At 45.3% G+C, this 72,089-nt stretch overlaps 2 protein-coding genes across 2 annotated transcripts; both read right to left on the bottom strand.

The window, feature by feature from the left end:
* Positions 1-50,811: 50,811 nt before the first annotated feature.
* Positions 50,812-63,665, bottom strand: LOC123123121 (nuclear pore complex protein NUP1). Its single transcript, XM_044543569.1, has 17 exons — positions 63,320-63,665; positions 62,642-62,688; positions 62,452-62,561; positions 61,875-62,043; positions 60,995-61,279; positions 60,721-60,807; positions 59,621-60,325; positions 59,034-59,527; positions 56,224-58,209; positions 56,035-56,101; positions 53,240-53,927; positions 52,578-52,721; positions 52,304-52,456; positions 52,076-52,191; positions 51,700-51,867; positions 51,376-51,606; positions 50,812-51,261 (listed from the first exon to the last, which is right to left on the bottom strand). The coding sequence occupies exons 1-17, from the start codon at positions 63,648-63,650 to the stop codon at positions 51,130-51,132; spliced, it is 5,913 nt and encodes a 1,970-aa protein (XP_044399504.1). The 5' UTR covers positions 63,651-63,665; the 3' UTR covers positions 50,812-51,129.
* A 3,120-nt stretch (positions 63,666-66,785) lies between these two features.
* LOC123123120 (putative phosphatidylglycerol/phosphatidylinositol transfer protein DDB_G0282179) lies at positions 66,786-68,727 on the bottom strand. Its single transcript, XM_044543568.1, has 4 exons — positions 68,551-68,727; positions 68,340-68,441; positions 67,233-67,390; positions 66,786-67,075 (listed from the first exon to the last, which is right to left on the bottom strand). The coding sequence occupies exons 1-4, from the start codon at positions 68,645-68,647 to the stop codon at positions 66,968-66,970; spliced, it is 465 nt and encodes a 154-aa protein (XP_044399503.1). The 5' UTR covers positions 68,648-68,727; the 3' UTR covers positions 66,786-66,967.
* Between the last annotated feature and the right edge of the window lie 3,362 nt (positions 68,728-72,089).

Raw genomic sequence — 72,089 nt, 5'->3', positions numbered from 1 at the left:
TTCGGTGGATAAGAAGGATGGCAAAGTGAACAAAGGTATATTGGATATACATGTTATTGATGTGTACTTTACTAGTGTTTATAGCAACCCCTCGGCATTTGATACTGGTTCAGTTGCTAAGAGTAGTAACTCGAAACGGAAGTTGCAGAATAAATAGAGACTAGTAAAAGGTGAGGTGACGATGTGTGTTGGAAGTAGTTCCAAGATTGATATGATCATCATCGCACACTCCCTATACTTTCGGGATTAGTGTTGAAACTAAATAAGTGTTATTTGGTGTTTGCGTTGAGCATGAATATGATTTGATCATGTTTGTTGCAATACGGTTATTCATTTAAATTAGAGAATAATTGTTGTTCTATTTACATGAATAAAACCTTCTATGGTCATACACCCAATAAAATGGTTTGTTGGATCTCGATCGTAGTGATACACATATTCATAATAATGAAGCCAAAAGATGCAAAGTTAATAATGATAGTGCAACTTATTTGTGGCACTGCCGTTTAGGTCATATTGGTGTAAAGCGCATGAAGAAACTCCATGCTGATGGGATTTTGGAATCACTTGATTATGAATCACTTGATGCTTGCGAACCGTGCCTCATGGGCAAGATGACTAAAACGCCATTCTCCAGAACTATGGAGAGAGCAACAGATTTGTTGGAAATCATACATACAGATGTATGTGATCCGATGAATGTTGAGGCTCGTGGCGGATATCGATATTTTCTTACCTTCACAGATGATTTAAGCAGATATGGGTATATCTACTTAATGAAACATAAGTCTGAAACATTTGAAAAGTTCAAAGAATTTCAGAGTGAAGTTGAAAATCATCGTAACAAGAAAATAAAGTTTCTACGATCTGATCGTGGAGAAGAGTATTTGAGTTACGAGTTTGGTCTTCAGTTAAAACAATGTGAAATAGTTTCACTGCTCACGCCACCTGGAACACCACAGTGTAATGGTGTGTCCGAACATCGTAACCGTACTTTATTAGATATGGTGCAATCTATGATGTTTCTTACCGATTTACCACTATCATTTTGGGGTTATGCATTAAAGACAACTGCATCCACGTTAAAAAGGGCACCGTCTAAGTCCGTTGAAGACGACACAATATGAACTGTGGTTTGGCAAGAAACCAAAGTTGTCGTTTCTTAAAGTTTGGGGTTGTGATGCTTATATGAAAAAGTTTCATCCTGATAAGCTCAAACCCAAAACGGAGAAATATGTCTTCATAGGATACCCAAAGGAGACTGTTGGGTACACCTTCTATCACAGATCCGAAGGCAAGACATTCGTTGCTAAGAATGGATCCTTTCTAGAGAAGGAGTTTCTCTCGAAAGAAGTGAGTGGGAGGAAAGTAGAACTTGATGAGTTAACTGTACCTGCTCCCTTATTGGAAAGTAGTTCATCGCAGAAATCTCTTCCTGTGACTACTACACCAATTAGTGAGGAAGCTAATGATGATGATCGTGTAACTTCAGATCAAGTTACTACGGAACCTCGTAGGTAAACCAGAGTGAGATCCGCACCAGAGTGGTACAGTAATCCTGTTCTGGAGGTAATGTTACTTGACCATGACGAACCTACGAACTATGAGGAAGCGATGATGAGCCCAGATTCCGCGAAATGGTTTGAGGCCATGAAATCTGAGATGGGATCCATGTATGAGAACAAAGTGTGGACTTTGGTTGACTTGCCCGATGATCGGCAAGCCATAGAAAATAAATGGATCTTCAAGAGGAAGACGGACGCTGATAGTAGTCAGTAGGGTCCGCACACTTAATGTTTCGATGACAGTTAAATTATGAGTTTATATGTTTTGATGTACCGAAGGTTGTTCGGAGTCCCGGATGTGATCACGGACATGACGAGGAGTCTCGAATGGTCGAGACATAAAGATTGATATATTGGAAGCCTATGTTTGGATATCGGAAGTGTTCCGGGTGAAATCGGAATTTTACCGGAGTACCGGGAGGTTACGGGAACCCCCCGGGGGCTTAATGGGCCATAGTGGGCCTTAGTGGAAGAGAGGAGAGGCGGCCAGGGCAAGGCCGCGCGCCCCTCCCCCCTAGTCCGAATAGGACAAGGAGAGGGGGGCGGCCCCCTTTCATTCCTCTCTCCCTCCTCTTTCCCCCTCCACTCCTAGTCCAACAAGGAAAAGGGAGGGGGTCCTACTCCCGGTGGGAGTAGGACTCCTCTTGGCGCGCCCCTTCTGGCCGGCCGCACCTCTCCCCCTTGCTCCTTTATATACGGGGGCAGGGGGCACCCTAGACACACAACAATTGATTTGATATTTTAGCCGTGTGCGGTGCCCCCCTCCAACATAGTCCACCTCGATAATACTGTAGCGGTGCTTAGGCGAAACCCTGCTTCGGTAGAACATCATCATCGTCACCACGCCATCGTGCTGACGAAACTCTCCCTCAACACTCGGATGGATCGGAGTTCAAGGGACATCATCGGGCTGAACGTGTACTGAACTCGGAGGTGCCGTGCGTTCGGTACTTGATCGGTCGGATCGTGAAGACGTACGACTACATCAACCGGTTCTGCTAACGCTTTCGCTTTCGGGCTACGAGGGTACGTAGACAACACTCTCCCCTCTCGTTGCTATCCATCACCATGATCTTGCGTGTGCGTAGGAATTTTCTTGAAATTACTACGTTCCCCAACACCCCACTACCCCCGTATATAAAGGAGCAAGGGGGGAGGTGCGGCCGGCCAGGAGGGGCGCGCCAGGTGGAGTCCTACTCCCACCGGGAGTAGGACTCCCTCCCTTTTCCTAGTTGGATTAGGAGTGGAGGGGAAAGAGGTGGGGGAGAGGAAGGAAAGGGGGGGCGCCGCCCCCCTCTTCTTGTCCTATTCGGACTAGGGGGGAGGGGTGCACGGCCCTGCCCTGGCCGCCTCTCCTCTTCTCCACAAAGGCCCACTATGGCCCATTAAGCCCCCGGGGGGTTCCGGTAACCCCTCGGTACTCCGGTAAAATCCCGATTTCACCCGGAACACTTCCGATATCCAAACATAGGCTTCTAATATATCAATCTTCATGTCTCGACCATTTTGAGACTCCTCGTCATGTCCGTGATCACATCCGGGACTCCGAACAACCTTCGGTACATCAAAACATATAAACTCATAATATAACTGTCATCGAAACGTTAAGCGTGCGGACCCTACGGGTTCGAGAACTATGTAGACATGACCGAGACACGTCTCCGGTCAATAACCAATAGCGGAACCTGGATGCTCATATTGGCTCCCACATATTCTACGAAGATCTTTATCGGTCAGACCGCATAACAACATACGATGTTCCCTTTGTCATCGGTGTGTTACTTGCCCGAGATTCGATCGTCGGTATCTCAATACCTAGTTCAATCTCATTACCGACAAGTCTCTTTACTCGTTCCGTAATACATCATCCCACAACTAACTCACTAGTTGCAATGCTTGCAAGGCTTAAGTGATGTGCATTACCGAGAGGGCCCAGAGATACCTCTCCGACAATCGGAGTGACAAATCCTAATCTCGAAATACGCCAACCCAACAAGTACCTTCGGAGACACCTGTAGAGCACCTTTATAATCACCCAGTTACGTTGTGACGTTTGGTAGCACACAAAGTGTTCCTCCGGTAAACGGGAGTTGCATAATCTCATAGTCATAGGAACATGTATAAGTCATGAAGAAAGCAATAGCAACATACTAAACGATCGAGTGCTAAGCTAACGGAATGGGTCAAGTTAATCACATCATTCTCCTAATGATGTGATCCCGTTAATCAAATGACAACTCATGTCTATGGCTAGGAAACATAACCATCTTTGATCAACGAGCTAGTCAAGTAGAGGCATACTAGTGACACTCTGTTTGTCTATGTATTCACACAAGTATTATGTTTCCGGTTAATACAATTCTAGCATGAATAATAAACATTTATCATGAAATAAGGAAATAAATAATAACTTTATTATTGCCTCTAGGGCATATTTCCTTCAGTCTCCCACTTGCACTAGAGTCAATAATCTAGATCACATCGCCATGTGATTTAACATCAATAGTTCACATCACCATGTGATTAACACCCATAGTTCACATCGTCATGTGACCAACACCCAAAGGGTTTACTAGAGTCAATAATCTAGTTCACATTGCTATGTGATTAACACCCAAAGAGTACTAAGGTGTGATCATGTTTTGCTTGTGCAAGAAGTTTAGTCAACGGGTCTGCCATATTCAGATCCGTATGTATTTTGCAAATTTCTATGTCTACAATGCTCTGCACGGAGCTACTTTAGCTAATTTCTCCCAGTTTCAATATGTATCCAGATGAAGACTTAGAGTCATCTGGATCAGTGCCAAAACTTGTATCGATGTAACCCTTTTACGACGAACCTTTTGTCACCTCCATAATCGAGAAACATATCCTTATTCCACTAAGGATAATTTTGACCGTTGTCCAGTGATCTACTCCTAGATCACTATTGTACTCCCTTGCCAAAATCAGTGTAGGGTATACAATAGATCTGGTACATAGCATGGCATACTTTATAGAACCTATGGCTGAGGCATAGGGAATAACTTTCATTCTCTTTCTATCATCTGCCGTGGTCGGGCTTTGAGTCTTACTCAATTTCACACCTTGTAACACAGGCAAGAACTCTTTCTTTGACTGTTCCATTTTGAACTACTTCAAAATCTTGTCAAGGTATGTACTCATTGAAAAAAACTTATCAAGCGTTTTGATCTATCTCTATAGATCTTGATGACCAATATATACGCAGCTTCACCGAGGTCTTTCATTGAAAAACTCTTATTCAAGTATCCCTTTATGCTATTCAGAAATTCTATATCATTTCCAATCAGCAATATGTCATCCACATATAATATTAGAAATGCTACAGAGCTCCCACTCACTTTCTTGTAAATACAGGCTTCTCCAAAAGTCTGTACAAAACCAAATGCTTTGATCACACTATCAAAGCGTTTATTCCAACTTCCGAGAGGCTTGCACCAGTCCATAAATGGATCGCTGGAGTTTGCACACTTTGTTAGCTCCCTTTGGATCGACAAAACCTTCTGGTTGCATCATATACAACTCTTCTTCCAGAAATCCATTCAGGAATGCAGTTTTGACATCCATTTGCGAAATTTCATAATCATAAAATGCGGCAAGCTAACATGATTCGGACAGACTTAAGCATCGCTACGGGTGAGAAGGTCTCATCGTAGTGAATCCCTTGGACTTGTCGAAAACCTTTTGCAACAAGTCGAGCTTTATAGACATTAACATTACCGTCAGCGTCAGTCTTCTTCTTGAAGATCCATTTATTCTCAATTGCTTGCCCATCATCGGGCAAGTCAACCAAAGTCCACACTTTGTTCTCATACATGGATCCCATCTCAGATTTCATGGCCTCAAGCCATTTCGCGGAATCTGGGCTCACCATCGCTTCTTCATAGTTCGTAGGTTCGTCATGGTCTAGTAGCATAACCTCCAGAACAGGATTACTGTACCACTCTGGTGCGGATCTTACTCTGGTTGACCTACGAGGTTTGGTAGTAACTTGATCTGAAGTTACATGATCATCATCATTAGCTTCCTCACTAATTGGTGTAGGAGTCACAGGAACAGATTTCTGTGATGAACTACTTTCCAATAAGGGAGCAGGTACAGTTACCTCATCAAGTTCTACTTTCCTCCCACTCACTTCTTTCGAGAGAAACTCCTTCTCTAGAAAGGATCCATTCTTAGCAACAAATATCTTGCCTTCGGATCTGTGATAGAAGGTGTACCCAACAGTAACTTTTGGGTATCCTATGAAGACGCACTTTTCCGATTTGGGTTTGAGCTTATCAGGATGAATCTTTTTCACATAAGCATCGCAACCCCAAACTTTAAGAAACGACAGCTTAGGTTTCTTGCCAAACCATAGTTCATACGGTGTCGTCTCAACGGATTAGACGGTGCCCTATTTAATGTGAATGCAGCTGTCTCTAATGCATAACTCCAGAACGATAGCGGTAAATCGGTAAGAGACATCATAGATTGCACTATATCCAATAAAGTACGGTTATGATGTTCGAACACACCATTATGCTGTGGTGTTCCAGGTGGCACGAATTTGTGAAACTATTCCACATTGTTTTAATTGAAGACCAAACTCGTAACTCAAATATTTGTCTCCGCGATCAGATCGTAGAAACTTTATTTTCTTGTCACGATGATTTTCCACTTCACTCTGAAATTCTTTGAACTTTTCAAATGTTTCAGACTTATGTTTCATCAAGTAGATATACCCATATCTGCTCAAATCATCTGTGAAGGTCAGAAAATAACGATACCCTCCTGCGAGCCTCAACACTCATCGGATCGCATACATCAGTATTTATTATTTCCAATAAGCCAGTTGCTTGCTCCATTGTTCCGGAGAACGGAGTTTTAGTCATCTTGCCCATAAGGCATGGTTTGTAAGCATCAAGTGATTCATAATCAAGTGATTCCAAAATCCCATCGGCATGGAGTTTCTTCATGCGCTTTACACCAATATGACCTAAACGGCAGTGCCACAAATAAGTTGCACTATCATTATTAACTTTGCATCTTTTGGCTTCAATATTATGAATATGTGTATCACTACGATCGAGATCCAACAAACCATTTTCGTTGGTGTGTATGACCATAGAAGGTTTTTATTCATGTAAACAGAACAACAATTGTTCTCTAACTTAAATGAATAACCGTATTGCAATAAACATGATCAAATCATATTCATGCTCAACGCAAACACCAAATAAAACTTATTTAGGTTTAATACTAATCCCGAAAGTATAGGGAGCCTGCGATGATGATCATATCAATCTTGGAACCACTTCCAACACACATCGTCACTTCACCCTTAACTAGTCTCTGTTTATTCTGCAACTCCCGTTTCGAGTTACTAATCTTAGCAACTGAACTAGTATCAAATACTGAGGGGTTGCTATAATCACTAGTAAAGTACACATCAATAACATATATATCAAATATATCTTTGTTCACTTTGCCATCCTTCTTATCCGCCAAATACTTGGGGCAGTTCCGCTTCCAGTGACAAGTTCCTTTGCAGTAGAAGCACTCAGGCTTAGGTCCAGACTTGGGCTTCTTCATTTGAGCAACAACTCGCTTGCCTGTTCTTCTTGAAGTTCCCCTTCTTCCCTTTGCCCTTTTCTTGAAACTAGTGGTCTTGTCAACCATCAACAGTTGATGTTTTTCTTGATTTCTACCTTCATCGATTTCAGCATCATGAAGAGCTTGGGAATCATTTCCGTTATCCCTTGCATATTATAGTTCATCACGAAGTTCTAGTAACTTGGTGATAGTGACTAGAGAACTCTGTCAATCACTATCTTATCTGGAAGATTAACTCCCACTTTATTCAAGTGATTGTAGTACTCAGACATTCTGAGCACATGCTCACTAGCTGAGCAATTCTCCTCCATCTTGTAGGCAAAGTACTGTCAGAGGTCTCATACCTCTCGACACGGGCATGAGTATGAAATACCAATTTCAACTCTTAGAACATCTTATATGCTCGGTGGCGTTCAAAACATTTTGGAAGTCCCGGTTCTAAGCCGTAAAGCATGGTGCACTAAACTATCAAGTATTCATCATACCGAGCTTTTGTCAAACGTTCATAACGTCTGCATCTGCTCCTGCAATAGGTCTGTCACCTAGTGGTGCATCAAGGACATAATACTTCTGTGCAGTAATGAGGTTAATCCTCAGATCACGGACCAAGTCCGCATCATTGCTACTAACATCTTTCAACTTTAGTTTTCTCTAGGAACATATCAAAATAAAACGGGGGAGCAAAACGCGAGCTATTGATCTACAACATAGATATGCTAATACTACCAGGACTAAGTTCATGATAAATTTAAGTTCAATTAATCATATTACTTAAGAACTCCCACTTAGATAGACATCCCTCTAATCTTCTAAGTGATCACGTGATCCATATCAACTAAAACATGTCCGATCATCACGTGAGATGGAGTAGTTTCAATGGTGAACATCACTATGTTGATCATATCTACTATATGATTCACGCTCGACCTTTCGGTCTCAGTGTTCCGAGGCCATATCTGTTATATGCTAGGCTCGTCAAGTTTAACCTGAGTATTCCGCGTGTGCAACTGTTTTGTACCCGTTGTATTTGAACGTAGAGCCTATCACACCCGATCATCACGTGGTGTCTCAGCACGAAGAACTTTCGCAACGGTGCATACTCAGGGAGAACACTTATACCTTGATAATTTAGTGAGAGATCATCTTATAATGCTACCGTCAATCAAAGCAAGATAAGATGCATAAAAGATAAACATCACATGCAATCAATATAAGTGATATGATATGGCCATCATCATCTTGTGCTTGTGATCTCCATCCCCGAAGCACCGTCATGATCACCATCGTCACCGGCGCGACACCTTGATCTCCATCGTAGCATCATTGTCGTCTCGCCAACTTATGCTTCTACGACTATCGCTACTGCTTAGTGATAATGTAAAGCATTACAGGGCGTTTGCATTGCATACAATAAAGCGACAAACATATGGCTCCTGCCAGTTGTCGATAACTCGGTTACAAAACATGATCATCTCATACAATAAAATATAGCATCATGCCTTGACCATATCACATCACAACATGCCCTGCAAAAACAAGTTAGACGTCCTCTACTTTGTTGTTGCAAGTTTTATGTGGCTGCTACGGGCTGAGCAAGAACCGTTCTTACCTACGCATCAAAACCACAATGATAGTTTGTCAAGTTGGTGCTGTTTTAACCTTCGCAAGGACCGAGTGTAGCCACACTCGGTTCAACTAAAGTTGGAGAAACTGACACCCGCCAGCCACCTGTGTGCAAAGCACGTCGGTAGAACCAGTCTCGCGTAAGCGTACGCGTAATGTCGGTCCGGGCCGCTCGATCCAACAATACCGCCGAACCAAAGTATGACATGCTGGTAAGCAGTATGACTTATATCGCCCACAAATCACTTGTGTTCTACTCGTGCATATGACATCTACGCATAAAACCTGGCTCTGATACCACTGTTGGGGAACGTAGTAATTTCAAAAAAATTCCTACGCACACGCAAGATCATGGTGATGCATAGCAACGAGAGGGGAGAGTGTTGTCCACGTACCCTCGTAGATCGAAAGCGGAAGCGTTAGCACAATGCGGTTGATGTAGTCGTACGTCTTCACGATCCGACCGATCAAGTACCGAATGCACGACACCTCCGAGTTCAGCACACGTTCAGCCCGATGACGTCCCTCGAACTCCGATCCAGCTGAGTGTTGAGGGAGTGTTTCGTCAGCATGACGTCGTGGTGACGATGATGATGTTCTACCGACGCAGGGCTTCGCCTAAGCACCGCTACAGTATTATCGAGGTGGACTATGGTGGGGGGGGGCACTGCACACGGCTAAAAGATCAAACAATCAATTGTTGTGTCTCTAGGGTGCCCCCCTGCCCCCGTATATAAAGGAGCAAGGGGGGAGGTGCGTCCGGCCAAGAGGGGCGCGCCAGGTGGAGTCCTACTCCCACCGGGAGTAGGACTCCCTCCCTTTTCCTAGTTGGATTAGGAGTGGAGGTGAAAGAGGTGGAGGAGAGGAATGAAAGAGGGGGGGGCGCCGCCCCCCTCTCCTTGTCCTATTCGGACTAGGGGGGAGGGGTACGCGGCCCTGCCCTGGCCACCTCTCCTCTTCTCCACAAAGGCCCACTATGGCCCATTAAGCCCCCGGGGGGTTCCGGTAACCCCTCGGTACTGCGGTAAAATCCTGATTTCACCCGGAACACTTCCGATATCCAAATATAGGCTTCAAATATATCAATCTTCATGTCTCGACCATTTCGAGACTCCTCGTCATGTCCGTGATCACATCCGGGACTCCAAACAACCTTCGGTACATCAAAACATATAAACTCATAATATAACTGTCATCGAAACATTAAGCGTGCGGACCCTACGGGTTCGAGAACTATGTAGACATGACCGAGACACGTCTCCGGTCAATAATCAATAGCGGAACCTGGATGCTCATATTGGCTCCCACATATTCTACGAAGATCTTTATCGGTCAGACCGCATAACAACATACATTGTTCCCTTTGTCATCGGTATGTTACTTGCCCAAGATTCGATCGTCGGTATCTCAATACCAAGTTCAATCTCGTTACCGGCAAGTCTCTTTACTCGTTCTGTAATACATCATCCCACAACTAACTCATTAGTTGCAATGCTTGCAAGGCTTAAGTGATGTGCATTACCGAGAGGGCCCAGAGATACCTCTCCGACAATCGGAGTGACAAATCCTAATCTCGAAATACGCCAACCCAACAAGTACCTTCGGAGACACCTGTAGAGCACCTTTATAATCACCCAGTTACGCTGTGACGTTTGGTAGCACACAAAGTGTTCCTCCGGTAAACGGGAGTTGCATAATCTCATAGTCATAGGAACATGTATAAGTCATGAAGAAAGCAATATCAACATACTAAACGATCGAGTGCTAAGCTAACGGAATGGGTCAAGTCAATCACATCATTCTCCTAATGATGTGATCCCGTTAATCAAATGACAACTCATGTCTATGGCTAGGAAACATAACCATCTTTGATCAACGAGCTAGTCAAGTAGGGGCATACTAGTGACACTCTGTTTGTCTATGTATTCACACAAGTATTATGTTTCCGGTTAATACAATTCTAGCATGAATAATAAACATTTATCATGAAATAAGGAAATAAATAATAACTTTATTATTGCCTCTAGGACATATTTCCTTCGGTTAGAGCTTGCCATCAGCATCCTCCTCCATTGGAGCTGCAACGTATAGGTCATGTTGTCGATGGGTGAACATTGATATCAGGGATCTGACATCCCCTTTTAGATGTTCAATCAGGGATCATAACACTTCAGAGAGAGAGAGACGCTTTATTTGTCCAGGTTCGGGCCACCGAGGAGATGTAATACCCTACCTCCTATGTGGTGTTCTTGCTATCTGTGAGAGTGAGTGTGCTCCTGCAAGATGAGCTCAAAACACTATCCCTCCCCTGGTCTCGGTTCCTCCCTCATAAAATGATAGTATAATATCATGAAACAATAAAAAAATATAGATACGTTTGAGACGTGTCAAACCCCAGTCCAATGTTTAGCACAGAATCACTTTCCAACAACTTTTACACACTGTTTTATTTTCAATTTTGTTTTATTCCAAAAATATTCATCACATATTATCTTCTAATTGCCTTCTACAACTAGTGAGGTTGACACCCTTGTTAGAACTGTTGTTTACACAAGTGAAGTTTTATTTGTGTTGCAAAGCATTCAATTATTGAAGGATACTGATACCTCCATGGATCGATATTGGGAAATGTAGTAGAAAACAAAATTTTCATCCTACGATCATGGTCTTGGAACACTATATATGAATATGCATAAGAGGTTTAGATTGGATCGTTACCAACTTCGAATTGCAACGAAAGAAGAGTTGGTGTGAATTGTTGATGAAGTTTGAACCGTTCACGAACATTCCCTCGAACCGAAGACCGAAAGCACAACCTCTCTACGGATTGCAAGTGTACCGATTTCATGATCTGGCAGTGCTTCACCGTCCAGAGCTAATCATCGCCGAAGAATTAGAGGAGGGATAATAGAACCTCACGGGGCTTCTCTATTATGAGGATTAGAGAGGTCTGGTACTTGTAAGCAGCGTTGGGATTTTCCTCGAAGAGGAAGGGTGAAGCTATATAGTAGTGGATAGTATTTCCCTCAGTAGAGAACCAAAGTTATGAACCGAAAGGAGAACCACGCAAATGCCCATCAATAGTACTTGCACACACAAGAGCAAATACGTGCACCCAACGCGGGCAAGAGGGTTGTCAATCCCCTTGTACTCGTTAATTGAAAGGATTAAATCTGGTAATGGTAGATAGATAAATATTGCAAAGTAAAATTGCATCAAGGTACTTTTGGTTTTCGTAATATGGTCAAAATAGACCCGGGGCCATAGTTTTCACTAGAGGCATCTCTCTCAAAAAAATAGCATACGCTGGGTAGACAAATTACCGTTGGGCAATTGATAGAAAAGCACATAGTTATGACGATATTCATGGCAATGATCATGTACATAGGCAGTACGTCCGTGACAAGTAGACCGAATACTGCCTGCATCTACTATTATTACTCCACCAATCGGCCGACTCATGCCTGCTTCTATGGTATTAAGTTCATGACAAACAGAGTAACACTTTAAGCAAGATGACATAATGTAGACGGAATAAAAACCAAGCAATATGATTAAACCCCATCGTTTTAACCTTAGTAGCAACAATACAATACATGCCTCGCTACCCCTTCTGTCACGAGGTGAGGACACCACAAGATTGAACCTACTACAAAGCACCTCTCCCACTGAAGATAAATCAATCTAGTTGGCCAAACCAAACAGATAGACCGGAGAGAAATACAAAGCTATAATAATGATGCATAATAAAGTTTAGAAAAGACTCAATTACTTTCACACTACTAGGGAAAAGCCTAGCAGTAGCGCAGATCGATCTAAGGGTTATCAGTAGCGCGAGGCATTGCGCTACTGATACGACGCTACAGCTAACGTTTAGCAGTAGCGCGGTTTGACATGCGCTACTGCTATACCTACTTAGCAGTAGCGCTTTCCAAACTAGCGATGCTGCTAAGTGCTTTAGCAGTAGCGTTTTCCTGTCCAGCCCTAAAGAGCGCTACTACTATATTTTCTCATATCTTTTTTTGCTGTGTATTTGCGATGTTTTTGTATAGCTTTTATATAGTATTCTAATCATATCATAAACATGCAATATGCTCATCATAGCATACACATAATAGTCTCATCATATCATCCAACACAAATCATGTCGTCACATCATAATCACGATATAGCTATACAAGTTACATGACATGTCTCATCATACATAATGTAGTACTTCTTGAGGCATCGGTTCGTATCCCTCTCTCGCACTAGCGTGAACCTAAACTAACTACTGGCTGTCGCTCGGAAACCGGTACACCTGGGCCTAACACTCCATCCACTCGTCGTATACTCCTGGCATAGCACTTCTTCGCCATTGGTGATCTATGCACCTGCATCGTCACACGAGTCGATGATATGCAACATATATAGTTGAGCAACGGAAAGAGACAGACTTGGCAAAAATAGAAGCAACATATCATAAGCATAAATAACATAGTTCATCATACCCAAAATGCCCTAACTAGAGTGATCTTCGCTAGTTGAGGAAGACGGTTTAATTACATCACAAATAAAGTTTCGTCGTGCATAACTCAAAGTTTCGTCATAGAGAAAGTATGGACTATACAAATACATTGTCATATATTGTCGATCACTCCAACATGTCGTGCCATCCATCCAAGTCAGGGAGATAGTCCCTGAGCGCAGTGAAAGGCTTCAGGTCGAGACGCTGAGCTGATACGCGTGTTCGGACGTCTTCCCGCGACATTTGCCCTTCTTCGTAGAACATCCCTGTTTTTTCGATGACCTCCTTCATGATGATTTGGGCAAGTTCACGCTGGATGTGATAGAACTCAGCTCGAAGTCGATGATCAGGGATATCTCCTAGGTTCTTTGCCCATTGCAGAATATGGGCATCACTGGATCTAGGTGACATGCGAAGGTTCTGCTGATCCCGTCTATACTCCAGCATGTGGTGGAGGACATAGAATCCATCACTAAGAGTACCACTCGGTTGCTGGATGCAGCAGAAGTAGCTCTTATGGCCGAAGGCGGGCGCGCGGTTCTTTGTCTTCCTGGTCTTGATCTCTCCACCCCGTATGTCATAGGTAAAGATAGCACTGTCGAGAACAGACTTGATGTGGGTGTAATCCTTTTTCTTCATGTTCCTCGACGAGTCCAAGTAAAGAGCGTAGGAGAATCGGGGGTAAAGGATGATGAGGACGGCGCGCCCGTCGCTGTGCAAAATAAGTACACCTCAAATTAGCCTCCACGCGTGCAAATGAATGATTGAAATCGAAGGAAAGATATCTGTGGATGACTTACATGGGATGATAAGGCACGAGAATCGTCTCCTTGTCCTTATTGGCGACCATGAAATCGGCGATGTAGTTACTAGTGTATTCATGGTGCTTTGGGCAGACTGCCAAGAAGCCCTCGTGCATGAAGTACGGGTCAGCGACATAGATATAAGGTATCTGCTCAATCCTGATGATGTGGTTCACGTGCAAGGCAAAAAGGTGGACAAATGTAAAATCGAGCTTTTTCAAGTGAAACATGTCGAAGATGTAATCGAATCGAAGGAAGAACTTTTCCGCGCGGAATCTGTCGACGTACAACCTTTGCCGCGGCACGTTAACCATGTAGAGCGGGTATCCTAGATTTTTCGAGGCGATCAGGCTTTTCTCTATCCGCATCACATCATCATGAAGTCTCCTTAGATCGTCGTATATGGCCTCTACCGCTGCCTTAGGTAGGATCGGATCACCGGGGATATGACATTTTGCCGCACCGGGGATAGGTATACGGTCTTGAACCCGAGGCTACTGAGGCGGCTGGATCATAGAAGCAGCTTTGTTGCCTTTCCTCGATCTCTTCCTATGCTTCTTTGCTACTGGAAATGAGCCTATAATACGTTCATCCTCCGGCAATTCAGGCGCCAACTCATCACGCTCAAACCCTGAGTACTCATACTGCTGAGCCATCAATCCTCCATCGTCAGAGGCGCCGGTATTGAGATACTGTAGAGGGTCATCGTCATCCTCGTCGATGGCATCATGCATTGCTTCTTCGACGGCGGCGACATCATCAGCCACTAATGGAGCCTCTTCCTCACCCGGCACGACAGGCGACGCTAATTGGGTAGGTGGGGTGTTGGTGTTCATACCTTGCTGAGGCTGCTTGGTAGTGGGTGTGCTCCCGGCCGCCTCCAGACGAAGCAGACTCTTCGGCCACAACAGGACCCAACGCTTGCAATCGCCAAGCCGCCGCAGGGTCTCGTCATCATCTCCCCCTAGTGCTACCGGAGGAGCCAAATTCTTGTGGCCCGGTTCGACAGTGGCCACGAAAACCTTGAAGACGTCACGGGGGATCGGCCGGCTGTGGAACAATTGTTCCTTCGGCTTCATTATCGTCACCTTCCCCACGTCCACCTTCTGGCCGCTGATGGTGTACAGTATGGTGCACGGGGTTACGTCAGCCTGCAAAGACATGTCTGCAACGTGAGACATATGAAAGGCAATGGAAATGGGAGATTATGCATATATTGAAGAGGGCCGGTGTGACAGGTACCGTGAGGGCGTCAAGCTCAACCAAAGACGAAGCACCGCCGAGCACGTCCGAGACGGAGGACGGGCTGCTATGAGCAGGTGCGGGAGCCGATGCAGGAGCAGGTGCGGGAGCCGGTGTGGGAGCAGGTGCTGGTGCAACGCTAGTCGAGCTGCTCCCCAAGAAGTTGGAAAGGGGAAAGTCCGCTGCATCCTTATTTGGATTTTGCTTGGTCCAACTGACGATAGCCAGAACCAAGACACTATACGAAGCTGCAATCTCCTCTTTTGCGGCAGCTCCCGCTGCTTTGACTGTCTCAGCTGATTTTTTATCAACCACAATCGCAACCTTCTTGTCGATGTTTCTTCATTTAACCTTCGTCTTTCCTTTCTCTCCTCCGTGGTCTCACGGTAGTACTTCTTCTACGTGGCGCCGTCTCCGACGCCGTGCACGCGTCCATACGACGGTCGAGTGTCCACCGGGAGTCCTTTCAATATGTTCAAGGCCCGGTTGAATGGGTTGTCCCACTTGGGCCTCACCAACGCCTCATACGGCGAGTCATTTTTGGCCACAATCCTGTGATGCTCTTTCTGCAAAAGGAACAAGGATCGTTTACAAATATGACCAAACGTGCAGTCGAATTGATCAGAAGCTAAAATTAGGGGGTAAATTAAAAATTACCAGCAGTCTCATGAACTCCATCGTGACCGCGTCCGTCTCGGAAACCTTCTTGACTGGGTCCCAATGGTACTGGGTCGTGATGATGTCATGCTCCTGCGGGACGGTGAACTCCGCCAAGGGGTCTGGGATGCCCAGACTTTCAAGTTCCGCGTCCTCCTTGTCCCATATGGACCTCTTCCCCACGTAACCACGGCTTCCGAGTTGGTGGCACCCCATGTTACTCTCTTGGAGCCCCTTCATGTACTCCGACATTTCTTTGGCAGCTTCGGCAACGCAAGCCGCCTTGAATATTTCAAACTGCTCTTCCGTAATTGTCGGATTATCCTTTGCAATCATGGAGTAGGGTTCATTTTTGTTGATGATCTGATGTTTCACCCTTACTTTCCAAGCGGACAACACGCTGCTAAACTTGCTCATGGCGCATTTGTTTATCTTCTTCATTGCCGGGTCTTTATCTGGATCAGTATATTTGATTTCATCCCAGCCTGGGAACATGAATACCTGGTGCAGCTTAGTTAGGAGGGACTGCCTCATATCTGGTATCTTCTTTATTTTCTCATCGTTGCTGGTGGCGGTTGTGAAAGTGCAACTATCCCTGGGTGGTTTTGGTAATTCCTAACAACATATAGCTCATTGAGCTAATGCTATTTCAAGATGAATATTTCAGGAAAGCTCAATGATTGGCATGGCATGGATTAGAAAGTGGACCCTTCAAGTTGCTAAGGACAAAAGATTGGATCAAACTCAAAGCACAAGACTCTACATTTTCTATTTTAGTGATCCAAGATCACATTGAGTCTATAGGAAAAGCCAATACTATTAAGAAGGGATGAGGTGTTGCTTAATGAGGTTCTTGCTCAAAATGCTAGTGATATGCTCCAAAACCCTCCACTACTTTCTCATATCCACGCATGTCCCAAACCAAATATCCAACTCGGCCCACCGATTCTTTCTATCAGGAGCCACCGAGTTCAGTTGACATAGCCATTGCCAGAAACCCTAGTCCTTTCGGTCTCACCGATAGGGATCTCGGTCTCACCGAGATGGGATTGTAATCTCTCTGTTTCTCTTCGTAACGTTTCGGTCCAACCGAGATGAGCGATCGGTCCCATCGAGATTGCAATGCAAACACTCTATTTCCTTTTTGTAACGTTTCGGTCCAACCGAGATGAGCGAATCGGTCCCACCGAGTTTGCCTGACCAACTCTCTGTTTGACTATTACCAAAATCGGTCTCACCGAGTTTGTGTAATCGGTCACACCGAGATTACGTTATGCCCTAACCCTAATGATATCGGTCCCACCGAGTTGACATGTTGGTCCCACCAAAACACCTAATGGTCACATTATGAACCAAATCGGTCTGACCGAGTTCTCTGAATCAGTCCCACCGAGTTTGATGATTTGTGTGTAACGGTTAGATTTTGTGTGGAGGATATATATACCCCTCCACCCACTCTTCATTCGTGGAGAGAGCCATCAGAACATGCCTACACTTCCAACATATATTTTCTGAGAGAGAACCACCTACACTTGGTTGAGGTCAAGATATTCCATTCCAACCACATAAATCTTGATCTCTAGTCTTCCCCAAGTTGCTTTCCACTCAAATCTTCTTTCCACCAAATCCAATCCTATGAAAGAGAGTTGAGTGTTGGGGAGACTATCATTTGAAGCACAAGAGCAAGGAGTTCATCATCAACACATCATTTGTTACTTCTTGGAGAGTGGTGTCTCCTAGATTGGCTAGGTGTTACTTGGGAGCCTCCGTCAAGATTGTGGAGTTGAACTAAGGAGTTTGTAAGGGCAAGGAGATCGCCTACTTCGTGAAGATCTACCCTAGTGAGGCAAGTCCTTCATGGGCGACGGCCATGGTGGGATAGACAAGGTTGCTTCTTCGTGGACCCTTCATGGGTGGAGCCCTCCGTGGACTCGCGCAACCATTACCCTTCGTGGGTTGAAGTCTCCATCAATGTGGATGTACGATAGCACCACCTATCGGAACCACGTATAAAAAATCTCCGTGTCAACATTGCGTTTGGTCCCTCAATCTCCTCCATTTACCTTCATATGCAATTGTTTTACATTCCGCTGCTATACTCTTAGAATTGCATGTGTAGGTTGATTGCTTGACTTGTGCTAAGTTGCTAAAATCTGCCAAGAACTAAAATTGGGAAAAGGCTAGATTTTTATTTGCTCAAGTACTCTAATCACCCCCCCCCTCTAGACATACTTTCGATCCTACAAGTGGTATCAAAGCTTTGGTCTCCATTTGCTTTGATTTCCATAGCTTTTGGTGGTCATAGTCTTGGTTTCACAACCTAGGAGAGTATGGCGTCTAGCGAGGGAAATTACCACCATAGAGGTCCTTACTTTGATGGCACAAATTTTGCTAGTTGGAAACATAAGATGAAAATGCATATTCTTGGACATAACCCCGCCGTTTGGGCTATTGTCTGTATTGGCTTGCAAGGTGAATTCTTTGATGGGAGAGAACCAAACCGTGAAGCTACCACGGAGAGTTGAATATGCTACAATACAATGCTCAAGCTTGTGACATTTTCTTCAATGGATTGTGCCCTGAAGAATTCACCAAAATCAGCCGTCGTGAGAATGCAAAGGAAATTTGGGATACTTTGATTGATATGCACGAAGGTACCAACTCCGTCAAGGAATCCAAATTGGATGTGCTTCAAAGTCAACTTGACAAGTTCAAAATGAAGGATGGTGAAGGTGTCGCCGAAATGTACTCTAGGCTTGCTCTCATCACAAATGAGATTGCCGGCTTAGGAAGTGAAGAGATGACCGACAAATTCATCATCAAGAAGATCCTAATTGCCTTGGATGGAAAATATCATACCGTGTGCACATTGATCCAAATGATGCCCAATTACAAAGATCTCAAGCCAACGGAAGTCATTGGAACAATTGTTGCTCATGAGATGTCACTCAAGGATAAGGAAGAGCTTCACAACAAGTCAAGTGGTGCTTACAAAGCCTCGTGTGATGCTCCCACATCATCAAGTGAGAAACAAACCTTCAATGAAGAATTGAGCCTAATGGTAAAGAACTTCAACAAGTTCTACAAGAGTAGAAGCAAGGAAAGAAGTTCTAAGTCAAGGTCCTACAATGACAAAAGATCTTCTAGTCGTGAGCGTAATTGCTACAATTGTGGAAGACCCGGACACTACTCCAATGAGTGTACGGCCCCCTACAAAAGAAGAGAAGATTCTCCCAAATGAAGAAGTAGAAGAGAAGAATCACCACCAAGAGAAAGGAGGAGTAGAGATGATCGTTATGAACGAAAACCCTCTCGGAGAAGCAAGGATTCGGAAAGGAAGGAAAAGTCATCAAGGAGCTACACAAAAAGAAGACATCAAGCTCATGTTGGTGAATGGGTATCCGGCGCCGACTCCGACAATCACTCCGAAAGTAGTTATCACTCCGACTCTGAATATACTCAAGATGAAGGTGTTGCCGGTCTAGCACTTGTATCAACCAACTCCTACAACATATTTGACTCACCAAATGAAGGAATTGGAAGATGCTTCATGGACAAAGGTCCAAAGGTAACACATCCCGAGTATGTTGATTTCAATAGTGATGAAGATGATTTGCTAGGTGATGATGATTTACTTGTTGACAACTCTAGTGATGAAGACTATGATGAAACGTCAATTAATCATGCTAATCAAGATAAAACGAATGACGATGATAAGAAGGAGATTGAGCGTCTAACTCAAGAACTAAACACTCTTAAGTTAGCTCATGAAACTACCTTGGAAAATCATCGAGAACTTTTAAAGACTCATGATAAGCTACGCTTTGAAAAGCTCAACCTTGAGAAAGAGCATGAGTTTTTAAAGGCAATCAATGATGATCTTCGCAAGAAAAGTTCTTCTTACATTGCCAAGCGTTTACTCTTGTCTACTTACATGCCACAAGTTAAATCTAGCAACAAGAACAAGAAAGATGCTTCATCTAGTAGTAACAACAATAATGCTAAATCCAATGTTGTTGCTTCTAGTAGTTCTATTGATTCCACTAATGATTCTCTTAGCCAAGTTACACTTGAGCAAGAAAATAGCTTATTGAAGGGAATTATAGAGAAAGGTGTTTACAAGAGCCTTGTCAGAAGTAAGCAATTTGAGGAAATTGTACGCAAGCAAGGAAGACACCGGAAGAATCAAGGTGTTGGTTTTGAACGAAAGTTCAATGCCAATGGAGTTGAGTGGGAAGAAGATCAATACCCCAAGACGAAGTTTGTTCCTCAACAAGAGAAGTATGATCCTACTTCTTTCAAAGGGACACAAGCTCAAGACCACAAGCAAAAAGGCAAGGACAAGCTTCAAGAGGAAATTGATGCATTTGAAGAAGCACCTAAGGCCTTGGTCAAGTGGGTTCCCAAGACCACATCAAGTTCTACTTCATCAAGTACAACTACAACTCCAAGGATTCCCATCAAGATGGTGTGGATATAGAAGAAGAAGAACTAAAGAGTTCTTGAGGGTGACTCCACCAACATACTTCACTCTTATCATTTTGGCGAGGACAAGTGAAAACAACTTCAAATCTTGCACTAGTTCAAGGAGTCACAAACCCTCTTGTTGGTAAGACAAGGGACAAGGTAACCCAATGCTTTCATGGACATCATCTTGTGTATGCATCACTCTATGTCCATGGATATCCTTGTTTGTTCCTTGTGGGACTAACCCGTGTAGATATTGAAAGTGCAACTCACTCCAAAGGATTGCTCCAAATGCTCTACATCAACATTGAGCATCTACATCTTCAACACCTACATGAAGTCATCATCGACAAAACCCAAGGTTAGTTCATCCCTCTTAGGGGGGATTTCACATCTAGGGGAGCTTTACTCTAATCAATGGAGCTAAAGCAACTCTAATGGTGTGAACACAACAATGCTTTATGTAAAAGTGGTAAGCCCACTTGTGCTTAAACGATGAGTATGACCTCGGATCAAATGTTCTCATTTGACTCCTAAGTCAATATACTCATATATAGATGACCTAGTCATCGCCAAATTTCTTGATAGATGCTAGAGTGTTTGTGCATGCTTCGTCACATATTTCATTTGCCATTTTATTGTGTGAGCATGTTGGTTGCATATTTTACTCATTCAAGGACATCCATTTGTTGTTTTGATTGTTTGGCTCTTTCTCTTTTGCCAAATGGATGGACAAGAATGCCTAAGAACTCCCTCTAGCTATCTATGCTTTCCTCGTCTCAAACTCTATTCATGCTACATCACAAAGTTTGATAAGGTCAGATTCGAACCACTCCGTGTGAGGAGCACTCAGAGTTCCTGATTCGTCATAGACTTAAACCTCCAAAACCTCTTTGTGCATCTCGGTCTGACCGATTCATCCTTTTCGGTCCTACCGAGTCACCAAGTTGATCTAGGGTTTTCAATCTCGGTGCAACCGATTAGAACTTTTCGGTCACACCGAGTTGCAGTAACTGCTTGCAGTTTGTCATCTCGGTGCCACCAAGTCGTTCCACTCGGTCACACCAACAGGGTCAGGTTATATATACCGACGGGCCAAATTTTGGAAATTTTTCCGAACCTTCTCGCCCGCGCATAACCTGCTCTGGCTCTTCGGGTCTTCGGATCGTCCTCTCGTCGCCAACGACCTCCCGCCGCTGGTCTCCGCCGCCGTCAACGGAAATCTCCACCGTCGTTGCCGCCGTAGCAAGTTCGTCGCCGAACTAGGGTACGAACTTGAACTTTGTGCTAATCCTTAACTCCGATTCTTAGCACAATGCTTTGCCATGATTCTTGCCACGATTGAAATCATCCTGTCCAGCATAAACACCCCATAGATTAGTTTTGATTTGAAAATTTAGGGTTAGGTCTTCGCCGAATTCATCTCGGACTGACCGAGTTGTAGAAATCGGTCTCACCGATTTTGGCTTAGGCCAGAGCATATGCGTTTTCGGTCTGACCGAAAACTGCAAATCGGTGTGACCGAGTTCGATTCTCTGTGAAACCCTAGCAGTCTCGGTACCACCGAACTGTGACTCGGTCTGACCGAGTTCACTAGTTTAGGTTCCAAAAGCTGCTTCGGTATCACCGAGTTTACAAATCGGTAGATCCGAAATGCTTTCTGTGAAGAACTAAAACTAAGTTTTTATGTCATCCATTTTGCAAAACTCATGTACTTTGTGATGCTCATCTACTCTACCTCATCTATAACCTATTCACAGGGTCTGCTGTCAGAATATTTGCAGAGATGTCTGATCAGAGTGATAGTCAGAATAGGTCTGAGCAACAGGTGCAGATGAGTGAGGGTTCAGATCCCTCTAGCAGCTATGATGAAGGCAGCAGGAGCACACCAAGCAATCTGCCAAAGGCTGCTACGAGGGCAAGGAAGAAGAAAACTTCAGACTCTGAAGATGAAGATTATGTGGCAGTTGAAGATGAAGCCACTTCAAAGAAGAAGGTGCTTAAGAAAGAGTATGGCACAGCTGCTACAACAAAGCCTGGTCTGAAAACAAAGATGCCAGCAAGAAGACAGCCAATGTCAAAGCCAAGGAAAGTTGCCACAGGGGAAACTATGAAGTTCACCATTGAGTCTGAAGAAGAAGCAGCTGGTGAGGATAAGAAGAAGAAGAGGGCCATAACCACTACTGCCAGAGTTCTTGGCAAGCCCTCAATGAGGAGAGATTCAGAAGAAGAGGAAGAGGAAGAGGATGCTGCACCAACACCCAAAGCACAAAAGCTTATGGGAGATGCAATCAAATCAGGGGCTGCTCCATCAAACCCCAAAGCTGCTCCCAAGGCTGCTGCTCCAGCTCCAAAACCAAAACCCAAGAGAAGCACTAGGAACATACCTGCTGAAGAGAAGAACAAGGCCCCAGTGCCTCAAGCTGCTGAAGAAGAAGAAGATGATTCTGTTGTTTTGAGGAAGCTGAAGCCCAAGATCCCTTATCACACTGATGCACACCCAGTTGCAGAGAACATGAAGATCAGGAAGGATGCAGGATTGAGACTATGGAGACAGTCTGATCCATATGCTATTAGGAGAAGGACTGATGTGGACTACAAGTTTCACACTAAGGAACAACAGGACTTCTATGAGACTATTCTGCTTGACAAGAAGCCCATTGTGTGTGATATGAGATGGGTTGACTAGGAATTCATCAAGGAGAATGAGGATCACTTCCCTGGCGTGCTTGATAGATTTAAGGCATGTGGAGTGGATTCTTTTGTTGCCCAGAAGCTCACCAAGTGGAATGATGAGCTCATCATGCAGTTTTACTCCACTGCCCACTTCTATCCAGATGGGAGGATAGTATGGATGTCTAAGGGTACTAGGTACCAGTCTACAGTTGAGGAATGGGCTAATCTAATCAATGCTCCTGAGGAACATGAGGATGACTTGGACATTTATGCAGAGAAGAAGAAAGACCACAACACTATGGCCGACATGTACAAAGAGATCCCAGATGCTGCTTTGGATACACATAAGTTTGGATCAGTTCACTATCTGTTGTCTGGTCTGCCAACCATAAACTGGATCTTAAGGCACACACTGCTACCCAAGTCAGGTGATCACAAGATGATTAGCGGACATGCCATCAACTTGCTGCACATATTTGATGTCCCACAGAAGTTCAAAGTTATGAGCCTGATTGTAGAGACAATCAAGAGGACTGCTGCTGACCAAAAGAGAAGTTGTGGGTATGCCCCACACATTCAGGAGCTCATCAACTCAAAGATGGGCAAAGGCAAGTACATTTTGGATAAGGAGCACCTGCCCATCTATCCTTAATTTGAAGATAACACTGTTGTGATGAATGAGAATGAACCATCTTCAGCTCAAGCACATGAAAAGAGAGAGAAGGCTAAGGCGGAGAAGGCTGCAAAGATGCCAACAGTAGAGGAGGCATCTCAGGTATTCTTGAAGAGCAAGCAAGACTAGCTTGGATACCTGATCCAATCCACCCTGAGGATTGAGAAGGGCTTGGCCACCCTGACCAAGAACCAGGAGAGTCTGGAGAGGATCATTGAGCAGAAATTCTATGACCTTGATGTCAAGGTAACAGAGATCCAAACTGCAGTTGAGCAACTTCAGGAGGAAGCAGAGGAGAAGAAGGGCAACTCTACCACAAATCCTTTTGCCAGAGTGCCCAGAGGACAGAGATCTGCTGCAGTGCCAGTGACAGACACCAGAGCTACAACAACAGCACCAGCAGCTACAGCTCCAGTTCCACCTCCAGCAGCTACTCCACCAGCTCCAGCTACTTCATCTGAAGCCTTCGTTCTTGGAGTTCTCTCGACACCTCCTCACCAAGATCAAGCCTGAGAGTCGTTTAGCAATATGCTTTTTTTTGAACTTTTTGGTAACTTGTTGCCAAAGGGGGAGGAAAATGTATAGCTCATAGGCTTCGAGAGAGAGAGAGTGTGTTGGTTTATCTCTCTTTGCACTTATTTGGTTTGGCTTGTGTGAGCTACTTATGAGATACTTGTTTGATCATGTGTTTGATCATATGCTACCCTTAATGCTTGTTGGATGTTATTATCTTTTATATCCTAGATGATCATTCACTTGTTTTGGTGATGAGTGCATGCTTTAACTTCTATCATTTTGAGCGCTCCACCAAGATGTATGTGACATGGAAGAGTAACCCATGTTCCTAATCGATTGTGCATTTGCATTCAAAAGCAATTTTTAAATAATGCACAAATTTAGGGGGAGCTCTTGCTTTTCACATACTTCTCGAAGCGATGATGTTTTTCAATACTATTTATCATTTGTCGAAGCTTTGATCTATATGTTGCCATCACTTACCAAAAAGGGGGAGATTGAAAGTGCAACTATCCCTGGGTGGTTTTGGTATTTCCTAACAACATATAGCTCATTGAGCTAATGCTATTTCAAGATGAATATTTCAGGAAAGCTCAATGATTGGCATGGCATGGATTAGAAAGTGGACCCTTAGAATTGCTAAGGACAAAAGATTGGCTCAAACTCAAAGCACAAGACTCTACATTATCTATTTTAGTGATCCAAGATCACATTGAGTCTATAGGAAAAGCCAATACTATTAAGAAGGGATGAGGTGTTGCTTAATGAGGTTCTTGCTCAAAATGCTTAGTGATATGCTCCAAAACCCTCCACTACTTTCTCATATCCACACATGTCCCAAACCAAATATCCAACTCAGCCCCACCGATTCTTTCTATCCGGAGCCACCGAGTTCAGTTGACATAGCCATTGCCAGAAACCCTAGTCTTTTCGGTCTCACCGATAGGGATCTCGGTCTCACCGAGATGGGATTGTAATCTCTCTGTTTCTCTTCGTAACGTTTCGGTCCAACCGAGATGAGCGATCGGTCCCACCGAGATTGCAATGCAAACACTATGTTTCCTTTTTGTAACGTTTCGGTCCAACCGAGATGAGCGAATTGGTCCCACCGAGTTTGCCTGACCAACTCTCTGTTTGACTATTACCAAAATCGGTCTCACCGAGTTTGTGTAATCGGTCACACCGAGATTACGTTATGCCCTAACCCTAATGATATCGGTCTCACCGAGTTGACATGTCGGTCCCACCGAAACACCTAACGGTCACATTATGAACCAAATCGGTCTGACCGAGTTCTCTGAATCGGTCCCACCGAGTTTGATGATTTGTGTGTAACGGTTAGATTTTGTGTGGAGGCTATATATACCCCTCCACCCACTCTTCATTCATGGAGAGAGCCATCAGAACATGCCTACACTTCCAACATATATTTTCTGAGAGAGAACCACCTACACTTGTGTTGAGATCAAGATATTCCATTCCAACCACATAAATCTTGATCTCTAGCCTTCCCCAAGTTGCTTTCCACTCAAATCTTCTTTCCACCAAATCCAATCCTATGAAAGAGAGTTGAGTGTTGGGGAGACTATCATTTGAAGCACAAGAGCAAGGAGTTCATCATCAGCACACCATTTGTTACTTCTTGGAGAGTGGTGTCTCCTAGATTGGCTAGGTGTTACTTGGGAGCATCCGTCAAGATTGTGGAGTTGAACCAAGGAGTTTGTAAGGGCAAGGAGATCGCCTACTTCGTGAAGATCTACCCTAGTGAGGAAAGTCCTTCGTGGGCGACGACCATGGTGGGATAGACAAGGTTGCTTCTCTGTGGACCCTTCGTGGGTGGAGCCCTTCGTGGACTCGCGCAACCGTTACCCTTCGTGGGTTGAAGTCTCCATCAACGTAGATGTACGATAGCACCACCTATCGGAACCACGGATAAAAAAATCTCCGTGTCAACATTGCGTTTGCTCCCTCAATCTCCTCCATTTACCTTCATATGCAATTGTTTTACATTCCGCTGCTATACTCTTAGAATTGCATGTGTAGGTTGATTGCTTGACTTGTGCTAAGTTGCTAAAATCTGCCAAGAACTAAAATTGGGAAAATGCTAGATTTTTATTTGGTCAAGTAGTCTAATCACCCCCCTCTAGACATACTTTTGATCCTACAGGTTGCCCGTAGGATGCAGCCTATTTGATTGTCGTAGCACGCGCGCGCTTCCGCAGGCTCTTTTGGCTCAAAATTGTCGTCGTCCACCTCTGTGACCACCAGTCTATTAGTGATGAGCTGGTTTGGGCGTCGTTGCATCTTTGGTTTCGGTTCTATACCGGCTTCACCAGTCTCGGTGCCGGTCTCGGCGCCGGTGTCACTCTCAGCACCGGTCTCGGCGCCGGTCTCGATGTTGGTCTCAGTCTGGATGTGACAGGTGGGCCCTGCAACAACCGTTGCTCGTCGAGAAGGTTCAAATAGGTGTCTGCCGCCGCGTAGACGTTGCAATCACCATAACCCTGTCCTTCATCGTTGCTAGCCATGTTTCCTACGATTAAATCTAGTCAATTAATTCTATATCTAATAAAATGAATAATGACATAAAAAGGCCAATGTTTTGCAGGAATGTTGATTCATCCCGTTGCGGCAAATCCCGGGCACTCGATATGTCCTAGTTTGTAGCACAAGTCATGCCGAAATTCACGAAAAATTTCGGCATGACCTTTGCTACAATCTGGACAAATAGAGCGCCTGAAATTTGCCGGAACGGAAATGAATCAACATTCTGGCGAAACATAGGCCACTCTGAATCATTCCCTACAAACAACAAAAGGCCACTTGGGCACAATCGAACCACTTCAATGTTGCATATAACAGGACCACTTAAGAACATGTACATGAGCAACTACAACAGTAGATATACATGAGTAAACACTATTGAGGAACTTGCATATAACATGACCACTTCAATGAAAAGATATAATCAACAATAATGGAATATGCAAATGAACATCAATGACATGTATCATATAAAATCAATCTTGTTTTTCGTTTACATAGCAACAATTACTTTAACCAAGTTTTTGAAAAGAAAAACAATTATGTTTTTTGTTTATAGCTAAATGGCATAGCTACTGTTTTTTATTTATAGCTAAATGCTTTTTTTGTCTAAAGCTAAAAGTCTAGGAAGGGATCATCTTTAAAATAAAACTTGCCTAAATTCTTTTCCTTGAAAAATAGTGGTCTTTTCAAAAACCAAAAACCTTTGCAAAATGACCTCACTAAACACTTCTCTGCCTAGGACAGAACCCAAATTCTGTTCTAGCTATTCCTCTCTCTCTCTCTCTCTCTCTCTCACACACACACACATTATTTTCTTTTCATCCAAATTGTTTTAGAGCAAATATTCCAACAATACTTGACCTTATTATAAATTGCAAAGGAACTCCATTTTCTTTAACCCTTCTGACCTCGCCAAAATTTCCACAGCAAGACCTTAGTACCTACACCCAATTTCTTCAAAAATATTCAGGTCCATAGTCCAAATAATTCAAATTTCATTTGAATGAAATCTGGACCAGATTCAGGTCCATAGTCCAAATAATTTTTTATAGCTAAATGCTACTGTTTTTTGTTTATAGCCTCTATTAATTTAAAGCTAAATGCTACTATTATTTATATACCCTCTGTTAATTTAAAGCTAAATGGAATTACTGTTTAGGCATTTTCATAAAAATTTGCCCTAGCTAATTTCCTAAAAAAATTGCTAATTTTTTTCCTAAATGCTAAAAAAATTCCTACTGCCCTAAACAAATCTAGTGTTCATATGAACACCTAGGGTTCATATGAACATCATCATAGCAGGAACATATGAAATTTGCCCTAGCTAGCATAGAGAGAGAGGGGGGAGGGCAGGGGAGAGGACAGGGAGAGGCTTACGGTCAGCGGCGAGGGCGGGCTCGAGCTCGGGCGGCGGCAGTGAGGTCGAGGGCGACCACGGGCGGCGGCCGACGTCGAGGGCGTGCTAGGGCGCAGGGCGATCGACGGCGGCGACCAATCGAGTGGGGGGAGATGGGGAGAGGGGGGAAAAGGACTTAGCAAAATTTTGAGCCCGCGCGTGGTTAAGTCAAACTAGCAGTAGCGCTGGTAGGAAAAAAAGCGCTATATCTAAGTTAGCTATAGTGCTTTCCACCAGAACGCGCTACTGCTATAGGAAGTAGCTATTTATTTTCCTTTTTCTTTTCCTTTTATCTAAGAAACTTACCTATAGCGCGGGAGCACAAGAAGCGCTACTGCTAAAGTAGCTATAGCGCTTTGTGAGAACAAGCGCTACTGCTATGCCTTTGTCCTTTATTTTTCTTGTTCTTTTGTTTTTCTTTACATTTTCTTTTTTTTCATTTCTCCTTTTTCTATTTCTTTCATTTCATTTAATTTTCCTTTTTTTTCTTTTTTTTCTTGGCAGTAGCGCTCTACACCAGAAACGCGCTACTACAAGGCATTAGCGGTAGCGTGCTTTCTGCTGGATCGCTACTACTATTCCTAGCCTACCGGCAACAGTGTGGGAATTATAGTAGTAGTGCTTTTACCTGGAGACGCGCTACTGCTATAACCATAGCTGTAGTGCGCTTTACTGACACGCCTTACTACTAAGTAGCAGTAGCGCTTTGTTCTGACCAGCGCTACTGCTATACCTCTGTGTATAAGGTTTTCCCTAGTAGTGTTAATGAATATTTCAATCAACAATTCATTGGATCCCAGCAAACACATCGCAAAATAAGATTACATCAGATAGAACTCTGAGGGGAACACTACATTGAAGATCAAAGAGAGAGAAGAAGGCATCTAGCTAATCACTATGGACCCGTAGGTCTGTGGTGAACTACTCACACACCATCGGAGGTGCAACAAGGTTGATGTAGAAGCCCTACGTGATCGATCCCCCTCCAGGGGAGTACTGGAAAAGGTCTTCAGATGGGATCACGAAAGAACAGAAGCTTGCGACAGTGATTTTTTTTCGGGTGGCTCTCTCTTGGTTTTGGGATTTATAAGAATTTATAGAAGTGAAATTAGGTCAAACAGAGTTACATGGGGCCCACAAGCTCAGGTGCCCCCTAGGGGCGCGTTGTGTGAGCTTGTGGATCTCCCGTACATTTTCTGGCCTCCTCCCGAAAATTCTAGGGTCCCTTCTGGTCCAAAAAGATCACCGTAAAGTTTCATTGTGTTTGGACTTCATTTGGTATGGATTTTCTGTAAAATCAAAAACATACAGAAAATAGGAACTAGCACTGGGCACTGAGTTAATAGGTTAGTTCCTAAAAATTATATAGAATTACATATAAAATATAAAGTATCTAAGGTTGATAATATAATAGCATGAAACAATAAAAAATTATAGATACGTTGGAGACATATCAAGGACTAGAACTAGATCTAGTCTAGATCAAACTAGACGAGAATTAGAACAAGAGATAAGTAGAGTATAGGCTCCAAAACTTATGTTCTAGGGGCTGCCCCTGCTGCTCTATTTATATGTTGAGTCCTGTGAAAGTGCAACTAATCCCTGGGTGGTTTTGGTAATTCTTAACAACATATAGCTCATTGAACTAATACTCTTTCAAGATGATCCTTTCAGAAAGTTCAATGATTGGCATGGCATGGAATAGAGATGTGGACCCCTCAAAATGCTAAGGAGACTTTAGGCTCAAGCTCAAGACTCTACATTTTCATTTTAGTGATCCAAGATCACATTGAGTCCATAGGAAAAGCCAATACTATTAAAAGGGGATGAGGTGTTGCTTAATGGCTTGCTTGCTCAAAATGCTTAGTGATATGCTCCAAAAGCCCTCAATCACTTTCTCACATCCACATATGTCCCAAACCAAAAGTTAAACTTGGCCACACCGATTTGATCTATCCGGCGCCGCCGAGTTCATTTGACATAGCCATAGCCAGAAACCCTAATCAGTTCGGTTTCACCGATAGGGATCTCGGTCTCACCGAGATGGGATTGCAAACTCTCGGTTTCCCTTCGTAACGTTTCGGTCTAACCGAGATGAGCGATCGGTCCCACCGAGTTCGCAATGCAAACTCTCTGTTTCCTTTTCCTAACGTTTCGGTCTCACCGAAATGAGCGGATCGGTCCCACCGAGTTTGCCTGACCAACTCTCTGTTTGCCTATTACAGAAATCGGTCTCACCGGGTTCATGTGATCGGTCTCACCGAGATTATGGTATGCCCTAACCCTAATGAAATCGGCCCCACCGAGTTGACATGTCAGTCCCACCGAAAATCCTAACGTTCACATTTTGAACTAAATCGGTCTGACCGAGTTTGAGTATTCGGTCCCACCGAGTTTGGTAAATTGTGTGTAACGGTTAGATTTTGTGTGGAGGCTATATATACCCCTCCACCCTTCCTTCATTCGTGGAGAGAGCCATCAGAACGTGCCTACACTTCCAGCATACATTTTCTGAGAGAGAACCACCTACTCATGTGTTGAGACCAAGATATTCCATTCCAACCACAAGAATCTTGATCTCTAGCCTTCCCCAAGTTGCTTTCCACTCAAATCATCTTTCCACCATATCCAAATCTGTGAGAGAGAGTTGAGTGTTGGGGAGACTATCATTTGAAGCACAAGAGCAAGGAGTTCATCATCAACACACCATCTATTACCTTTTGGAGAGTGGTGTCTCCTAGATTGGTTAGGTGTCACTTGGGAGCCTCCGTCAAGATTGTGGAGTTGAACCAAGGAGTTTGTATGGGCAAGGAGATCGCCTACTTCGTGAAGATCTACCCTAGTGAGGCAAGTCCTTCATGGGCGATGGCCATGGTGGGATAGACAAGGTTGCTTCTTCGTGGACCTTCGTGGGTGGAGCCCTCCGTGGACTCGCGCAACCGTTACCCTTCGTGGGTTGAAGTCTCCATCAACGTGGATGTATGATAGCACCACCTATCGGAACCACGCCAAAAATCTCCGTGTCTACATTGTGTTTGCTCCCTCCAAACTCCTCCCCTTTACATTCATATGCAATTATTTACATTCCGCTGTTATACTCTTAGATTTGCATGTGTAGGTTGATTGCTTGACTTGTGCTAAGTTGCTAAAATCTGCCAAGACTTAAAATTGGGAAAAGGCTAGATTTTATTTGGTCAAGTAGTCTAATCACCCCCCTCTAGACATACTTTCAATCCTACAAGTGGTATCAGAGCTTTGGTCTCCATTTTCCTTGATTTCCATAGCTTTGGTGATCATAGCCTTGGGTTCACAACCTAGGAGAGTATGGCGTCTAGCGAGGGAAATTACCACCGTAGAGGTCCTTACTTTGATGGTACTAATTTTGCTAGTTGGAAGCATAAGATGAAAATGCATATTCTTGGACATAACCCCGCCGTTTGGGCTATTGTGTGTATTGGCTTGCAAGGTGAATTCTTAGATGGGAGAGAACCGAATGTGAAGCTACCGCGGAAGAATTGAAGATGTTGTAATACAATGCTCAAGCTTGCGATATCCTCTTCAACGGATTGTGCCCCGAAGAATTCAACAAAATCAGCCGTCTTGAGAATGTAAAAGAAATTTGGGATACTTTGATTGATATGCATGAAGGTACCAACTCCGTCAAGGAATCCAAATTGGATGTGCTTCAAAGTCAGCTTGACAAGTTCAAAATGAAGGATGGTGAAGGTGTCGCTGAAATGTACTCTAGGCTTGCTCTCATCAAAAATGAGATTGCCGGCTTAGGAAGTGAAGAGATGACCGTCAGATTCATCATCAAGAAGATCCTAAGAGCCTTGGATGGAAAAGATACCGTGTGCACATTGATCCAAATGATGCCCAATTACAAAGATCTCAATCCAACGGAAGTCATTGGAATAATTGTTGCTCATGAGATGTCACTCAAGGATAAAGAAGAGCTTCACAACAAGTCAATGAAGGAAATATGCCCTAGAGGCAATAATAAAGTTGTTATTCGTACTTCCTTATGTCATGATAAATGTTTATTATTCATGCTAGAATTATATTAACCGAAAACCTATTACATGTGTGAATACATAGACAAAACAGAGTGTCCCTAGTATGCCTCTACTTGACTAGCTCGTTAATCAAAGATGGTTAAGTTTCCTAACCATAGACATGTGTTGTCATTTGATGAACGGGATCACATCATTAGAGAATGATGTGATGGACAAGACCCATCCGTTAGCTTAGCATTAATGATCATTTAGTTTTATTGCTATTGCTTTCATCATGACTTATACATGTTCCTCTGACTATGAGATTATGCAACTCCTGAATATCGGAGGAATGCCTTTTGTGTTATCAAACGTCACAATGTAACTAGGTGATTATAAAGATGCTCTACAGGTGTCTCCGAAGGTGTTTGTTGGGTTGGCATAGATCGAGATTAGGATTTGTCACTCCGTGTATCGGAGAGGTATCTCTGGGCCCTCTCGGTAATGCACATCACTATAAGCCTTGCAAGCAATGTGATTGATGAGTTAGTTACGGGATGATGCATTACGGAACGAGTAAAGAGACTTGCCGGTAATGAGATTGAACTAGGTATGATGATAGCGACGATCGAATCCCGGGCAAGTAACATACCGATGACAAAGGGAACAACGTATGTTGTTATGCAATTTGACCGATAAAGATCTTCGTAGAATATGTAGGAGCCAATATGAGCATCCAGATTCCGCTATTGGTTATTGACCGGAGATGTGTCTCGATCATGTATACATAGTTCTCGAATCCGTAGGGTCCGCACGCTTAACGTTCGACGAGGATTTGTATTATGAGTTATGTGATTTGATGACCGAAGTTTGTTCGGAGTCCCGGATGAGATCACGGACATGATGAGGAGTCTTGAAATGGTCGAGAGGGAAAGATTGATATATTGGAAGGTTATATTCGGACACCGGAATGGTTCCGAAGTGTTTCGGGTATTTTCCGGAGTACCGGGAGGTTGCCGGAACCGCCCGGGAGAGTAATGGGCCTTAATGGGCTTTAGGGGAAAGAAGAGAAGGGCCTCAAGGGGTGCCCCCCCCCCATGGCTGGTCCGAATTGGACTAGGAGGGGCGGCGCCCCCCTCTTTCCTTCTCCCCTCTTCCTCCTTCATTCCTTCTCCTAGTTGGAATAGGAAAGGGGGGCGAATCCTACTTGGACCGAGAGTCCAAGTAGGACTCCCCCCTTTGGCGCGCCCCCCTTGGGCCGGCCTCCTCTTCCCCCCTCCTTTATATACGTGGGAGGGGGCACCCCAAAGGACACCAAGTCTTCTCTTAGCCGTGTGCGGTGCCCCCCTCCACAGTTAGACACCTCGGTCATATCGTCATAGTGCTTAGGCGAAGCCCTGCACCGGTAACTTCATCATCACCGTCGCCATGCCGTCGTGCTGCCGGCTCGTCCTCAACTGGGTCAAGAGCTCGAGGGACGTCATCGTGCTAAACGCGTGCTGAACACATATGTGCCGTACGTTCGGTGCTTGGATCGGTTGAATCGCGAAGACGTTCGACTACATCAACCGCGTTACTAAATGCTTCCGCTTTCGGTCTACGAGGGTACGTGGACACACTCTCCCCGCTCATTGCTATGCTACTCCTAGAGGGATCTTGCGTGATCATTGGAATTTTTTTGAATTACTACGTTCCCAAACAGTGGCATCCGAGCTAGGTCTATGCGTAGATGATATATGCACGAGTAGAACACAATGAGTTGTGGGCGATAATAGTCATACTGCTTACCAGCCACATCTTACTTTGATTCGGCGGCATTGTTGGATGAAGCGGCCCAGACCGACATTACATGACCGCGTTCACGAGACTGGTTCTACCGACGTGCTTTGCACACAGGTGGCTGGCGGGTGTCTGTTTCTCCAACTTTAGTTGAATCGAGTTTTACTACGCCCGGTCCTTGTTGAAGGTTAAAACAGCACACTTGATGAAAAATCGTTGTAGTTTTGATGTGTAGGTAAGAACGGTTCTTGCTAGAAGTCCATAGCAGCCATGTAAAACTTGCAACAATAAAGTAGAGGACGTCTAACTTGTTTTTGCAGGGCATGTTGTGATGTGATATGGTCAAGACGTGATGAGATATAAATTTTTGTATGAGATGATCATGTTTTGTAAAAGTTATCGGCAACTGGCAGGAGCCTTATGGTTGTCGCTTTATTGTATGAAATGCAATCGCCATGTAATTGCTTTACTTTATCACTAAGCGGTAGCGATAGTCGTAGAAGCAATAGTTGGCAAGACGACAACGATGCTACGATGGAGATCAAGGTGTCAAGCCGGTGACGATGGTGATCATGACGGTGCTTTGGAGATGGAGATCAAAGGCACAAGATGATGATGGCCATATCATATCACTTATTTTGATTGCATGTGATGTTTATCCTTTATGCATCTTATTCTGCTTAGTACGGCGGTAGCATTATAAGATGATCCCTCACTAAATTTCAAGGTATAAGTGTTCTCCCTGAGTATGCACCGTTGCTACAGTTCGTCGTGCCGAGACACCAAGTGATGATCGGGTGTGATAAGCTCTACGTTCACATACAACGGGTGCAAGCCAGTTTTGCACACGCAGAATACTCGGGTTAAACTTGACGAGCCTAGCATATGCAGATATGGCCTCGGAACACTGAGACCGAAAGGTCAAACGTGAATCATATAGTAGATATGATCAACATAGTGATGTTCACCATTGAAAACTACTCCATCTCACGTGATGATCGGACATGGTTTAGTTGATATGGATCACGTGATCATTTAGATGACTAGAGGGATGTCTATCTAAGTGGGAGTTCTTAAGTAATATGATTAATTGAACTTTAATTTATCATGAACTTAGTACCTGATAGTTTTTGCATGTCTATGTTGTTGTAGATCAATGGCCCGTGCTACCGTTCCCTTGAATTTTAATGCGTTCCTAGAGAAAGCTAAGTTGAAAGATGATGGTAGCAACTACACGAACTGGGTCCGTAACTTGAGGATTATCCTCATTGCTGCACAGAAGAATTACGTCCTGGAAGCACCGCTAGGTGCAAGACCTACTGCAGGAGCAACTCCGGACGTTATGAACGTCTAGCAGAGCAAAGCTAATGACTACTCGATAGTTCAGTGTGCCATGCTTTATGGCTTAGAATCAGGAATTCAAAGACGTTTTGAACGTCATGGAGCATATGAGATGTTCCAGGAGTTGAAGTTAATATTTCAAGCAAATGCCCGAATTGAGAGATATGAAGTCTCCAATAAGTTCTATAGCTGCAAGATGGAGGAGAATAGTTATGTCAGTGAACATATACTCAGAATGTTTGGGTACCACAACCACTTGACTCAACTGGGAGTTAATCTTCCTGATGATAGTTTCATTGACTGAGTCCTTCAATCACTGCCACCAAGCTACAAAAGATTCGTGATGAACTATAACATGCAAGGGATAGATAAGACAATTCTCGAGCTCTTCGCGATGCTAAAGGCTGCGGAGGTAGAAATCAAGAAGGAGCATCAAGTGTTTGATGGTCAACAAGACCACTAGTTTCAAGAAAAAGGGCAAAGGGAAGAAGGGGAACTTCAAGAAGAACGGCAAGCAAGTTGCTGCTCAAGTGAAGAAGCCCAAGTCTGGACCTAAGCCTGAGACTGAGTTCTTCTACTGCAAAGGGACTGGTCACTGGAAGCGGAACTGCCCCAAGTATTTTGCGGATAAGAAGGATGGCAAAGTGAAAGGTATATTTGATATACATGTTATTGATGTGTACCTTACTAATGCTCGTAGTAGCGCCTGGGTATTTGATACTGGTTCTGTTGCTCATATTTGCAACTCGAAACAGGGGCTACAGATTAAACGAAGATTGGCTAAGGACGAGGTGACGATGTGCGTGGGAAATGGTTCCAAAGTCGATGTGATCACCGTCGGCACGCTACCTCTACATCTACCGTCGGGATTAGTTTTAGACCTGAATAATTGTTATTTGGTGCCAGCGTTGAGCATGAACATTATATCTGGATCTTGTTTGATGCGAGACGGTTATTCATTTAAATCAGAGAATAATGGTTGTTCTATTTATATGAGTAATATCTTTTATGGTCATGCACCCTTGATGAGTGGTCTATTTCTGTTGAATCTTGATTGTAGTGATACACATATTCATAATATTGAAGCCAAAAGATGCGAAGTTAATAATGATAGTGCAACTTATTTGTGGCACTGCCGTTTAGGTCATATTGGTGTAAAGCGCATGAAGAAACTCCATGCTGATGGGCTTTTGGAATCACTTGATTATGAATCACTTGATGCTTACGAACCATGCCTCATGGGCAAGATGACTAAGACTCTGTTCTCCAGAACAATGGAGCGAGCAACTGACTTATTGGCAATAATACATACTGATGTATGCGGTCCAGTGAGTGTTGAGGCTCGCGACGGGTATCGTTATTTCTGACCTTCAGAGATGATTTGAGCAGATATGGGTATATCTACTTAATGAAACATAAGTCTGAAACATTTGAAAAGTTCAAAGAGTTTCCGAGTGAAGTGGAAAATCATCGTAACAAGAAAATAAAGTTTCTACGATCTGATCGTGGAGGTGAATATTTGAGTTATAAGTTTGGTCTTCAATTGAAACAATGTGGAATAGTTTCGCAACTCACGCCACCTAGAACACCACAGCGTAATGGTGTGTCCGAACGTCGTAACCGTACTTTATTAGATATGGTGCGATCTATGATGTCTCTTACCAATTTACCGCTATCGTTTTGGGGTTATGCTTTAGAGACGGTTGCATTCACGTTAAATAGGGCACCATCTAAATCCGTTGAGACGACACCATGCGAACTGTGGTTTGGCAAGAAACCCAAGTTGTCGTTTCTTAAAGTTTGGAGCTGTGATACTTATGTGAAAAAGCTTCAACCTGATAAGGTCGAACCCAAATCGGAGAAATGTGTCTCCATAGGATACCCAAAGGAGACTGTTGGGTACACCTTCTATCACAGATCCGAAGGCAAGATATTCGTTGCTAAGAATGGATCCTTTCTAGAGAAGGAGTTTCTCTAGAAAGAAGTGAGTGGGAGGAAAGTAGAACTTGATGAGGTAATTGTACCTTCTCCCGAATTGGAAAGTAGTTCATCACAAAAATCAGTTCCAGTGATTCCTACACCAATCAGTGAGGAAGCTAATGATGATGATCATGAAACTTCAGATCAAGTTACTACCGAATCTCGTAGGTCAACCAGAGTAAGGTCCGCACCTGAGTGGTACGGTAATCCTATTCTGGAGGTCATGTTTCTTGACCATGACGAACCTACGAACTATGAGGAAGCGATGATGAGCCCAGATTCCGCGAAATGGCTTGAGGCTATGAAATCTGAGATGGGACCCATGTATGAGAACAAAGTGTGGACTTTGGTTGACTTGCCCGATGATCGGCAAGCCATTGAGAATAAATGGATCTTCAAGAAGAAGACTGACGCTGACGGTAATGTTACTGCCTACAAAGCTCGACTTGTTGCGAAAGGTTTTCGACAAGTTCAAGGAGTTGACTACGATGAGACCTTCTCACCCGTAGCGATGCTTAAGTCTGTCTGAATCATGTTAGCAATTGCCGCATTTTATGATTATGAAATTTGGCAAATGGATGTCAAAACTGCATTCCTTAATGGATATCTTAAAGAAGAGTTGTATATGATGCAACCAGAAGGTTTTGTCGATCCTAAAGGTGCTAACAAAGTGTGCAAGCTCCAGCAATCCATTTATGGACTGGTGCAAGCCTCTTGGAGTTGGAATATACGCTTTGATATTGTGATCAAAGCATATGGTTTTATACAGACTTTTGGAGAAGCCTGTATTTACAAGAAAGTGAGTGGGAGCTTTGTAGTATTTCTAATACTATATGTGGATGACATATTGTTGATTGAAAATGATACAGTATTTCTAGATAGCATAAAAGGATACTTGAATAAGAATTTTTCAATGAAAGACCTCGGTGAAGCTGCTTATATATTGGGCATCAAGATCTATAGAGATAGATCAAGACGCTTAATTGGACTTTCACAAAGCACATACCTTGATAAATTTTTGAAGAAGTTCAAAATGGATTAGTCAAAGAAAGGGTTCTTGCCTATGTTACAAGGTGTGAAGTTGAGTCAGACTCAATGCCCGACCACTGCAGAAGATAGAGAGAAAATGAAGTCATTCCCTATGCCTCAGCCATAGGTTCTATCATGTATGCAATGTTGTGTACCAGACCTGATGTGTGCCTTGCTATAAGTATAGCAGGGAGGTACCAAAGTAATCCAGGAGTGGATCACTGGACAGCGGTCAAGAACATCCTGAAATACCTGAAAAGGACTAAGGATATGTTTCTCGTTTATGGAGGTGACAAAGAGCTCGTCGTAAATGGTTACGTCGATGCAAGCTTTGACTCTGATCCGCATGACTCTAAGTCGCAAACCGGATACGTGTTTATATTGAATGGTGGAGTTGTTACTTGGTGCAGTTCCAAGCAGAGCGTCGTGGCGGGATCTACGTGTGAAGCGGAGTACATAGCTGCTTCGGAAGCAGAAAATGAAGGAGTTCATATCCGATCTAGGTGTAATACCTAGCGCATCTGGTCCAATGAAACTCCTTTGTGACAATACTAGAGCAGTTGCCTTGGCGAAGGAATCCAGATTTCACAAGAGAACCAAACACATCAAGAGACGCTTCAATTCCATAAGTGATTTAGTCAAGGAGGGAGACATAGAGATTTGCAAAATACATACGGATCTGAATGTTGCAGACCCGTTGACTAAGCCTCTTCCACGAGCAAAACATGATCAGCACCAAGACTCCATGGGTGTTAGAATCATTACTATGTAATCTAGATTATTGACTCTAGTGCAAGTGGGAGACTGAAGGAAATATGCCCTAGAGGCAATAATAAAGTTGTTATTCATATTTTCTTATATCATGATAAATGTTTATTATTCATGCTATAATTGTATTAACCGGAAACTTATTACATGTGTGAATACATAGACAAAACAGAGTGTCCCTAGTATGCCTCTACTTGACTAGCTCGTTAATCAAAGATGGTTAAGTTTCCTAACCATAGACATGTGTTGTCATTTGATGAACGGGATCACATCATTAGAGAATGATGTGATGGACAAGACCCATCCGTTAGCTTAGCATTAATGATTGTTTAGTTTTATTTCTATTGCTTTCATCATGACTTATACATGTTCCTCTGACTATGAGATTATGCAACTCTCGAATATCGGAGGAACACCTTGTGTGTTATCAAACGTCACAATGTAACTGGGTGATTATAAAGATGCTCTACAGGTTTCTCCGAAGGTGTTTGTTGGGTTGGCATAGATCGAGATTAGGATTTGTCACTCCGTGTATCGGAGAGGTATCTCTGGGACCTCTCGGTAATGCACATCACTATAAGCCTTGCAAGCAATGTGACTGATAAGTTAGTTACGGGATGATGCATTACGGAACGAGTAAAGAGACTTGCCGGTAACGAGATTGAACTAGGTATGATGATATCGATGATCGAATCTCGGGCAAGTAACATACCGATGACAAAGGGAACAACATATGTTGTTATGCAGTTTGACCGATAAAGATCTTCGTAGAATATGTAGGAGCCAATATGAGCATCCAGGTTCCGCTTGGTTATTGACCGGAGATGTGTTTCGATCATGTCTACATAGTTCTTGAACCCGTAGGGTCCGCACGCTTAACGTTCGATGACGATTTGTATTATGGGTTATGTGATTTGGTGACCGAAGTTTGTTCGGAGTCCCGGATGAGATCACGGACATGACGAGGAGTCTCCAAATGGTCGAGAGGGAAAGATCGATATATTGGAAGGTTACATTCAGACACTGTAATGGTTCCGAAGTGTTTCGGGTATTTTCCGGAGTACCGGGAGGTTGTCGGAACCGCCCGGGAGAGTAATGGGCCTTAATGGGCTTTAGGGGAAAGGAGAGAAGGGCCTCAAGGGGTGGCCGCGCCCCCCAATGGCTGGTCCGAATTGGACTAGGAGGGGGCGGCGCCCCCCTCTTTCCTTCTCCCCTCTTCCTCCTTCCCTCCTTCTCCTAGTTGGAATAGGAAAGGGGCGGCGAATCCTACTTGGACCGGGAGTCCAAGTAGGACTCCCCCCTTTGGTGCGCCCCCCTTGGGCCGGTCTCCTCTTCCCCCCTCCTTTATATACGTGGGAGGGGGGCACCCCAAAGGACACCAAGTCTTCTCTTAGCCGTGTGCGGTGCCCCCCTCCACAGTTACACACCTCGGTCATATCGTCGTAGTGCTTAGGCGAAGCCCTGCGCCGGTAACTTCATCATCACCATCGCCACGCCGTCGTGCTGACGGAACTCTCCCTCGTCCTCAACTGGATCAAGAGCTCAAGGGACGTCATCGTGCTGAACGTGTGCTGAACACGGAGGTGCCATACATTCGGTGCTTGGATCGGTTGAATCGCGAAGACGTTCGACTACATCAACCACGTTACTAAATGCTTCCGCTTTCGGTCTACGAGGGTACGTGGACACACTCTCCCCGCTCGTTGCTATGCTTCTCCTAGATAGATCTTGCGTGATCGTAGGATTTTTTTTGAATTACTGCGTTCCCCAACAGTCAAGTGGTGCTTACAAAGCCTCATGTGATGCTCCTACATCATCAAGCGAGAAACAAGCCTTCAATGAGGAATTGAGCCTAATGGTGAAGAACTTCAACAAGTTCTACAAGAGTATAAGCAAAGAAAGAAGTTCCAAGTCAAGGTTGTACAATGACAAAAGATCTTCTAGTCGTGAGCGTAATTGCTACAATTGTGGAAGACCCGGACACTACTCCAATGAGTGTACGACTCCCTACAAAAGAAGAGAAGACTCACCTAAAAGGAGAAGTAGAAGAGAAGAATCACCTCCAAGAGAGAGAAAGAGTAGAGATGATCGTTATGAACGAAGAACCTCTCGCAGAAGCAAGGATTCGGAAAGGAAGGACAAGTCATCGAGGAGCTACACAAAACGAAGACATCAAGCTCATGTTGGTGAATGGGTATCCGGTTCTGACTCCGACCATCACTCTGAGAGAAGTTATCACTCCGACTCTGAATATACTCAAGATGAAGGTGTTGCCGGTCTAGCACTTGTGTCAACCAACTCCTATGACATATTTGACTCACCAAATGAAGGAATTGGAAGATGCTTCATGGCTAAAGGCCCAAAGGTATCACACCCCGAGTATGATGATTTCAATAGTGATGAAGATGATTTGCTAGGTGATGATGATTTACTTGTTGACAACTCTAGTGATGAAAACTATGATGAACTTGCTATCAATCATGCTAATCAAGATAAAACGAATGACGATGATAAGAAGGAGATTGAGCGTCTAACTAAAGAACTAAAAACTCTTAAGTTAGCTCATGAAACTACCTTAGAAGATCATCGAGAGCTTTTAAAGACTCATGAGAAGCTACGCTTTGAAAAGCTCAATCTAGAGCAAGAGCATGGGTTCTTAAAAGCAATCAATGATGATCTTCATAAGAAAAGTTCTTCTTACATTGCCAAGCATTTACTCTTGTCTACTTACATGCCACAAGTAAAATCTAGTAACAAGAGCAAGAACGATTCTTCTTCTAGTAGTAACAATAATCATGTTAAATCCAATGTTGTTGCTTCTAGTAGTTCTCTTGATTCCACTAATGATTCTCTTGGCCAATTTACACTTGAGCAAGAAAATAGCTTATTGAAGGGAATTATAGAGAAAGGTGTTTACAAGAACCTTGCCGGAAGTAAGCAATTTGAGGAAATTGTACGCCAGCAAGGAAGGCACCGGAAGAATCAAGGTGTTGGTTTTGAACGAAAGTTCAATGCCAATGGAGTTGAGTGGGAAGAAGATCAATACCCCAAGACGAAGTTTGTTCCTCAACAAGAGAAGTATGATCCTACTTCTTTCAAGGGAACACAAGCTCAAGATGATCTTCCACCACAAGACCACAAGCAAAAAGGCAAGGACAAGCTTCAAGAGGAGATTGATGCATTTGAAGAAGCTCCTAAGGCCTTGGTCAAGTGGGTTCCTAAGACTACATCAAGTTCTACTTCATCAAGTACGACTACAACTCCAAGGATTCCCATCAAGTTGATGTGGATCCCGAAAAAGAAGAACTAGAGAGTTCTTGAGGGTGACTCCGCCAACATATTTCACTCATATCATTTTGGCGAGAACAAGTGCGAACAACTTCCACATCTTGCACTAATTCAAGGAATCACAAACCCTCTTGTTGGTAATACAAGGGACAAGGTAATATAATGCATTCATGGACATCATCTTGTGTGTACTTCACTCTATGTCTATGGATATCCTTGTTTGTTCCTTGTGGGACTAACCCATATATGTATTGAAAGTGCAACTCACTCCAATGGTTTGCTCCAAATGATCTACATCAACATTGAGCATCCACATCTTCAACATCTACATGAAGTCATCATCGACAAAACCCAAGGTTAGTTCATCGCTCTTAGGGGGATATCACATCTAGGGGGAGCTTTACTCTAAGAATTGAGCTAAAGCAACTCTATTGGTGTGAACACAACAATGCTTTATGTAAAAGTGGTAACCCCACTTGCGCTTAAACGATGAGTATGACCTATGATCAAATGTTTTCATTTGACTCCTAAGTCAATATACTCATATATAGATGACCTAGTCATTGTCAATTGCTTGATAGATGCTAGAGTGTTTGTGCATGCTTTGCCACATACTTCATTTGCCATCTTATTGTGTGAGCATGTTGATTGCATATTTTTCTCATTCGAGGACATCCATTTGTTGCTTTGATTGTCTGGCTCTTCTTCGTTCGCCAAATGGATGGACAAGAATGCCTCAGAACTTCCTCTAGCTATCTATGATTTTCTCAAACTTTATTCATGCTACATCACAAAGTTTGATCAAGTCGGATTCGAACCCTCTGGGTGAGGAGCACTCAGAGTCACCGATTCGTCATAGACTTAAACCTCCAAAACCTCTCTGTGCATTTCGGTCTGACCGATTCATCCTTTTTGGTCAAACCAAGTTCACTGAGTTGATCTAGGTTTTCAATCTCGGTGCAACCGATTAGAACCGTTCGGTCACACCGAGTTGCAGTAACCGCTTGCGATTCTGCATCTCGGTGCCACCGAGTTGTTCCACTCGGCCACACCAACAGGGTCAGGATATATATACCGACGGGTCAAATTTTGGAAATTTTTCCGAAACCTATTCGCCCGCACATGTCCTGCTCTGCCGACTCGGGTCTCCGGATCGTCCTCTCGTCGCCAGCGACCCCCTGCCACTGGTCCCCATCACCGTCAACGGAAATCTTCACCGCCGTTGCCGCCGTAGCAAGCTCATCGCCGAGTTAGGGTATGAGTTTGACCCTTTGTGCAATCCTTTTACTCCGATTCTTAGCACAAAGTCATTGCCATGATTCTTACCACGTATGAGATCATCCTATCCAGCAAAAACTTTTTTTAGATTAGTTTTGATTCGAAAATTTAGGGTTAGGTTTCCGTCGAACTCATCTCGGACCGACCGAGTTGTGGAAATCGGTCTCACCGATTTGGCTTAGGCCATTGAACTTGTAACTTTCGGTCTGACCGAAACTTGCAAATCTGTGTGACCGAGTTCAACTCTCAGTGAAACCCTAGCAATCTTGGAGTCACCGAACTTTGTCTCGGTCTGACCGATTCCACTAGTTTAGACTCCAAAGTTGCTTCGGTCTCACCGAGTTTAACAAATCGGTAGCTCCGAAATGCTTTCTGTGGAAAACTAAAACTAAGTTTTTGACTCATTTGTTTTGCAAAATCTCTGCACTTTGTGATGGTCATCCATTCTATCTCATCTATAACTATTCACAGGGTCAGCTTTCAGTTTGCAGTGTCAACAATGACTGATTAGAGTGATAGCCAGAACAGGTCTGAGGAGCAGGTAAATCTGAGTGAGGGCACTAGTCCCTCTGGTAGTTATGATGAAGGCAGCAGAAGTACTCCCAGCAACCTGCCTAAGGCTGCTACTAGGCAGAGAAGAAAGAGGAATTCTGATTCAGAGGATGACGACTATGTTGCTGCTGAGGAAGAGGTTAGCTCCAAGAAGAAATTAGTCAAGAAGGAATTTGGCACAGCTGCTTCAACAAAGCCTGGTCTGAACAAGAAGGCTCCTGCCAAGAGAGTGCCCATGTCCAAAGCCAGAGCCTCAACACAAGAAACCATTGAGTTCACCCTTGAACCAAAAGAGGCTGGTGAGGGCAAGAAGAGAAAGGAAAGGGTCAAGAAGACCATGGCCAAAGTAATTGGAAGATCCTCTATGATGAAAGACCCAACTGAGGATGAGGGAGAAGATGAAGAAGAAGATGCTGCACCAGCATCAAAGACTCAGAAGCTGATGGGGGATGCCATCAAGTCTGGGGCTGCTCCATCAAAGCCCAAGACCGCTCCCAAAGCTTCTGCTCCAGCCACCAAGACTGCACCAAAGAGAAGCACAAGAAACATACCAGCTGCTGAGAAGAACAAGGCCCCAGTGCCTGAAATTGAAGAAGAAGATGATGATGAAACCCAAGTGCTCAGAAATTTAAAGCCAAAGATCCCTGACCATGATGACAATCATCCAGTGGCACAAAATATGAAAGTCGGAAAGGATGCATGTCTCAGATTGTGGAGACAATCAGATCCATATGATGTGAGGAGAAGGACTGATGTGGACTATAGATTCCACACCAAGGAACAGCAGGACTTCTATGAGACAATTCTGTTGGATAAGAAGCCCATAGTGTGTGACATGAAGTGGGTAGATTGGAAGTACATCGACAACAATGAAGACCACTTTCCAGGAGTGCATGAAAGTTTCAGACTCAATGGAGTAGACAAATTTGTGGGTCAAAAACTGACCAAGTGGAATGATGAGCTCATTATGCAATTCTATTCTACAGCTCATTTCTATCCAGATGAAAGGATTGTATGGATGTCTGAGGGTACAAGGTACCAATCAACAGTTGATGAGTGGTCCAAGCTAATTAATGCCCCGCATAAGGATGACATAGATGTCTATGCCAAGAAAAAGAAAGATCACAACTCCATGGCCAACATGTACAAGGAGATTCCTGACAAAGCCTTGGAGAATCACAAGCTAGGCTCTGTATATTATCTGTTGTCTGGACTGGCCACTATTAACACCATTTTGCGGCACACCTTGCTGCCCAAATCAGAAGATCACAGGATGATCAGAGGCCACTCCATCAATTTGCTTTAGATGTTTGATGTGCCCCAGAAGTTTAAAGTGATGAGTTTGATTGTTGAGACAATCAAGAGGACAGTTGCAGACCAAAAGAGATCATGTGGGCATGCTCCACACATCCAGATGCTCATCAACTCCAAGATGGGCACAGGCACATACTTGTTGGATAAAGAACACCTTCCCTTGAGGCCTGACTTTGAGGACAACACAGTTGTCATGAATGCTGAAGATCCCACATCAGTAGAGGCTCAAGAGAAGAGGGAGAAAGCAAAAGCTGAGAAGGCAGCCAAGATGCCAAGTGTTGGAGAGGCTTCACAAATTTTCCTCAAGTCAAAACAAGATCAACTTGGATATCTTATTCAAGCCACTTTGAGGATTGAGAAAGGATTGGTCTTCCTGACTCAGAATCAAGAGAGCCTAGAGAAGGTCATTGAAACAAAGTTCTATGATCTTGACTTGAAGGTGATAGAAATGCAAACAGTTGTTGAGCAGCTCCAGGAAGAAGCTGAAGAGAGGAAAGGGAAAGCCACCACAGATGCTTTTCAGAGAGTGCCTAGGGCACATAGATCTGCAACAGTGCCTGTGACAGACACGAGAGCTACTACGTCAGCACCTGCAGCCACAGCTTCAGTTGCCCCTCCGGTTGCAACTCCACCAGCTCCAACAACTTCAACAGATGCATTCGTCTAGGAGTCCTCTCAACGCCGCCTCCCGAAGATCAAGTCTAGAGAGATGCATAGCACTATGCATTTTCGAGATTTTTGGTAACTTGTTGCCAAAGGGGGAGAAAGTGTATAGATCATAGGCTTTGAGAGAGAGAGAGAGAGATTTGCTTCTTTTTGCTATCTCTTTTTCTACTTGTTTGATACTTATTTGTTTGCTTGCTTGGTTGATACTTTCTGATTGTATGTGAGATACTTGTATGGTCATGTGTTTTATCATATCATACTTTAATGCTTGTGCTTGGATGATGATATTATCTATTTCTCATGTATGATCATTCACTTTGCCTTGGTGATGAGTGCATATTTTCATGTTCTATCATTTTGAGCTCTCCACCAAGATGTACGTGACATGGAAGAGTAACCCATGATCCTAATCGATTGTGCATTTGCATTCAAAAGCAAATTTTAAATAATGCACAAATTTAGGGGGAGCTCTTGCTTATCACATACTTCTCAAAGCAACAATGTATTTCATTCTTATTATCATTTGTCGAAGCTTTGATCTATATGTTGTCATCAATTACCAAAAAGGGGGAGATTCAAAGTGCAACTAATCCCTGGGTGGTTTTGGTAATTCTTAACAACATATAGCTCATTGAACTAATACTCTTTCAAGATGATCATTTCAGAAAGTTCAATGATTGGCATGGCATGGAATAGAGATGTGGACCCCTTAAAATGCTAAGGACACATATTGGCTCAAGCTCAAGACTCTACATTTTCATTTTAGTGATCCAAGATCACATTGAGTCCATAGGAAAAGCCAATACTATTAAAACGGGATGAGGTGTTGCTTAATGGCTTGCTTGCTCAAAATGCTTAGTGATATGCTCCAAAAGCTCTCAATCACTTTCTCACATCCACATATGTCCCAAACCAAAAGTCAAACTCGGCCCCACCGATTTGATCTATCCGGCGCCACCGAGTTCATTTGACATAGCCATAGCCATAAACCCTAATCAGTTCGGTTTCACCGATAGGGATCTCGGTCTCACCGAGATGGGATTGCAAACTCTCTGTTTCCCTTCATAACGTTTCGGTCTAACCGAGATGAGCAATCGGTCCCACCAAGTTCACAATGCAAACTCTCTATTTCCTTTTCGTAACATTTCGGTCTCACCGAAATGAGCGAATCGGTCCCACTGAGTTTGCCTGACCAACTTTTTGTTTGCCTATTACAGAAGTCGGTCTCACCAGGTTCATGTGATCGGTCTCACCGAGATTACGTTATGCCCTAACCCTAATGAAATCGGTCCCACCGAGTTGACATGTCAATCCCACCGAGTTGACATGTCAGTCCCACCGAAAATCCTAACGTTCACATTTTGAACTAACTCGGTCTGACCGAGTTTGAGTATTCGGTCCCACCGAGTTTGGTAAATTGTGTGTAACGGTTAGATTTTGTGTGGAGGCTATATATACCCCTCTACCCTTCCTTCATTCGTGGAAAGAGCCATCAGAACGTGCCTACACTTCCAGCATACATTTTCTGAGAGAGAACCACCTACTCATGTGTTGAGACCAAGATATTCCATTCCAACCACAAGAATCTTGATCTCTAGCCTTCCCCAAGTTGCTTTCCACTCAAATCATCTTTCCACCATATCCAAATCTGCGAGAGAGAGTTGAGTGTTGGGGAGACTATCATTTGAAGCACAAGAGCAAGGAGTTCATCATCAACACACCATCTATTACCTTTTGGAGAGTGGTGTCTCCTAGATTGGTTAGGTGTCACTTGGGAGCCTCCGTCAAGATTGTGGAGTTGAACCAAGGAGTTTGTACGGGCAAGGAGATCGCCTACTTTGTGAAGATCTACCCTAGTGAGGCAATTCCTTCGTGGGCGATGGCCATGGTGGGATAGACAAGGTTGCTTCTTCATGGACCCTTCATGGGTGGAGCCCTCCGTGGACTCGCGCAGCCGTTACCCTTCGTGGGTTGAAGTCTCCATCAACGTGGATGTACGATAGCACCACCTATCGGAACCACGCCAAAAATCTCCGTGTCTACATTGTGTTTGCTCCCTCCAAACTCCTCCCCTTTACCTTCATATGCAATGATTTACATTCCGCTGCTATACTCTTAGATTTGCATGTGTAGGTTGAGTGCTTGACTTGTGCTAAGTTGCTAAAATCTGCCAAGACTTAAGATTGGGAAAAGGCTAGATTTTTATTTGGTCAAGTAGTCTAATCACCCCCCCCCCCCTAGACATACTTTCGATCCTACATCATGGGGTCGCAACTTAGAGAGGGGCCTCCCCAAAGTCGGTTTGGACCACAAGGAAGTGTCCTCCTCAAATTCCAACACGAAACGCCAAGGTTCCTGACGTCTTCTCCTATGGCACGCGGTTCAAGTAACTGAGTGTGTGGGATCCATAACGGAAAGCACACGTCACTCATAGCGCAACCGCATGTGATCTATAGGACAAGGACACGAGATATGAACTGAACCATTGGTGATACATAATAAATCGCAGATGATTTACCACACTTCTACGTGTGTGTAGGGGCTCCTCAATCGTTTGTGATAGCACATTCTCTCACACGTGAGCTTAGAGGAAACCGTCCCCGATGCAAAATGCAATCCCACTCGTAAAATATTCAGGAACGTGTGCGATGGTATCATGCATGGCAGACGCTTGCCATAGAAGACTCGTGTGTGATGGGCCAGATATCTCGCACAGTTTCTATGATGGCCCGTGTGGTTTAGGTAATATTTTGTAAATGGTCAAATGGCAAACACCATTTGGTTTCCCTGAGCAATTAGACACATTTGACTCATGAGAGACGTATGTGATTGATCCCCAATCCCACACATGTGCCTAAATATAGTGTGGGTGATATGTTCCTGCATCGCATACGACTACATTTGGCAGAGGGTCTGCATCATCAATCACTATCGCCAACGATTTTTCGGTTCGTGTGGGATGGACCCCCTCCCCTTATCGCACACACAGGCAAGGCGAAGGTTTAAAACTATGTCGAAAAAGGGGTAAAAAACCATTTGTATAGGACGTCGCTGCACCAGTGCCTCCTCCCCTAGCCCTTTGTGACCGTTTCGATCCAAAGGACAAAGGGGACCCAGGATGAAGGCCCTAGGGACCTGGAATCACCCAAGGCAAAACCCCTACTCCATGGACCGAGGGCCATGGACTCCGGGGACCTAGACTATCCAAAGAGAAAATCCTCTCCCCGTGGACCCGGAGGTCAAAGACCCCAGGGACCTGACCCTTTTGGAGAGATAATCGTGTGGAGGAGGGGGCCTGAGGGCACGGGGTCAGATGGCCTAGGGACATGAAGACTCCAGAGTGAAAACCTTGACTCTGGGACCCAGTCCCTAGACCCTCAGGGGCCCAGAGGTCACAACAATAGTGGCACTTGGTTAGGTTTTTGACGCAAAAAATCCTTATAGGCACATGGGATGGCTTAGTGTATGAGTTTTGCATGATCCCCTGACTTTCTCGAACACCTCAACCCCTATTAATGGTGTGGTTTTCCGACGACTTGAATAAAGTCATACAACCTTAGAGTCTTCATATAACCGACGCCTTTTCTGTTTTGAAATGGGGGTTTAATCATTTTCATAATATATCACTGAGAGACAAATGTCTTGAGATAAGAGAACCAACATTTGTCCCACTAACGATTACCGGATGGTCCAGATACTTTTAGGCCTCCAATGTGGACGCCTATTTAGGCCCGAACGCACCCAAATGTTTGAAATCCCTAGTCCGACCCCAAATTAGGGGAGATCAAGGGGAGTTCAGGCAGTCAACCGTCCACCCGACCCACTTTCAGTTAGGCTAGCCCACATCTCCTCACATATATATAGCTTTTGGGGAATGGGCTAAAGATGCTCTCTAGCGGATCCCTTATCCTATAATTCTATTTCGTAACCCCTATCATCTAAAAAGCTAATTTGTAGGGGATTCAACTTTTATTCATCTAGAAGACCCCTAAAATTATTCCCCAAACCAATTCAACCCCACATGGGAGCCTCTCTTCATCTTCTTCTTACTTCTTCTGCCTTTCTTCTTCCTCCTTTCCTGTGGCCAACAATGACTTCTCGCCACTAAATGATGTCCATGAGCTAGCTAGGGCTAGGATATATGATCCACAAAAGTAGTTTGATAAAGAATATCATCAAGCATGATTGTACGCATGTGAAGGAGTCTAGAAAGTACGTGGAATTCATCTTTCACGGGCCATGGTTTGAGCATTTCTTCTAGTGGCACATTGGCATGGTCCGAAATGCAACGAATCATTGGAATCGATGTTGGCGGCCATGTTTCTCAATACAAAAAAATTCTATGTGATGTTTCTCCTTTGTAGGAGTCCGTCTGCTTGGGTGGCTGCTCTACTCGTGGCCAGTGAAGACGGGGAGGAGAGCCACCGAGCCACAGCCAGCGATGCTAGAGAAAATCCCCTAAACGTATTCGCACTTGAGTTTGGGGCTCTTCAAAAGTTTCACAAATTTGCCACATTCATATGACTCTTCCTATAAAGCTAATCCAACTTGTGCAGGTTTCATTTCTAACCGTACTGTATACAAGGAGGGGAAAAGCTTTCTGTAGTTTATACTCAGTATAATACACAATTGAACCAATCCAGTAGCGAGAAGAAAATCACCGGGCCTGCCTGCCTGCCTCTACTACACACACGTTGTCCCGAGTCCCGACCCTCCGCTACTCGCCAGGAGCTGCTGCCACTTCGACCCTATGAAAACTCAATCGCCTCACCATGTCTCTACAACAAGCGTCTTCGACGAGCAGAACGAAATTAGCGTCGCCATGACTACCACCTAGCTCCTCCTCCTCCTTCAAGCCATCCTCAGCGCCTCCCTGAAGCCGATGCTGAAGCTGCTCTCCAGCCCGGCCCCGGCCTTCTTCGCCAGCCCCAGCGCCGGCTTCTGCATCATCGCCACGAACTCGTTGTAGTCTATGCGCCCGTCCTGCCAAAACAACCAACACACGATCGAGATCATCGGCATTTTGGTTTCAGTTGAGTCAGAGCGCCCCGAAGAGAAGAGAAGAAACTAGTAGAAGGGAGGGAAGCTGTGACTGACGTTGTCCTGGTCGACTTCTCTGATCATGTTGTCGAGGCTGAGGTCGTCGGAGCCGAGGCCGAACTCCTCGCAGGCGAGCTGCAGCTCGTCGGGGGTGATGTAGCCGCTGCCGTCCTTGTCGAAGTACTGGAACGCCGCGAACAGGTGGTCCTCCCGCTCCACTTTGTTCAGGTGCAGCGTCGCCGCGATGAACTCGCCGTAGTCGATCGTCCCGCTCTTGTCCACGTCCGCCTGCGTTCACCCCATTTCATTCTTCGTGTCAATGCCAACACACTTCTTTCACTGGATTCATCACACTCTTGTGAATTTGAGTGACAAACTTACGGCTTGCATGAGCGCGTAGATCTCGGACTCCTGGAGGTTGGCGCCCACCTTCTTGAGCCCCACCTTGAGCTCCTCGTACGTGATCTGCCCGCTGTTATCCGAGTCGATCATCTTGAACATCTCCTTGAGGCCGGCGATCTCGTCCTCGGACAAGTTCTCCGCAATCACCTGGACAGTTACATACACGTCAGGACAAGTCAACTTGGATGGTTTTGCGTTCTTGGTTTCTTCCATGATAACATCCACCAAGCTCCAAATGGCAGGTAGTGCCGGCCACTTGGCTTGGTGGACGAGCACAAAGGCAAGATGACAATTCAGAGCGAAAAGGCATGCGAAACAAACAATCATTTCAAGCCGGGAAGTGAACACTTCTTACCCTGAGAGCCATCTTTTTCAGCTTGTTCATGGCCGAGAACTGCTTCATACGGGATAGAACAGCAGAGTCCAGAGGCTTGTCAGGAGCCAGACCGCCAACCTGGACCCATGGATGCCCTGAGACAATGCAAAAAATAACAATCTTCAGTAACACAATTCACTAAAGAATAAAAACCATTGAGAGAACTAGAATTTATTTAGTCATGTGATGAGAAATTTAATGACTCACGTAGAACTTCATGGGCAGTCAGTCTCTTCTTGGGGTCCCTGAGGAGCATTCTCCTCACGAGATCCTTGGCGCCTTCGGAGATGCTGGGCCATGGATCTGACTCGAAGTCGAGTTTCCCGTGTAGAACCTCTTCGAATATGCCCTGCTCGTTCTCTGATCGATGAAAAGAAACAAACGCTGTAATTAGATCAAAATGGCAACAAAAAAATGTAAAGTAACTGCGCATTGTGTCAATCAAAGAAGTTAAGAACTTGAAAGTGAACACAATTCATACCTGCCCAAAATGGCGGCACACCGCACAACAGAATGTAGATGATCACACCGGCGCTCCACACGTCTGCCTCGGGGCCATATTTCTTCTTCAGCACTTCCGGCGCGACATAGTAGGGGCTTCCGACAACGTCGGTGAATATTTGACCTGGGATAATTAAGATCCACATTAGCAGAGATTACAGTGGAGAATGTCTCAAATCTGATGGATAAGGTTCAGAGTGCAGCATGATAAGGATGTGCAACCAATCTGTTTATGATTGCAGCTGAATGGCATAATTTCTCAGAAAGAAGAAAAAAAACATGCTGGTGAAAGCACAATGCATTGCAAAAATTCAGTATGCTGTCATGCTTTATGAAGCCCACAACATGGTCACATCAATCAGTCTCGATGGGATGTGAGCCCGTGACCGAATTATGGATCAAATCAAGGAACAGAAATACAGAACCATGGTAGCAAAATGCCAAATCATATATATTTTCTTGCCAATCTAGATGCAGTGCAATGCCTTGAATGAATGGTACTTATTGTTCGTGTTTACTTCTCTGAAAAATAAATACGAGCATAGGCAAGTGTTTCCTTTTCTGAAGAACAATGGAGATGAACTCTAGCTATGATTAGTAACAGAATGGTGGTTGCACCACACAGATTGACCAACAACTCACCAGGCCGGAAGAAGACGGAGAGACCAAAGTCGATGGTCTTGAGCGCGGCCTCCTCCGTCTGATCGACGAAGAGGAAGTTCTCGGGCTTGAGGTCCCGGTGCATGACCCCCATGGAGTGGCACACCTCGACGACGCCGACGATGACCCTGGCGAGCTCGGCGGCCTTCCGCTCGGTGTAGTGGCCCTTCTGCACGATCCTGTCGAAGAGCTCGCCGCCGGCGCAGAGCTCCATGACGAGGTGCACGGCGACGGCGTCCTCGTAGGCGCCCCGGATGGAGATGACGTTGGGGTGGCCCGCCAGGTGGTACATTATCTGGATCTCCCGGCGCACGTCCTCCACGTCGTCGTCGGTGACGAGCTTGCGCTTGAGGATGGACTTGCAGGCGTACTCCTTGCCGCTGCTCCGCTCGACGCAGAGGTAGGTGGTGCCGAACTGGCCCTGCCCGAGCCGCCGCCCCAGGCTGTACTTCTCCTTGACGCTCTCCGTCTTGCGCTTGAGCACGGAGCCGACCAGCAGGCCGGCGCTGGACACGCGCTTGACCGGGGGCACCTTGGGCCGGTGGTGCGGCGGCTTGGCCTCGCCGCCGGAGCCGGAGCTGCTGGACGAGTCCGTGGACGCCTTGGACTCCTGCTCCTTGGCGGCGGCGGGGGCGGCCGGCTTGGGATGTGCCGGCGGCTTGGCCTTGGGCTTGGGTTGCGCCGCCTCATCGGGCTTGGCGTTGGCGGTGCCGGAGGCGATCTTGACGGGCTCGGGCGCCTTGCTTACGATGTGGACGGCCAGCGGCGCGTCCGGCGGCGGCGCCCGGTCCGCGACGCCTCCATTGGCGGGCGGCAGGGCTTCGCCGTCGGGGCGCCTGGTCCAGAGCACGGTGGAGACGGAGTGGAAGAAGCCGTTCTTGCCGATGCTGGGGCCGACGCACGTGTTGCCCATCGTCGCCGCTGCCGATGGGTGGATCGACGGGACCAAGGCGGAATCGCCGAATCTATATGGGTCGCCGGGCCGGGACAGGACAGGAGCCGACCAACCACCCCACTACTCCTGCGCCTCGGATCCAAGGAGCGCGCGCACCGCCCGTGGTCGACGAGATCACGGGGTGAACCTCCCTTGCTGTGCAGGGGAGCCACGCACGCAACAGGGGAAGGGGAAGGATTATTACCTTCCAACCGGGAAGAGATGGGCTGGATTGAAGGAAAGTGCTAGCAGGATCGATGAGCCAAGGAAGTCAACGCCTTCCATCCGGCAGGAGTTGGAGCTGCAGCGTGGAATGCCATGATCTGACGCCTCTCGGGCAGGGGCTACGTATGCATCAAGAGGAAGAGGCAGAATTGTTGAATGAGCACATTGAAGATGGTTGGTGGGCCTTGGAAAGAAGCAGTCAAAGGCGAATGCTTATGCAAGAAACCAAATTGCTCAAGCAAAGGTACGGCGTCCACAAACAAACAAAACAAAACAAAACTGTGGACGAAGAGCTCGGACGGACGGGCCCTCGGCGACGATGATGATATACTGTTGTGAAGAGAGCAAGGGGACAAGGAAGACGATGGAGGCCGGCCCCGCGAGGATATCTAAGACGAAGGAGAAGACTAGACGGACAAAAAGTAATGGCAGCAGCAGCAGCAGCAGTACGTGACGGGAGGTACTGTGTGCGTATGAACAAAAAGAAATCCACCCGCGGGCAGGAGGTGGTTGCCGCCTCTTAGTTAAGACTTAAGACGAGGCAATGATTAGCGAGCTGCATCTACTTATCTGCGACCTCGACATGGCACCGCACAGCACGGGGGAGAGAGAGAGGGGGCGAAGTGGGATGCGAGAGGAAGATCGATCGCATATACTAGTAGATATATAATTTCCCGTGCCGTTTTGCTTCCCGGCTTCTTCCTGGGCGGAGTGCCTAAACCGCAACGCGAGCTCGGAGAAAGAAAAGAAAGCGCGTCCCCCCGCTGCTGGCCGACCAGGTCGTGCCGCGCTCGCCGCTTGGCACTGTCGACAAAGTCCAAAAGGGCGTCGCCGTCTCTACCCACACAGGGAGGGAAGAAGAGCCGCTGGCCGGAGGGCCTCCTTTTCCCGGCAGGTGGCCTGGCAACGTCCCTGTAACATCCCCTGTTTCTGACGGGGATCGCGACCGACGTGGCTTGGGCATGCTACGTGACTGCAAATTCAAAGCATGGATGCCGATTTCTTCCTTTTTCCTGGAGAACGGGTCAAGCAGATGGGAGAAACCCGGTCGCTTTCTCCGTGGGGATGGATAACACAGACTGGCGATGAAACGGAACAGCTCATAAGGACGGACGGACGGACGGACGCTGTAAACAAACACGGCACATTGCCGCGTTGACAGATGAAGGGAAACATCCAGGAAGCACGCACGCTCTAGTGCTTCCAAAACAAGCCTGCTGGGGTGTGAGACAAAAATAATAATAGTACAACACCAGTGCATTTCCTCTCTACCAGACAAATATATCGGACGCAAATAAGAATATGAAATAAACCAGACCAGACGGCAGGGAAAAGGAGACAAAATTACAATCTAAACTAGAGTTCTAAGCCAGTTGGGTGTGAAACAATAAATAATACACCAGTACACTTTCTCTGCGAAGACAACTATATCGGATCGGACGCAAATAAGAAACTCAGACAAAATTACACCTTCAGATACACTCTTGTTTGTTCCATTTTACACCCCAAGAGCACAAGCATACTACTACAACATGTGCCACCCCACCAGGGCTTCAACCTTACGACTGACCCACCAAGCAAGCAAGAAAATATAATTGAGTGGCTACTCTACACTGACCTTGAGTTGAGGTTCGCATGACAACCTCCAGATAGATATATGTCCTGTGGGTGGGACAGCTTCGATGCTGGAACATGTGTATGGCCATACGAAATCATCGTCTCCGGAGTTCCCATCCACATGACGTTCCCGGACATTGCACCATCGAAAATAGCCACCATGTAATGCCAAATTGAACAGCGAGGCTACCTTTTCTTCTGTGTCCTCTTGGCCTTGATGATCCGCCTGTTGGACTTGTCGCCGCCCATGCTGCCCAACGAGAAGTTCCCGCCCTGAAACTCTAAGCTACCACCAGTTGGGAATGCCGGGTTCTGCTGCACCGAGCCTTGTTGACCGCCAAACTGGAAAGCTCCCGCAGGCTGGGCAGCTGGAGCACCAAATACTGGAGTGGCCGGTGAACTAGCTGGCTGCCCAAATACTGGAGCGGCGGGTGAACTAGCTGGCTGCCCAAATAACGAAGAACCAAACACTGGTGCAGACACTTGCGGGGGTGCTGCTTGGTTAGTGTCATCAGCCATGCTGTCTTCCATACTCATCTGGTCATTTCCAGGAGATCCCATTCCGAAGCCTGTGTTGGCATTTGTCATCCCAAATGCAGGTTGTGGTGTAGACAAATTCATGCTTGCGCTCGCCGAGGTAAACGAATAAACTGGAGGAGCTTGCGATGAGAAAGCTGGAGCTGACTGTGCTCCAAATGAAAACGCGCCCCCTGAAGATGCTGATTGTCCAAATGTAAACATGCTGGGAGAGGACGAAGCTGAACCAAAAGGGTTGCTGAGAGCAGCGGACGATGAAGCCGTGGAGCTACTGCTGAACATACTTGTACTAGCCACTGCCAAGGACGAGGCAGTGGAAGAGCTAGGTGATGAAAATGCAAACCCACTTCCAGATCCAGAGAAGGCGGCAGCTCCAGATCCAAACGGTGAATTACCAAACACAGGCCCGGAAGAGGAAGTTGTCACGCCAAAAGACACAGTTCCAGGTCCAGATGAGGAAGCTGTCCCTCCAAAAGTCATAGTCCCAGGTCCAGATGAGGAAGGCGTCGCTCCAAAAGATACAGTCCCAGCTCCAGATGACGAAACCCCTGCTCCAAACGAGAAGACACCAGTGCCAGATGAGGAAGCTCCTACTCCAATAGAAACACTCCCTGGACCTCCTGATGAGGAAGCCCCCGCTCCAAAAGACACGGTACCAGGACCAGATGAAGATGCTCCTGCTCCAAACAAGGTCCCAGGGGGAGAAGCTCTCACTCCGAAAGAGACAGTGCCAGGTCCCGATGACGAAGCTGCCGCTCCACTAGCCACAATCGGGAACGAAGAGCTAAACTGCGTGGCTGAACTCTGAGGCGGCTGTGACATTGTGCCCTGTGGCTGTGGCAGCTTGCTACCAAAGATCGTGCTAGCAGGAGATGGTTGAGAGGTACTGCCACCAACAGTTGTGCTCAGACCAGTAGATTGAGATGGAGAACTGAACCCAAATATGCTGTTTCCTGAGCTCGAGAATGCAAACGCTGCCGTTGAAGCGGACTGGACAGCAGATGTAGTAGATGGTGTAGAATTAGCTGGTGCAGTTCCAACACTAAAGGATGCAACAGGAGAAGACGAAAATGTTGCAGTGCTCGAGAAAGAAGAGGATGTGACTGGAGAACTCGAAAAGGTTGTGATATTTGATGAGAAAATGGACGCAGTATTCAAATTGGATGATGCCTTGCTGGCTGATTCTAGGGCTTTAGACTTGGATTCAGCTGTAGCACCCACGGTACCGAAGAGTGAAGTGCTAGCTGGCTTTGTCTCTGTGGATGTGGTCTCTGGTTTTGGTGCTGCTACCGTTGGAGTGCTGGAGCCAAAATTGATAGTTGGAAATGCAGGAACCGAAGATGAAACAGGTGGACTGCTGCTGGATACAGAGAAGTCGGCAATGGTAGTTAATGGAGCGGTGCTGACAGCAGGTTTATCAGTGGGCGTGGTATTTGACAACTTCGGTGGTGATGTGTGCGACAAGCCATTGCTCAGGCCCGGTGAAGTAGATGCAGCAGAAGCAAAATGGAGAGGTGGAGTCAATGTTGGTGCAGCCGTAGGCAACACCTTGTCAGATGACTTATGGATATCTCCAGCTCCTTCCCTTCCATTGCCTTGCTCCAAATTAGGTGTGTCCAATGATGCGGGCTTCGTGACACTGGAAACACAAGTAGCAGAACACGTTAGCAGATACTCCAAATAGTAGAATGCAACTGCCTATGAAAAATAAATGCCTCACAAATCCAAAACAAAATTTGAGTTATAAACAAAAGAAACAAGAATTTCTGATGGGTTGTCCTCCAATTTTTTGATCCATAGTGATTGAACATGACTAAGATGCCCTTATCTTTCAAACTATACCCTTACTATATGTTTCACAGTTGTAACTACAATGCTCACTCCGTCTCACTATATGTTATTGGCCTCGGGAAACTCCATTCCCAGAGAGTAGGGCAGCGATGAGCTACTGATACATGAGATGTATACATGGACGACACTAAAACACAATATTTGCCCATTGAGGGAATCAATATTGTAGTCAATATTTGCGCTTTACCCCTATTTAACTGATTTGGGAATTGCTGATTGGTAGTACTGTGACATTAAGGTGTCTGTTGTCTCGTTCTTCTTAGAATTACTACATCCTTGGTCTGCGCACATGGTAGGCTGAAGACTGATATAGAACAACACAAGCACTTTCACTACAATCCAAAAGTATACAACAAGTCTGAACTTGGTGCACACCCTTCGACCCTTGCCATTAATTATCTTAATATTATTGCGACAAAATACAATATGAAAGAAGCTCCTCAAGTGAATAACTAATATGCATCTCTTCTCCTAACAGATTTCTTTCTAGCCTACCTTTATGATATCCCTTCCAGGTAATACCAAAATCTTTCAAAAGATGGGTATGCAACCAAATAATTAAACATGGGTGCTTAAGGAAAAATGAGGAAAAAAGAGTTCCAAGAGAATCACCTCTCCCCAAGTCTTCCTTTGGTTTTTACACCAGCGGTTGTTGATGTTTCCAAATCTGATGTACTGGATGGCTTGGCACCAAACATAAAAGGTGAAGCGCTGGTCTGTTTATCGTCTTTATTTGAAGCAAGTGGAACTGCTGAAGCAGTACCCTCAGGACGGTCTGCAGGAGGTACATGTTGAAACGTAAAACCAGTGTTGTTATTTGAGGGAACATTGGGGGTGCCCTTCTTTTCAGTATCACTGGACGAAAACAAGCCGGGTGTAGAGACATCTTTTGATGTGGATGTTCTAGGCTGTTCAGTAACTGAAGAATTGATAACATTCTGCTTCGATGAGGTTGATTCAACTTTCTGCTCAAATGTAACATGTTGAACTTTCCGCTCCTTCATCTTTGAATCAAACTTCTGCTCAGTTGCCTTCACATCTGTCTCAAATTTTGAATTCTTTGATGGGACGGGGGCTTCCAGATCATCGTCAAACTCAGTTAAATCCTGAAACGTACAAAACAAAAAATGGTAAATATAACTTTCAGATCATAAGTGCTTATATGACTAATTTACACTGCATTAACATTTCTACCATACCTCAAAAACAGCCATTTTGAAACCTGGTTTCCGTGATGTAGTAGCAGAAACTGAATTCCCCGAAATGGCAGGCTTATTAAGAATAGCAACATGATCAGACTTCATGTCTCTGTTGCCTAAATCCTGATGAAACGTATTGGAATGAACTTTTGATGATCTATCTTTCATCAGCTTGTCTTTATTCAATGTAGAACCATTCAGATCAGAATCATGGGGATGATTAACTCCATCCAAATCTTGAAATTGTCGGGAACTACTGGGGTCACTTACACCCTTTGGCCCATTGGACATGGATTGCCTTGGTTCCCAAGCAACAGATTGTTTGCCAGACTGTTTGCCCTTTGGTGATGGAGCTATTATGTTAAGCTGCTCAAATATCTTCTCAGCCATCTTGTTTGGTTGAGTTGGAACAGGAGGAACATCATCATTAGGAGGTTTGCCACCTTCACTATGTCTCTGTCTTTCTACAGTCCGCAGAGATTGACCGGACTCAAGCAGTAGTCTTTTTGAACTAGGAGGTTCCTGATGGGGTGAACTGCCTTCGGCAAAATCTGAACCAATAGTACGGGTAGGAAGAAAGTTTCCCCGAGGACTAGCACGAGCATCTTTAAAAGGAGACATCATATTCGACTTCTGACGAATCCTGCGTATGGGGCCAACAGATCCAAGTTCATTGTCAAACTCTGTGCCTCTTCGTTTCAACACCTGTTAGGAAGACAGATGATTTAGAAAAGCTCTGGCAGATATAGTCCAGACCATGCAAAATCTGATGTAGAATGTTCCTCAATCCTCACTAATATTAAATTTATTATTTATATTGAGACTAAACTCTAAATGGGTCATTGTCACAACGCCCCTAGTTTCAGTCAAACAGGATGACCTGTTACTTTCTGCCTCATTAATGTTGGGATATGCAACAGTTTGTCCATATATATAAAAAGATATTAGAAGGGTCGATTGGGTATCAACCATAAATCCACACCATGTTTCAACTGCTTTTCAACAAACGGCATGTTTTTCAAGCTGAATATATAACATGAACAAGAATATACAGTGCACTATGTGACTTATTTCAAATTCAGAAATCTTCCACCAATTACCTGCCTGCCTCCAGCAGCCAAACTTGGGGTTCGTGCATGAGATAATGAAAATGGTGAAACATTCATATCATTGGAAGAGCTTGGGCCCTGCTAGGCATAAATAGATATTTAGTAAAAACAACTATCACAGTTTTGCAGTTGAAAATCGCTCAACTGAAAAGAGAAAATTCAAGCACCATACAAGGACAAAAGTATGCCACGTGGAGCAAAATATAAACGTAGAACTATGAGAAGGAAAGAGAATGATGTGCAGCAGATAGAAGTACAAAGCTACCTTAAAAAATGGAGAGCGGGACATTTTACATATTGCTGACCGCCCACGTAATCCTGAAGCCATATAGCCATTCACAGGAAGTACAGGGTTTTCATTGTTGACTTGATTCAGCTCCTGAACAAGTGGTGCTCCAGAAGTCCTATAATAGCCAGTGTTGCTTGCTTCCGCTTTGTTACCAAAAAGTACTTGGCTCCTTAAACTACTCTGTTGGGGTTCTCTTGAATAACGGGAGCTCATATATTGTTTGGCAAGGTCCGCAGGGGACTTAACATCCCGGATAGGAACCTGCAAATTGAATATGAATTATAGTTAAAAAAGGCAACTGAAATTCAAACCAAGTTTAATAGAAGTACAGCTACATTTGCCTGCCTCTTCCTCCCAACTTACACACTGAATAACTTAGTTGCCAGGTGCATTGTATTAGACAGGCAAAGCAAGGAAACTAAAAGGTAAAATCCATGCTACCCTGTTTGAATTGCAGGTAAAATCCATGAACTGTTCAACTGCACATTTGTGCACCTAATAACGTGCAGGTGAATCGAAAGAGGTCCTAACAGACACATGAACTTTGATCAATCTAAACAACTGACACCACATCAGATGTCAAATTGATGTATTCTTCCAATGAAAGTTGCTAGATCACAGGGATAATTTTGCTACCATCTTACTTGACATATTCAAGTTTGATCGAGCAAAGTCAAGTGAGCATCATCACTAACCTGACCACAGAAATCACTGAGATAACATTCTAAACAAATATCTACTAACAGCATACACTTGATGGAATTCGTCAAAAATGTTCACATGATCCTTACCAGCACCTTGATACAAATTTATCCATCAACTAAAAGGAAATTACACAAGCAAAGTAACTCCTTACATCAGCGGGCGGAGATTGGTCTATAGCCATCCCATGAGATGTGGAGCCTCCTATTCCATCAATTCTGGTTCTTGTTTCATTCTTATCCTCGTGGTGGTCCACTTGCGCAGACAAAGCAGGCTCTACAGTTCTTGCACGCAGCAAGTCTGTGAGACGATCAAACTCAACCCTGCACAGAAGAATCCAATCATCAAGAACAGGTACAAAAGCAGTGGGGAAGAGATAATGTTGCAGAGGATATCAGGTGGAGACAATGCTCAGTCCAAAATAATGGAACAAGAAACCAAAAAAAAAAAAGAGAAATGACTTGGATTAATGCATACTGTGGACTGAAGCAAGTTGAACATCAAAAGGCCATACATCATCCATTATACTAGGGGATCAAAATTCACCATGAACAGCTAACAATCAACATATTTTGATACTTACCAACAGAAAAATAACTAGTACTCCCCCTGTAAATAAGTATAAGAGCGTTTATAGATCGCTAAAGTAGTGATCTAAAAGCTCTTATATTTCTTTACGGAGGGAGTAGAAAACTGGAAGTTCAAGAAGAACAAAATATGCAGATACTTTCCTGGTGAACGTTTTCCGCATTAACAGATGCTCTACTTCAGACAATGATTTGTCACCGGATGTACCAGTGAGGTCCTTCCCTTTCGCCATTCCACCCACTGGAGATAAACCCTGCGTAAAAATTTCAAACAGTCCTTGGTCAGAACAACAGGGGATGTGCTTAAACAGGTTGCGCCATGATTGCTACTTACCGTATGTGTTGCCTCAGGCAAATCTTGATTAGGTTCAGCATCTTGGCCTGCATACATAAAACAGGTATCAGATTTGTAAGTGCAGCTCAATGATATAAGCTCGACAACAGTATGATGCAATTACAACTGAAACATGAAGAACATCTCCTGTGTTGTATTCTAGTAATTTCTACCCAACCAAACATATAGTTCCAAAAGACCACACTCCCCTCCGAAACAAAAAATCGATGCCATTTAAGTGTAGCTTACAAACATCAACGTGACGCATCGCACAGGATAATAGAAGTAGTCCAGTATTACTAATTTCAAGCCAAGCCCCTGTGTTGTTCTTGAGGACGCAGAGCCATGCACATCCCACATCCATATATATATATATCGACACAAACTACGACTTTAACCATAAAGCAAGTTGAAACTTTAGTTATAGGTCTCCAGTAAACACCCGTTGTTCATCGTGAAATTGGCGCTTCGTGCCAGCAATAGCATTCGTCAGGTCAGAATTTACCGAAAAGGGAAGCAGGTGGTCCGCAATCTAAGCTAAACCCTAGCAGCATGCCGGGGAAGCCCGAAACCCTAGCCCAAGCCCGCAGGCGCAGCCAATCTCAGGGGGGAGCGCGCGCGAGCAAACACGAATCTTGGTAGGGGGGAAACGGGAAGGAGGGGAAGCTGCAGGCTCACCGGGAGGCGGGGACGCGGGGGGCTGCGCCGCCGCGGCGGGGGCTGGCGCGGGGGGCGCGACGGCGAAGCGCTTGCGGAAGACCGAGGAAAAGAGCCGCGCGGCGCCGCCCGCGATGAGGCGCGAGGCGGGGTCGACGAGCCGCGACACCCAGCCGCCGCCCGAGCCGTCTCCCTCACCGTCGCCGCCGCGGTAGGCGGCTGCGGCCGCGGCCGCGAGGCGGCGGGAGGCGGCGGCGGCCGGGGGGCGGTCGTAGGGGGTGGCGGCGGAGGCGCGCGGGGGCGGGCGGCGCCGGATCTTCCCGCCGGCGCCGGAGTACGAGCCCTGCTCCATGGGCGGTGCGGCGCGGCGCGGAGGCGGGGGCGCGGGGGAGGGAGGGGGGCAGGAGGAGGCGGGCGCGGCGCGGGCGTCGTGTGGGGGGGAAGGGAAAAGGGGGGGCGCCTCCTGCCTAGGGCTCTTGCGCTGCGAGGCCCGCGTAGTTCGCAGGCAGCCTCCTGTTTTTTTCTGGGTATTTTCTTTCCTTTTCGTGCTAGGGCGCGGGCGGCGTGGGCTGGGTGCTGGATTACGTGGTATCTTCCGTGGGTGGCTTACGGGCCCGTTTAACGTTCGGCTCGGGTCGTTAGGAGCCGTTAATCTCTCTCAGGCGTGGCGTCACGGGTGGGCGAGGGGTTTAAATTTCGAACCGTGGGATGGATGGATGGATGGATCGGCGGATTTTGGCACGCACGCGCAGATTCTCTTCTCTCGGGAACGGCGGGGTTGCTCCTTGTCATCGGTGACGCGGCGACGAGCGAAGAGCGGTTCGGCGCACGTGGGGTGGTCTCGCCGGAAGCTGCTTGCAAAGCGTGCAGTGCAAACGTATGAGAAAAGGTGTTTATCTTTACTACCAAACCAAACCAAAGCAAAGCAAAGGAGAGTGATCATCGCCGTTGGTGCGCCCAACATCTGCTCTCTAAACCACACAATACATCATTTGAAAGTATTCTCTCCTCATAATTATCCTCTTACTGAATTATAAATCAGTTTTGCCAAGTCTGGGTACTAGTTTGATCTTGCATGAAGATCTGTGCAAAAGAATTCCTTTTAGTTTCCTTTTTTCTTTTATATACTATGTCACTTGATTGAGACTTGGTTAAGTCTCGGTCGACGTAAACCTAGCCACACCCATTATAAATATACATCTCCTTCCTAAATCACGCATATATCTTCATTATTTGGTATGTTTTGCAAACTAACGTCTCATTCATAAATCACATAGAACATAAATTATGTCCTTCGTATGTCACAAACACGTAAGGTCCATTTTTCCCAAAGTCATTTGTTTGCTCCCACGCTGCGAATTTGTTGGCGGTGTGTTACGGTGTTCCTTTTTCTCAGAAAGAAACAGAAGAAATAATCTATCAACACCTGTCACAACAGAGAAAGCCATTGAAACCCTCTCCTCTAGCAATAAGGCACCCTGCCACCCAATTCTCAATGTTGTGCTACAGTGGAAGTTGATTGATGCTATCGTTTTATCAACTTTAAGATTCCCACAAGTTTGAATGATTTGCTTTTGCTTGGTTGTTGTGACAGAGGAGGAACAAGGCACATCAACAGGGTCCCCTCCGCCCCGCTCTCGTTAGGGTTTCCCCCCGCCGCCGCCGCCGCCCTCCCCCGCTCCTCCGCCGCCCCCGGCCGCCGGCGGGCGCGCCCCGGCTCCCCCTCCCCCTCCCCTCCTCCCCCGTACCCCCCGCGTCGCCTCCCCGAGCGAGGCGACCGGGGGCTCCCCTTCCCTCCCCCTCCCAGCGGTCCCCCTCCTCTAATCCCCTCCCGCCGCCGCCGGCGTAGGCCTCCGGGCCTGGCTCGCGTGATGCCGGCGGCGGCGGCCCCGTTCTTTTCCTCCCCGCGCGGCGCTGTGGCTCGGGCGATGGCGCCGGCGGCGGTGCACCCAGGCCGGCGTCGGATCCGGTGGCGGCTCGTCTTCGCAGGCGGCGCAGCTCCGGGTGGCGAGGTGGCGGTGGCGTGGCTGCTTGGCTGCGGGGCGGCGCGATGGCTGGCGGTGGAGCCCTTCCGGCCCAGATCTGGGCCCTTTTGGGCCCCATCTGGGTCTGGGTGGGCCTGGCGTGTGCTTTTCGGCGTCATCTCCGGCGGACGGAGGTGTGGCTTGGGCTGGGGGTGGCGGAGACGGTGGCGCGTGTACTGCAGCTCAGCGACGGGAGCTTCACGAGCCCGCTTCGGGCTCGGCCGGGCAGGGGTGCCTGGTTTGCTCCTGAGCTACGTCCGGTCGGTCACCGCCGAGGGTGGTGGAGGTTGTCCCCTCCCACGTGGCCGCTGACCCTGCTGCTCCTCGTTTCCGGTTGGTTCCTCTCGATCCTGCCGGTCTCGCTTTGCTTGTCACGGTGAGACGGCGTTGGTGACTGCGAGTCCGTGGTGGCGCATATTGGCGGACGGCAAATATGGTGGAGCACGATGGATCGTCTGGGGTCGTGGTTGGTTGGAGGTTGGGAGAAATCCTTGTCGGCTTGTTCGGCACCGACGCGGTGACGCCTGTGGGCGCCGCCGTGCCTTCCTGAAGGGCGTCGGATATCCTCCTTCCCTCCCACGGCCCTTCGCGTACCGGGGGAAACCCTAGGCCATGTCCGGTAGCAGCGTCGTTGTCGTCGCGTTCCTTCTTGAAGGTGTTGCTTGGTATGCGGCGTTTCGTGGTGCTAGGAGCGTGGTGGACTTCTCCGGCGGGCGCAGCGGTTGCGAGTCATCTTCGTTTTCGTTGATCCGCCGTTGTCGGCATTTTCTTCCTTTTGTATTTTCTGTCTTTTCTTTTGGGCGTGCCTGTGCTGCTTCCGCCCCAGCACCTATCGTTGGTTGTATCAATGTTGTTGCTTTGTAATACAAAGCGGGGGAAACCCTTTTTCGGTACAGAGGAGGAACACATGTGGAAGATGTCGGTGTTTCTCACGACGTATTTGACGTCACACGAGAGTCACGCTCTCAACACGCATGGTTCCAAACTATAATGATTCTTTCATTTGTATTTATGTATGTATTACCCTTTTGCTGTTTGGAATATTGCGTAGATTTCATTTATTGTTCGTTATGACGCACGGGTATTTAGCTAGCATAGGAGGACAACTGCATAGCCAAACGCCGCGCCCTTTCTTGTCGCATACGAGTGTTGATGCTCCGGTAGGGACACACGCTTAACATGTATTTGTGCGTATTATAACTAAGCGCCGAGTCACCAGATATAACAAAATTATCAAAGCAAAAGAAAAAGGAGCTTTCATCAGAGTACATGGACAAAGGCATTTAGGTGCTTGACAGTGCGGCAGCAACCCACGACAGCGTGCTAGCAGCAACCCACGACAGGTCCTCCACGGATGAACGCCCTTGTCGGGCCATCACAGGATGAATGCGGCACCGGCCCCAACTAATCACCCAAAACGCCCATGATTCGTCGAAAGCAACCGCCGAGACAAACTACACATGTAAAACACACACAACCGACATTCGACACTCAGAACAAACGATAAAACGGCTCAGTCCAACACATGCTCTCCCACCCGGGGTGATTCAGATTTCAGAGAGTTCTGCAGGTACATTCATACGTGGTGTGCTAGCTCTTTGCAACTGCAACCAAGGGTGCGTTTGGTTCGCGGCACATATTTGGGTCACATAATGGCGACAGGCGCGACGAACCCGATGCTGAACCCGAACGAGATGCAGGTCAGCTCCTCGTTCTTGTCCCCCAGCAGCTTCATCTGGAGACTGTAAGAACCCTGAAGCACATCACAACAACACAAAACGTCAGGATGTCTGGATGTGATGTTACTTGCAGCGACCTATTGAGCCCCTTGTCTGTCACAAGCACTACAAGGGAAAATATCTAGACAAAGTTCGGCACCGGAACTGAATGTGCACTGCGGGTATGCTTACTGGTGGGGTGTAAGATGGCAAAGTCTGTTCGCTGGCTAGTACGAATTTGCCCGTTGCGGGACAGGGAGTCCCAGCACACAAGTCATGAGTCTCTGAATCGACGTGTAAAAAGAAGTACCACACATCTACCACCAGCTTCCCTTTGGTGATGGTTTTATCTGTCAGGTGTAAACAGCAGTAAAAATGTATCAGGGAGATTCAGAGGAAGGAAGCAACTAGAAAAAAAAAACATTCTAGTTACAGAAAAATACTGTGAAATATGGGTGCATGCGTGTGTGTGTGCGTGTGCAGACACTAGTAGCAGATCTAGGAAGACTAGACCCAACAGATAAAAAGAATCTATATTTCAGCAGAAACCCTGCCAGATCCACATCATAACAATTTCAATATTAAAGCCCTAGCGACCATGGTACTAACTACGAAATGGAATCTATAAAGTGTTTTGCAGGAACCACATGTTAGAACTCACATTTCCTTCACCTCTTGGCTATCAGAACAATTAACTGGGACATACTACTACAAACCATTTCGGTAGACATGTGTGGTGAATTTTAGGAGACTCGGGAACCCTCGGCAAACTCACATACAAGCACCGACAAACAGAGGGAAGTCATGAAAGTAAGGCCAATAAACATGCACGCATTACTGCAATTTGAGTCCAACGAATATTGGATGTTCCACAATCCAAACATCCCAGGTGCAAATAGAATGGCAGTACCAGCTGCCTTTTTGTCCAAACTCCAAAGCAGTCTTACAGAAACACATAAAGAGACATATTCCCCAATTCTCAGTTTCTCTAACACACCATGGTAGGCCCCAATTCATGGTTGAAATGTTACCGCGCACGTGACTAATTCACATGTAACAGTACATGGATAGCGCCAGCGAGACCTTCAGCAGGGCACTAGTTTGATTCCTCTTCCTCGAAAAAATTTATACCTCAAAAAAACAAGCAAAAGTGCATCGATTTGATCTGACTACTACATACACACGGAGCCACCGATCTAACAAGCTAGATTCAAGTTGCTCGACAGCAGTCATGAGCACACCGCGTCACAATTCACAAGCGAGATCGCAAGGAGTTCAGGCTATTCGACGAAATCTTACCGGTGGAGGCGGAGATCTTGAAGGTGGCGGGCTGGCCGCGCACGACGGGGTCGGGGACGATCTCGACGCCGCTCACCTTCACCGGATAGTGGCGCCCCTTATCTGCGGAACCAAGCACCAATAGAAGCTCGCATCGCATACACAATCCGCGGAATCTCGAGAGTCAAAACGGGGATGGTTTAGCGGAGAAAGGAGAGTTCGGAGCACTTACTGCAGTACTCGAAGTTGGCGGCGGCGGCGCAGGAGGCGGAGAGCAGGAGCGCCGCGGCGAGGAGGAGCAGGTCGCGGAGGCGGCGGTGGCTCGCCATCGCTGCGAACCAGAGCTGTGCGGGTGTCGCGACTAGACGGAGCAGGTGGACACGAGTCGGGTCGTTGAGGAAGTGGGACACGGTCAATAGAGAGAGAGACATTTATGTGTGTGGGCCTGATTAGGCGTGCACTGGGTTGGGCTTAGTTTGGACCGGGCGGAGGCCTTCAGTTGACTTTACGAACCACCACTAGACAACTAAGCCCAACTAAGGCCTTCGATCATCCAGTACAAAAAAAAGTTCATTGATTTAGAAAAATAGAGTTTATCGCATTCAAAAAAAAGTTCATCAAATTCGATAAGAGTTCATCGGTTTTGAAAAAAGTTCAGAAATTTATAAAAAAGTTCATTCAATTTAGCAAAGAATAAAAAAACCAAACAAAATCGTTCCAAATAAAAAAGAAAAAAGAAAAAAATGACGTAGAAGTAAAGAGGGGAGAAGGGGGAACTGATCACGTGAGATGACCTATGTGTGGTTTTTTTTAGATGTACCTATGTGTGGTGGTTAGTGCAGCGACACCTAGACCAGTCCTTCCAAGCGCGCTCCTCATTTTTTTGGTTTAGATAACAAAAAAGAATGGCAAGATGGGCCGAGCGCAATTAGAAGCGCCTTTAGGCGGTCGTTTGCCAACGGGCGCTGAAGCGCTAAATAGGATCCGCCTAGCTCGAAGGTTTGGCCGACTCCTCTAGCTCGGCGAAGGAGGAGGGTAGTTGGAAGGGTATGTGGAAGACACAAGTACGGGCGAAGATCCGGAAGGAGGAGGGTAGTTGGAAGGGTGCGTGGAAGACACAAGTACCGGCGAAGATCCGGATGTTCTTATGGAGACTCGCCCGACAATCAATTTCGACAAATGACATTAGAGCGCGCAAAAACATGACTGATACGAGTGCACGCGGTTTCTGCGGGATGGAGGATTCTTGGAAACACTCACTAGTCGAATGCACAGTCTCAAGATGCACGTGGGCATTGATAGACAACGAGTTGGCTGAAACGATAGCAACAACCACTGAACCGAACGCAAAGCATTGGCTGTTTACACTCAGGGATTCATTATCACATGATTTGTTTATGAAACTATCAGTCACCCTTTGGGCGATTTGGTCGGCTAGACGCAAGGTGATTCAGAAGGTGTCTTCCAGAGCCCTCAAGGAACTCACTCCGTCACGAGGTTTATTGTTGAGCTCGATATAATCAAAGATAAACAACCATCATCGGTGGTTCCACAAACCGTCAACCAACGATCACGAGCTCCCCCTCAGGGCTTCACAAAGATTCACGTGGACGCTGGCGTCTGACAAGGAAGAGGAGGCTCAGTAGCTGCGGTGTGTCGAGATAGAGATGGCAATTTCCTCGGAAGTTCCGCTCTAATCATTCAGGGAGTTGATGACCATGCCACATTAGAAGATATCGCATGTAGAGAAGCAATATATTTGGCGGAGGATCTCCATATTCAACAATTCATTGTTGCTTCAGACTCGAAACAAGTGGTGGAAGATATCAAGAACTTCAATCGTGGTACCTATGGGGCCATTATTAGCAACATTAATGTTAGAGCGTTGTTATTCCAGTGTAATTTTACTTTTGAAGGTCGTGCCGTCAACTTTGAGGCACATGGTTTAGCCAAGTTTGCTTTGTCACTAGGTCCGGGACGTCACTTTGGTTTGGTGATTCCCACGACCTGAACTGTATCCCACACATTGTGGCTTATGATGAATAAAAACTTGGTTTTCCCTAAAAAAGTTGACTTGACAAGCTTGTCTGTTTCTCTCACATGCTCAAAGCAAACAAATAATACTCCGTATCTGTTTTAGATGTTGATGCCATGAGCTAAAAAAGATTTGTTTTTGTCACCTCTTCAAAATATTCATATTCTTATGGTAGTTTCGAATTCATACCTTAAGGACCCATATATAAGATTTTCTCCAATAGGTTGGCACTTTTTAAAATTTGGGATTTAGCTTGAGTCTCGAGAAGGAGTTGCGGTGAATACAATTTTTTTGGTAACATCCTTTGGTATATTGCTTGAATCCTATCTGACGATTAATTGGATGTCATGCCCAATGGTTAGAGCATATATTGACCATACTCACTCGCAAAAAAAAATTGTTAACCATACTAGTTTTTCCTTGACTTGAGAAGACAGATGCAAGTGCATTCGAGTGAATCACTTTCAAATTGTAATAAGCCCATCATTTGATTCTCAATTTATTTGTCTAACTATATAATTGTATGTTGGCCCCTTTAATCCATAATATAATATGTGCATAACAAATATAGGTATGTTTGACAATTATTATAGAAAAAATCCATTATGAACAATATTCAATTGATATTACTAGATTTATCCTGAAATATATCTTTTACCATGATTTTTTAAATAGCTATTTTTGAAAATTTATGGTTAAAGTGACATGTTGAAGATCATATCAATGTTTGAAACTAACTTGTATTGTCAGATGGGGGAATAATTTTTTTGATGAATAAATTCAACCGGATTGTGTTACTTGTTTTTGGTGTATGTTGACATGTAGAACAAAAACACTGAAATGAATGTCATGGTGGTATCCAGATTCAAGGGAGTGCATATTCCGTTGAATGAATTCAAAAATGAAGTTGTTGCTTGTATCTGGTGATTGTTGACATGTAGCAAAATACTTGAATGAATCTCGTTATGGTATTTAGACTCCATACCAAGTCATGAATGGTAGGATATTGTTGCCAGAAGATGTATACACATGGGAAGTGCAATATTCAAAATAGTAATGTAATTTTTAAATCCAAATTCTAGTGAAAAGGTACTTTGTAAAGAAAAATGTTACGTCAAATGGTATATCTAAACCAAATAGCGATGAAGCTTACCTAAAGAACACACAATAATATAATGCAATTATTTTCTTTACTAAGAGAAAGAATTGTGGTTGTACAATGAGTTGGTTTTAACACGTTCTTTACGACTTATGCAAGCCAACTTTGTTTTATGTTAATTTAGCCACCAGGTGCATACAAATGATCTCCTTTTCTCCCTTTGTCAAACTCCAAGAAGGTCTTGTGCACCAAAGATGCTAGGGATTCGCCCTTACGAAACCACTCCGATATGTACTCAAATCACATTACACATGTCGCGACCACCAACTAGTCACCTTGCCCCGTCATGTAACCATACTCTATAGTGCTCCACTAACTGATGTCATGTCGCTCCATCTTATATCGAGATTGAGGACAACCCCACCTCCTCCTCGGTTGGAACCTCGCCTTGCATCGATTTTTTGTCAATATGTGTTGTTCACTAATACAAAAACCTCTAAATAAGATGGCTCAAACATCATATTAAAAATTGATATCTCATCTCTAATGAGATATTCATCATTGATGGTGCAAAAAGTTGTGCAGAGCAATGAAAGATTCACGTACATGGTCCTGTTTAGACCAGCTTGTTTGTGTT

This window comes from Triticum aestivum, chromosome 5D, assembly GCF_018294505.1.
Source record: "Triticum aestivum cultivar Chinese Spring chromosome 5D, IWGSC CS RefSeq v2.1, whole genome shotgun sequence".
NCBI classification, from domain to species: domain Eukaryota; kingdom Viridiplantae; phylum Streptophyta; class Magnoliopsida; order Poales; family Poaceae; genus Triticum; species Triticum aestivum.
The sequence above is the reverse complement of the archived record's forward strand: the minus strand, read 5'-3'. Positions and strand labels throughout refer to the sequence as shown.

Bases quoted from the DNA above. Each gene is read 5' to 3' on its own strand.
- LOC123123121 (XM_044543569.1), bottom strand. From the start codon at position 63,650: ATGGAGCAGGGCTCGTACTCCGGCGCCGGCGGGAAGATCCGGCGCCGC. The intron at 60,326-60,720 runs GTAATTGGTGGA...TCTTCCTAACAG, and splicing joins TGGCTGCTGGAGGCAGGCAG to GTGTTGAAACGAAGAGGCAC. The intron at 51,262-51,375 runs GTCAGTCACAGC...TTGTTTTGGCAG, and splicing joins GAGAAGTCGACCAGGACAAC to GACGGGCGCATAGACTACAA.
- LOC123123120 (XM_044543568.1), bottom strand. From the start codon at position 68,647: ATGGCGAGCCACCGCCGCCTCCGCGACCTGCTCCTCCTCGCCGCGGCG. The intron at 68,442-68,550 runs GTAAGTGCTCCG...TTGGTTCCGCAG, and splicing joins CGCCAACTTCGAGTACTGCA to ATAAGGGGCGCCACTATCCG. The intron at 67,076-67,232 runs GTAAGCATACCC...GATGTGCTTCAG, and splicing joins TGCCATCTTACACCCCACCA to GGTTCTTACAGTCTCCAGAT.